Below are 71,597 nucleotides of genomic sequence, written 5' to 3'. Positions count from 1 at the left end.
TAAAACTAAACTGTGATGTCAGTTTTGAATCCCTTATCAAAAACATGGAAGGCAGGACAAGGAAGACCTGCAAAGTCAGGATTAGACAGATTCTGAGAAACATTTTCTACTAGCAGAATGCTTTAGGAACCTACAGAAACATCAGAGGGTTGCGTTTGTTTTAAAGCCTAAACGACACAAATAACAGCTCTGGGACTCACCTCTGATGGCGTACGCCAGGAAGGAGTTGGACACGGCTATCAGCCTGCCGTAATAATACTTGTGCTCCCAGTCATATTTGGCGACAGGCTGAATTTTAACCTAAACATAAATTATTTTGCAGTTAGAAATGTGACGGATGTCTCACTGAGGCTTAAAGTGACCTTTTCCAGCAATACGACACGGTCACTGTTTTTATTCTGGCAGCGTTGCACCTTGTTGCTCCCTCGTGCTTTGCTGTTGATGCTGGAGTCCTGACTCGCCACAATCTCCACGTTGCTCGAGGTGATGGGGATGCAGGTGGTCCCATCGTCACCTGTGAGGCAGCTGACACATGTTTTTTTTAATGCTCATGTTCGTAGATAAAAAAGGACTGAGGTGGGTCAACACTCACATCCTCTGACTCTCCTGAACACTGCTGAGGTCTGTGGAGATGGGTCTGGTGGATTCAGACATCACTGAACGATCGGCGCTCCCTAGCAGACCTGCTCCCAGCAAGCCGTTCAGCTCCCCATTAAAGGACAGTTTTCTCTGACCATCGCTTGACTGTGCATCTGAAGATGGTGACAGAAACAGTAAAGTATGCTTTTATTGTGAAAAAAAACATGCTTGTAAGGTGATGAGAGAGGTAGGTAATAGGTTTTTTTTATGTAAACAACAATAACAAAATATAACATTTATCATGGCAACATGATTGTTGACCACGGCAGAGAACATAGTCCTCTTTCATCTAGCCAGCCACTTAAAATTGCTGCCATTTGGAAATGAGATTGTACACAAATATGAATCGAGATCGCGATTTTTTTTACGATTAATTGTGCAGCCCTATTACTGAACACACTCTTGTATTTTATAACTGTACAGAGGTTGTTTAACGTCAGCACCGAGTCGCAGCAACGAGAATTAACGCCCAAATTTACAAATAACTGAATAAATAGTTCATACATTCAGGTCACAATACATTTTTTGAGCCAAACAGTTAATCACGTTGAATTAAGAGGTGACAATTTAAGTTTGTGATAAGTTTCTCCGCTTTTATTTATTTAATCCTTGTTTCACCAGGAGACTCTTAAAATAAAGAGGACACTAATATTTATTTTGGACCTCCTTTAGCTTTGATTACGACACACACTCGCTGCGGCTTTGTTTCCATAAGCTTCACCAGATTTATCTCCATCCAGTGTTGCATTAATGTCTCACCAAGATGTAGCATTGATGACGGTGAGTCTGATCGCTGCACAAAGCCTTCTGCAGCACATCCCAGAGATGGGGTTAAGGTCTGGACTCTGTGGTATGAACATGATGTCTCATGCTCCCTGAACCACTCTTTCACTATCTGAGCCCGATGAATCCTGGCGTTGTCATCTTGGAATGTGGCCGTGCCGTCAGGGAAGATGGAACAACCTGGTCATTCAGGATATTCAGGTAGTCAGCTGATCTCATCCGTGGAGCACTTCCTGTTGCTGAACCTAGACCTGACCACCTGCAGCAAGCCCAGATCATAGCACTGCCCCCACAGGCTTGTACAGTAGGCACTAGACATGATGGGTGCATCACTTCAGCTGCCTCTCTTCTTACCCTGATGCACCTTCACGCTGAGACAGGGTCCATCTGGACTCATCAGACCAGTTTTAATAAAGCCTTGGACAGTTCTGAACCCAGTTTTAGTCGTTTCTGCATCTCCTTAGATGTTTTCTCTGCTTGATGCCAGTGACCTGACCCTTCTCTCACAGACTAACACCTTTTCCACCACCACCAGGTGTGTCTTTCCACTTGGTTGTTTAGGAACTGAGAAGCAGCTCGTTGCACCAGTTGTGTTAAATAACTTGTTGCAGCTGAAAAATCATCGCCCTGCAGTAAGTATCCATTAGGAGGCTCCTACCTATCTGCTTAGGTAAATCCAGGTGGAGACTTGTTTTTAGCCAGGTAGTGTATATTAACCAATGATTTATTGCATTCCTGTTAGTTGTCAGGGGTGTACAACTCTGGTCCTTAAGAGCTCAACCCAAAAATTGTTTCCCAGCTCCAACACACCTGTTTCTGTGGTTCAAGCACCTGTTCAGCTCAGCAGACGTATGTTAATCACCTGATTACAATCAGGAGTGTTGAAATTTTAGTATATTGTGCAGCTATAATTGTAACCCTCTTTCCACCGGCCACTAAAGCAGCGTTTTCCCCGCAAGCTTCCTTCCAAACGAGAGCACATCTGACGTGAAACAGGGGCAATAGTGTTCCACACAGCTGATGCTGTGAGATCACAAGTTTTCACAAGAGAATTGCAACACCACGCGTGATTTCAGAAGTCCCCACAATTAAAAAGCAAGGAGAAAGACAGCTTCATGTTTTAAAAAAAAAAGTATATGGTTTAATTTTCTGTTCTGGTAAAATCGGCTTACGGGGGTTTCACAAGAAATGACAAACACGCAAATTATTTTCCAGATATTTTACACTAACACTGCTTTTGCATTTGACTTCCTGTCTGGCTCATTCTGAACTGAAGAGCTTGACGTGTTTCTGAAGCGTAGCTTATAAAAAAATAGCCCCATTCCCAATACTCGCACTGCGCCCTACGGTCTTCAGCGAAGTGCACAGTAAGGCTTCGAGTGTGTAGTACACAAGTGTGTCTGTGCTACTTTTTAAAAAGATCTTTATTAACAACTTTCAAACAATTTCTTGACAAAATATACATTCACTGCTGTTCACATTAAATCTTATTCTAAACCATGCAGAGAATAAACACATATCATCATTAATTGTCTTAAAATCAAATTATTTTATTTGAAAATATATGGAGCTAGGATTGGGACAATATTCAGCGTAACTTGTACCAAGTTTTGTAACTTCGAACATGTTTCATCACATGTAACTTTGGATTTGTAACTTGTAACTTTAGTTTTCTAACTTGCAATTCTCAATTCGTACTTGTATTTCTTGTTTTGTAACAGGAACGTTGTATTTTGTACATGTATTTTTTATTTTGTAAAAACAAACTTTTACTTTGTACATTTACTACTCATTTTGTAACATCAAACACTGACGCTAGAATCGAGACAAAAAGATCCGTAACTGTAGATTTGAAGTTTGTACCTGTAGAATGAAATGTGTGTTTTGAGAGTTTTGATTTCAAACTTGTACCTTGATTTTTTCCATTTGGAAGTCTGCTAGTTACAAAACGAAAGTTTCATGTTTCTGAATGAATGTTTGATGTTACAAAATGAGTAGTAAATGTACAAAATAAAAGTTTGATCTTACCAAATAAAAAAAATACATGTACAAAATACAACGTTCCTGTTACAAAACAAGAAATACAAGTACGAATTGAGAATTACAAGTTAGAAAACTAAAGTTACAAGTTACGAATCCAAAGTTACATGTGATGAAACATGTTTGAAGTTACAAAACTTGGTACAAGTTACGCTGAATATTGTCCCAATCCTAGCTCCATAAAAATACATATTTTCAGAAAAGCCACTTGAACCACTGTTTTGCCTTCTCAAAATTCCCACGCAGTAATGGATACGGGTAACACCCCTCGCTGAATTTGCATCAGTGCAAACTTGGGCAAGGATACAAGGGACAAAAGAGTCACGGTCAATTTCCACAATTGAGGATCGGGATATCCCACACCACTGCTATTCAATTTCGGGCCTCAAGGGCCGGTATCCAGCACGTTTTGGTTTTAACCCTACTTCAACACACCTGATTTCCATCAGCAGGTGATTAACAAGCTTCTGCTGAGCCTGCTGCTGCATATGTGATTGCAGTACTAGATTACATCCTATGTGTATATATACATGTACCTTTGTTTTTATTTTAATTATCCTCTGAAGTGTGGGTGCTGCTGTAACAAGTTAATTTCCCCACCTTGAGATCAATAAAGTCAAGTCAATTCTACTCAACCACTGAATAAGTGTGTTGGACTAGAGAAAACACTAAAACGTGCTGGATACCAGCCCTCAAGGCCTGGAATTATATAGCTGCCCTACACACTCGCACCCCTGGACTGGAATGCGTAATTAAGGGGCGCAAGTGGGAGTATTTGGATTGGGCCATAGCCTTGAAACAGAATGATAGCGTCCCTTTACTTCTGGGACGTGTCCACAATGTCACACTTGGCTGAATTTGAAAAGGAACCTGTCCACTATAACTGTGGCTAATTGCCATGTAATACGTTTTGCAGCCGTTTTCACAATCAACGGAAAGAATGGGTTATGCAGGTCCAGGAGGCACTATTGAGCATGTTTTGTTTCTCTGCTTCAACACACCTGATTTTAATCAGCATGTGAAGCTTCTGCAGAGCTTGATAGGCTGCTGATTCAACCATTGAATCTGGCTTTATGGAGCAGGAAAACAACAAAACAACTCAGTGTTGCTGGCTATATACATTTACACATACATATAATGCTTTAATGTTAATTGATACGCATTTTTAAAACCTTTTTAAACAGATTAAAGTACTTGTTTTAACGTTTGCACTGTATAAAACATCGAGGTTTATATAGCAAAGTCAGTGGCGCCATGAGCAAACACAACAGTAGCTGAGAGAAATCGAAAGCAGTGACCTACGCAGTTTCAAGAAATAAGCGTATTACCAGTTCATTAAAAATTGCATAGAGTAAACATAATACAAAACGTTTGCCTCAGAGTCTAGACAGCGAACTAAAAACTGACCCACTTTTTCATTGGCTAGCAATTTGTCCCCACCAGAAAATACTGACAGAGGCTAACACCCATACGTAGTCGGCGAACAGAAAAAAAAACAATTAGCGGCTTCGCAGATGCCTCTGCGAAAACGTTTAAGACCTAAATACGTTTAGGTGGGTGTTGTCTACGGTCGGCACTTCGTGAAATGTACAAGAGGGCGATTCTGCTCCGGAAAAGTTCACATTCCGGAGCTTCGCCTGTGGATGTAACATGTTAGCTCTAAGTTAGCTTCCGCGGCCTGCTGGAGCGCAGCAGTCCCACTTACCGGCGCTGCTCCCGGGACGGTCGAGCTTCAGGATGTCGCGAAGATGCTGGGTCGCTCCCTCAATGTCGATGTCAGAATTCGACGCCATGGGTGAGGGAAAAGGAAAACGGGGTAACACTGAGGAGGGAGTTCACTTTAGGTTTAAGGAGACGCTCACCATTCACCCACAGCAACCGTCTAAACTTCCGTTTAGTCCGCGCCTTGCGGGTTCCGACTCACCATCGTGCCATGCCAACATTGGTTCCTACCTCAGAATGTCCATCTTCCATACACCCACGCGTACACATTTACTGTAGTAAAATATATATATTTACAGCAACTACATTTTCAAAACAACCCGTTATTTAACCACTAAGAGCAAGAACTTTTGCAATCGTTTAGTGGTTCAGGCTTTCTTTTTCAGACTGGTATTTGACCATAGTAGGATATTTTTCAGTATATGCTTAAAATGGTTAAAGAGCAAGTCACCTCCTACCAGAGTCTTACTCCACTCCCACTCCTGGCAGACTGAGAGGACGGAGTTGCTACCAAATGCACACAGGGTGTGTATATGCATACTTGTCCGAACTCATGTACTCATGTTCTTTGTGAAATGTCATCAGCGAAGTCCCAAGGACTGTTCCAATCCTGAGTATGCATAAAGGTGAGTTTGCTCAAAGTTCCCCAATGTGTTCTTGTTCCGCCCATTGGATCGAGGATGCATCAATGCATCCTTCTGCGGACTTGGGATAGCAAAGTTTCCCATAATGCATTGCGTCACAAACTGTTAAACTCTGAACGTCAGAGAAAAAGCTAACGACCAATGTTTTATATTACAGTTACAAATAAAACAATATAAAGTTGTGTGTTATTGTAAATGAATGTGTGTAACCTGTACATTTTGCTATGTGTGTTTGAGTTTTACTCTTCAAGAGCCCTGAAAATGCTAATTAGCAAACCCACTATCAAAATAAAAGCAGCTTAGCTCAGTTCTGATGAAAAATAAACTATTTATTCATTAGACTGCGGAAAATGCTAAAATTTTATCAGTTTTGATCAAAGTGGGTCAAATATCATACAAATAATAAATTTAATACAAGTAATATGTTTTGTTGTTATTTAAGGAACAAACTAGACTTTTATTTTTATTTTTTTATGTTCTTTTTTTTAAAGAGCAAGTCAACCCCTGCCAGATTCTTACGTAACTCCCACTTCCTGTTTGAAAAATGCAACAAATGCTGTTGCCTAGCAGACCGAGAGGGCGGAGCCTCTAACAAATACACACACTCACGACATTGTGACATCATAATGTACCATCTAACATCATAGATTACCTTTTAGCCAATAGTGATGGCAGATTTAAATTCAAATGCAGTGCTGAGTTTTTGCCTGACGACAGTGCATCGCTGACAGTTTTAGGCAAAATATTTAAATTTTATCTAAGATGCACTAAAGTGCCAAATTATGGACTACATTTGTCTACAGCACAATTGGACACTCATTTATTATCAGCAATAAAAATGGTGATTTGGAGTGACTTTCTCTTTAACTGTAGCAAGAAGCAGCGCTTGTTGCCAGGACACAACAGAGTATGGTTCTGTTCCAAATGCCGTCTTCGTCCTCTACTACTTGGTAGAACAGACTTTCTGGTGTCCTTGCCAAGAACATACTTGTCTAGTACACAAGAATGTACTAGTGTCCTTGAGTATTGAGAAACGGCCACAAACAGGCTCCCAATGACATTGTGCCATCATAATGTACCAGCTAGTGTACCTCTTAGCTAATAGCGATAGCAGATTTAAATTCCAGTGCAGTGCAGTTTTCACCTGACGATGGTGCAACACTGGCAGTTTTAGGCAGATTATTTAAAGAGCAAATCACCCCAAAATCAACTTTTTTTTTTTGCTGAAAAACTATACAAATGAGTGTCTAATCGTGCTGTAGACACATGTAGTCAATAATTTGGTACTTTAGTGCACCTTAGTTAAAATTCAAAATTTCTGCTTAAAACTGTCAGTGTTGCACCCTCTTTGGGTAAAAACTCTGCACGGCATTTGAATTTAAATTTGCCATCGTTATTGAATAACATATGATATGTCACATCAACTGGTACCATATGATGTCACAATGCCGTTGTGAGCTTGTGTGTGTGTGTTGTGAGATTAGCGCATGTCCTGAAGGGGCTGCCGTACCGGGGATGTAGCGGGAGGCGGAGTAGCAAAAAGAAAGTGTTGCTGGTGTGGCTGACTAATAAAGAAAGTAACTGGACAACTAACACGACGTGTTGGTGGCGTTTCGTGACATGGCGTCAGAAGTAAGGACTTCACGCTAACCCAGGAGGCTATGGCAAAGTTTGGTCCCCCAGAGCAGTTTGATTTTGCCCAACCGGCAGAGTGGCGGCAGCAGTTTTCCCGCTTCCGAGTGGCGTCGAAGCTGGACAAGGAAAGTGGAGAAGTGCAGGTCAGTTTGCTCCTGTATGCGATGGGGAGAGATGCGGAGCCCGTATACAGCTCATTTGTGTTCCCGGCTGCCACGGAGGCTAACCCACACCCCGAGTTTGACTTTAAGATGGTAGTGGAGAAGTTCGATGAACATTTTATACCCAGGCGGAATGTTATCCATGACCGCGCCTGTTTCCACAAGAGGACCTAAAAGGCGGGAGAGACTGTGGAGGCATTCGTCTGGAGTCTGTATGAGCTCGCACAGCACTGCGAGTTCAGCAACAGTAAGGATGAACAGATTTGGGACCGCCTTGTGAATGGAATATTGGACAAAGAGGTCTCACAGAAATTGCAGCTTGAAGCGGACCTAACGCTGGAGAGGGCGATTCAGCTCGCACGGCGAAGCGAGCAAGTGAAACAACAATGCGCAGAGCGTGTAGAAACTGGAGTGAATGAGGTGAGACAGAAACAATACGGCAACACAGGACACAGACACGACAGGTCACGACAGCCACAGGGACAAAAACGCAACGATCCTAAACCAAACTGCCATGGATGCAATAGGATGCACGAGAAGAAAGAGAGCTGTCCGGCCCATAGTAAAAGGTGCAGGAAGTGTAACAAAAGGGTCACTTTGAAGTAGTGTGTAAAACTAGGATGTTAAAAGAAGTGAGGACTGAGGCTGAAATAGATGAAGAGGATTAATTTTTCATAGGAGGACTCTTCCTCTGAGCTGTAACAGAGCAAACCATAATAGAGGAAACAGATTCAGACACAGATTGGGATATTGAACTGATAGTAAATGGGGATCCTGTTGTCTTTAAGATCGACACAGGTGCTGACACAACAGTTATGACAGAAAAGACATTCAGTAGGTTACAGCAGAGACCCAGACTGATCCTACCCAAAGGGAAAGTATACAGCCCGGGGGGGGGGGGGGGGGGGGGGGGGGGGGTTAAGTGTGTTGGGATATGTCTTGCCACCACCACACATAAGAAACAAAAATACAGATATTGGATCACAGTAATATCTGGGCAATACGCCAGCAACTTACTGGGTAAGTCGGTAACTAAACGTATGGGGCTAGTTGCGAGGATTAATAACATCAGCAGCTGTCCGATGGGAGATGTGTTCGGAGAAATGGGGTTACTGGACTGTGAGCCAGTTAAAATAGAACTAACCCATGACGCAGTGCCACACAGTGTAAGCACACCTTGGAGTTCCCTTCCCACTCCTCCCTAAAGTGGAGAGAGAGTTAAAGCGCATGCTTAGCTTGGGGATCATAGAAGAGGTCACAGAACCTACGGCTCCCAAACGTAACAAGGAAGAAGTCAGAGTGTGTGTGGACTTAAAGGGGCTGAATAAGGGAGTAAAGCGAGAGCATTACATGCTACCAACCCTGGACAACATAATGCCCAAACTAGCTGGAGCTAAGGTGTTTTCAACTCTAGACGCCTCAAGTGGATTCTGGCAGATCCCATTGGGTCCTACCTTCCAGAAACTGACCACATTCATAACTCCTATAGGGCGGTTTATGCTTCAAACGCTTGCCATTTGGAATTACCTCAGCACCAGAGATTTTCCAACGGCTGATGAGTATGCTGCTGAAGGGCCTAGAAGGGACAGTCGTGGTGATGGACGATATCTTGGTTTATGGTTCTAACAAGGAAGAACATGACTATCGCCTGGACAAGGTGTTGCACACAATCAAAGCATCGGGCCTCAGGCTCAACAGGGCAAAGGGCCACTTTGGAAAGTCTGAACTCCAGTTCTTCGGACACGTGATCAGCACCAAGGGAGTGAAGCCAGATCCTAGCAAGGTGGAAGCCATCACTAAACTGCCCAGCCCTACTAATGTGGAACAGCTGCGCCAAGTCTTGGGGCTGATCAACTACGTGGGAAAATTCCTTCCTGGCCTGTCCACCATGCTGCACCCACTCACGTGTCTTCTCAGGAAAGAGGCTGCGTGGGTATGGGGTGAACCTCAAGAAACCGCTTTCAGTGAAACAAAGGCTGCATTAGCGGCAGCTCCAGCTCTATGTTACTACGACGCAGGGCGACAGACTGTAATCAGTGCGGATGCCAGCAGCTACGGCCTAGGTGCGGCCCTGCTACAGGATTATGGAGGGGAGCTTCGAGCCGTTGCCTTCTGTTCTTGCACCCTCACAGAGGTGGAAAAAATATATCCCCAGATCGAGAAGGAGTGCTTGGCGTGTGTGTGGGCATGTGAGCGCTTCGCCCGCTACATCCAGGGAATGACCAAGGTTAGACTGCAGACAGACCACAAGCCTTTGGTGCCACTGATCAATACGTACGAGATCGATAAAACGCCACTGAGATGCCAGAGATTGCTCATGCGCTTGATGCGGTTTGATGTCATCGCCAAGCACGTCCCAGGAAAACAGCTGGTAGTGGCGGATGCGCTCTCAAGACAACCACTGGCTTGCAGAGCACAGACAAGAGACAGAGAGGGAAGTTGACACATACGTTAACACTATGGTGACCAGCAAAGCAATCAAATTTTCAAAACTAGAAGAAATCTGCAGAGCCACGCAAGTGGATACAGAACTACACAAAGTGATCCCTTCAGAAATGGGTGGCCGCAGAGAATAGTTGGAGACGCACCACTGCTAGGATTTCATGCAGCTGGAGCCCACCTTTCAGAATCAGATGGACTGGTGTTGTACCAGGATCGCATAGTAATCCCCACGGCACTCAGATCAGATGTTCTTAGTCAGCTGCATGAAGGACACCAGGGACTAACCAAGTGTCGAGAGCGCGCCAGGCTAACGGTCTGGTGGCCCAATATCGGGGCCCAGATTACCAGCAAAGTGAACTCATGTGACTTCTGCTTGGAGCACAAACCTACACAGAGACGCGAACCGCTGGAGGCAACTCCACTACCCGGGGGCCCCTGGCAAAGGATCGCAGCTGATCTGTGCGAGCTGGATGGAAAGAATTTCCTCATTGTGGTGGATTATTTTTCAAGAGACATTGAAATCACTCCTCACGACCACGACAAGCAGGAATGTGATTGGCAAGCTTAAGCATGTTTGTGAGATGGGGAATCCTACTGGAGCTGATCAGTGACAACGGCACACAGTTCACATCTGCTGAGTTCCCGCATTTTAAAAAGAAATATGGATTCACCCATATAACATCCAGTCCCTACTTAGCCTGGCAAGCTAGACTAAATAAATGTATTATTTAGTCTGGCAACGCTCCATTGACGTCTCTCGGTTGTGGGGCGGGTTCTACCGTTGTCTTTCAAATGATCTCCACATTCCACTGGACAATGAATGTGACATACTCTTGTTTCACTCTGTTGCATCATCCCACCCACCAGGCATATAGAGTGCCCTGATTGGCCCACAAAGAGGATAAAGCTCTGTGATTTGTTCACTAAGCAGATAGAGCACTATGATTGGCCCACCATTATGGACCAGTCACAGCTCTTTATGTGTTTGAAACCCCTCTAGAGAGCTGTGATTGGCTAGCCAGAGTCCTGGTAGGAGCTGCTGAGGTTCCAATGGAGCGTGCCTAGACCAAACTTTGCAAAGCAAGAATTTGGTCTAGTTCACTAGGCTAGTCCCTACTAGTACTACCCACAGGGCAACAGAGCCGCGGAGAGAGCTGTTCAGACAGCCAAATGCATTCTCAAGCAGCCAGACCCATGCTTGGCTTTGATGAGCTATCGTTCAACGCCGATTGCAGCGACCGGAGCGAGCACTGCTCTACTAATGACTGGTCAACACATTCGAACTACGGTTCCAGCCTTAGAGGAATCACTACGGCCTCAGCCGGTCAGTTGGGATTGTGTCTATTAGAAGGACAACACGGCCAAGGAATCATACAAGTATTTCTACAACCGCAAACATTCAGCTCGTCCTCTTCCAGAGCTGTGGCCCAGACAGGCTGTCCGGGTTAAACTGGATGCTAATAATGTGTGGCAATGTGAGTATCCTGTCACAATGTCCCGATTGATCATGCACCCTGGCTACTTGGCCAAGGGGATGTCCCTTTGGCTGACTGGTTAGAGCGTATGACTCTCACCCGGGAGTCTGGGGATCGAATCTCGCCCGGGCCCTCGTTTATCCACCTTGCCACAAATGGATTGAAGACCCCTGCCGGAGTCATCGGCAGGTCGGGAGACACAAGATCCTATGTGGTGAATATGGACACGGGGACCGTAACTCGCCGGAATAGACGTCATCTCAAAGCGGTCCTCGAGACCGACGATCCAGGGAAGCAGTTGCAACTGGATGGTGCGTCAGCTCAATCACCACAGAGCTTCAGTTCCTAAGATGTGATGGTGGAGGTTCCCCAAGAGCCACCACATGATCAAGAATCGGCATTTCCTGCTCCAATGTCCCTCCCTCAGCCCACTCCCAAGAGACTGACCTCAAAGGGGCGTGTAATAACGCTGCCTCTGAGGTTCCGAGACTGATAATGAAGGACTTGGACTTCTCTCTCTAGGGCAGAATAATCCCTGCTGGACTGAGGGTAGTCCACCCCTAGGACGTCCAGGTTGAGAGAAGAGGTATTTGGTTATCTTGTGTGAAAGATTAGGATAGAGGAAGTTAAATGCTGACATTTTGCCAGCTGTGTTTGTTTAGCAGAGTTCTTTTATAACTTTAGTTCCCATTTCTAGTTAGCACTTACAATTCTCACTTCTAGATAAGTAATGCGTTCAGAGATGAGATGTTGCTGTTCAGCAGTCGGCAACCGTACCGTTTGTTTGTAATGCTTTGTTTTATTTTGAAAGGGGAGATGTTGTGAGATCACCGCATGTCCTGAAGGGGCTGGCATACCGAGGATATAGCGGAAGGCGGAGTAGCAAAAAGGAAGTGTTGTTGGTGTGGCTGACTAATAAAGAAAGTAATTGGACAACTCACACGACGTGTTGGTGGAGTTTCATGAGTGTATTTGTTACTGGCTTCGCCCTATCGGTCTGCCAGGCAACAGCATTCGTTGCAGTTTTCAAACAGGAAGTAGGAGTGGACTCGGGAAGGGGTTACTTGCTCTTTAAATTTTAACTAAGATGCACTAATGTGCCAAATTATTGACTACAGATGTCTACAGCATGATTAGACACTCATTTATAGAGTTGATCAGCTCTTAATGGGGAAAATACGTTTCCCAAAGACACAAACCTGTATTTCATGGATTTGACTGAAGAAACCAAAACAGGTTGTTTTTGTGTCAGAATGCTGATAACTTAAGTGTGTAAATGTTCATCTTTATTGTGTGTAATGTAACATCACACACCAGTTTGTTACTGGAGCCTTTTCCTTATGAGCTGAGTGGTTCAAAGGTCGGTTGTAAAAATAAAAAGGTTTATCTGAAAATAGTCAGGTACTGCTGGATTGAATTTCTGGAATGGAAATTAAAGCCAAACGTACTGCTAATATCGGAGATTTATGCAGTCCGATAAAATCCAATAGTTTTTTTGGGACGATATCAACACCGGAGCGGGACATCCCTACTCAGTGTGAACCTGCTTTCATCTGTGAAGAGCACAGAGCTCCAGTGGTGAATTTGCCAATCTTGGTGATCTCTGGCTAATGCCAAATGTCCAGCACGGTGTTGGGCTGTGAGCACAACCCCCACCTATGGACGCCGGGCCCTCACAACACCCTCATGGAGTCTTGTTTCTGACCGTTTGAGAAGACCCTTGCACATTTGTGGCCCACTGGAAGTAATTTCCTTCTTGCACAGAGGAGGAGGTATCGGTCCTCCTGCTGGGTTGTTGCCCTCTTATGGCCTCCCCCAGATCTCATGTACTGGCCTGTCTCCTGGAAGCACCTCCTTGCTTTGAACACTATGCTGACAGCCTTCTTGCCACAGCTCACTTTGATGTGCCATCCTGGATGAGCTGCACTACCCGAGCCACTTGCGTGGGTTGTAGACTCCGGCTCATGCCACCACAAGAGTTAAAGCACCGCCAGCATTCAAACGTGATCAAATCATCAGGCAGAAAGCTGAGAAGTGGCCTGTGGTCAACACCTGCAGAACCACTTTTTTTTATTGGGGATATTTAGCTAATTCCCTGTAATTTCCAACTGTTATTTCATTTCTACAACAGGTGAATCTGGTCATCAATCAGTGTAGCTTCCCAAGTGGACAGTTTGGTTTCACATAAGTGTGACTGACTTGGGAGTTACATTGCATTCTTTAAAAGTTCCCTTTATTTTGTTTTAGCGATGTATGCCACCATCTTAGAAGGCTGCGTTTAATTCATTACTTTATCCAAGGTATCTGCAGGTTTAAGGGAGCCAAATTTAAGACTTTTTAAGACCTTTTTTAAGGCCACTTTGACCAAATTTAAGCTATTTTTTAAATTAAATTTAAGCTATAATTTCCAGCTATTGCCTGGAACCGGTGCTAACCATGTCGTGAACGTGGGATTAGCCATCCAGTTACCATTAATGTTGCACTTCCCCATGGCGCAAACTCCCACTAGCTTAACCAGCTAATGTGCTCATCTAAAAATAGCCCCCTTTCACAAACCAACTGAATGTGTACGGTTCCGCTTACGCCAACATCGTACACAAAAAACGCTGAACTAACTAGAAATTCACAAAAATTTTATAGAAATAAAAGAATCTTGTTTATTGGGTCTTTGGACATTTAAGGCCTTTGGAAACTGTATTTAAGGATTATTTGTCATTTTTAAGGATTTTTAAGGCCTTAAATTTGGAAAAGCAAATTTAAGACTTTTTATGGACCCGCGGATACCGTTTATCACTGGCCATTTTTACACACCGCCGAGTTGTTTTACGTGTATGTGAATTTTTCACAATGAAAATATCTTGAGAAATAAAACGTAAACAAACCACAGCGGCAGCTGCGGTTCGAGATCTACTGGTTTTCTTTTGCAGCTGCAGCTGACGAGCCACACGGTAACTTAGTTAGCGCCCCCGCTGTCACTCCTTTAGGCTTCAGTCATGTAAAAACATCTGATCAGACCTCACTAGGACTAAAACACAGATTCATGGCACCAAACGTGAAAACTGTTTATTTTAGCACACTTGGCCAAAGTGCCTTCAGCCAGAGCAGAAATCCAAACCTCCGTTAGTGAAACCAACCAAAAACAAGCAAAGATACTTTAAACCAGTTCAAAGGAAGTCATACTCTAAATGAATAAAAACTGAGAAGCTACAAAATAACGGGGGGGAAGGCGACACAATTAAGAAAAATGTCCAGGATTTATTTTGTATCGTGGCTGTAGTCCATTTTAACTGCCAGACGTGTGAAAGAAGACGATGGAAAATGCAGGATTAGAGAAGAGCACAGTGAACCGACGTCCTCCTTTGGCTTGTTACGCCAAACTTAGCATCTGAACACAGGAAGATCAAACTGAAGTCAACACACTAAGGCAAGCTAAAGCAAGACATGAGTGGCATCTAAAAACAAACCCTAAATCAGAAAAGAGGCGGACTGAACCTGAACATGGATCTATGAACCAGTCCACTACAGTGCTAACAGAACCGAGTCGGCAGGGGAGAACGGTTGAGATGAAGACGAGCTGAGAGCAGAACAGACTTAATGGCATCAGTCAGCTGTTTGTCCTTCTGGCGGCTTGAGTGTAGCTTTTATAATGAGGGGCTCCCAGCATCATGCAGGTCAGCGGAGAGGCAGACAGGGGCGTCCCGACTGGTCAGCCGGCTCTCAGAGAGAGAAAACAACAACAAAAACAACGCAGTTCTACTTGCTGGGCTGGTCAGAAAAAACCCACCTGGACGAGTTCAGTGACCGACATCTAGAATCTGGCATTTGCTCGGCTGTCAAACAGGCGTAAATAAGACGGCAGGAGGGAGGGGCGAGTGCGTTCTCTTCTGCACAACCTCAGCTTCATCTCATGAAGGCCTCCCGCTATGGCCGCCCCTGCCCGCCGGCGTAAACAGGCAGCTTAACTAAAGTTGTGAATTGCCAGCCGGAACATGTCATTGGTGCACACCCACGCGTCGTTAATGTTCTTCAGGATGAAACTCTGATGGAAGCCCATGATCGGGTCTTCATCTGCCTGCAAACACAAAAGCGTTACAGATCCATCGGTTTTAACACAATCCTACAAACAAATTCTGCAGAAAGCTTAATAGGGTTTATGCCACGAACCCCCGGCTTGATGCTTCCGGACCTTTTAACCAGCTGAATCACTTCTAGGTTGCAGTACCCTCTGTATATGTTATTGCATTTATTGCCAAAGATACTGTCAACAGGATAATCCAGACCACATTCAAATGAAGACCAAGGTTTGTGTCCACCAACACTCATTTTGAATGCGAGTTTACAAATCTCTGCTTTGGGTTGCTAAATGATGATACATGCTAGCTGTTTACTAGCCAACGTTAGCAGTGTCGAAGCAACGCTAACAATGTTATCAGAACAATAGCTTAACATCAGGAGACTTTTTTTTTGTTTCTGAAATGCTAACTCTCTGCTAACATTGTTAGCATTGCTTCCTCACTGTGCTAATCAATCAGATTGTATTTATAAAGAGCTTTTCACGCAAAAGTGCGACTCAAAGTGCTTTACAGAATTAAAATGATTTCCATAGCAGTTTAAAAGCATTAACAGTCTCACTCTCACACACACACACACACACACACACACACACACACACACACACACACACACACACACACACACACACACACACACACACACACACACACACACACACACACACACACACACACACACACACACACACACACACACACACACACACACACACACACACACAAGTAAACATTATATTTTTTATATTTTGCTGAGTTCAGATGAGCTAAGTAAGGTAAGGCAAGGAAACGCCATCAGAGGAGCCGTCTGCCCCGGCAGCATCAGGTCAACCACAGCAACCAAGTCAGGGCGCCCTTGAGGAGGGAGGGCATAGACCCCCACCACCACCCAAGCACTACCCGTAGAGTGCCCAGGCAGCAACAGCCGACCACCGCCCCTGGGGCAGAGGGCCCCCACAGAGGAAAAACTGGATTAAGATTAGTTAAAATATAAAAATAAAAGAGCTAATATAAGTGATAAAAGAAAATAAATAAAATCATATAAGGCAGTAATAATATAATTAAATAATGAAACAATGCTAAAATCTAATCATGTACAACGAATAATAAATAATTAGTTAAAACTAAGCTAATACATGAATCTTGAGCCAGGTCTTAAAAACATGAACGTTCTCTGCGGCGCTGAGGTTCTCCAGCAGCTCTTTCCAGAGACGAGGGCCGTAATGCTGAAGGACACCTCGCCATGAGTATGTGTCCTGACTTCAGGGATAACCATAAAGAGCTAGCATGTATCATTTAGAAACCTAAGGCAGAAGTTTGTTAACTTACCTTCATAATGAACATATTATTTAATCGTGGCATCCTAGATGTGGTCTATATTATCCCGTATATGTTGTTGATAGTTATCCTCCGCAGACCCTGTTCCAGGTTAGAACACTAGCGCTACTGTGATCCAGAAATGATTCAGCTGGCAAAAAAATCAGGAAGAGTTCAACCGGGGGTCGGGGGCATTTAGCATATTAGCTTCAGGACCAAAAGCGTGTTTCCTAACCAAGTTCTCTTAACGCCACTAGCCACTATATGCATGGGGGAAGTGAGGAAGGAACAGAAAGGTTACTTACTTTCAGCTGTCCTACAACCATACTCAAGATGCAGCTGTCTGGAGTTGGCTGGTGGTCCTCTGCTGTTATACTATGGGCTATTTTTGTGAAGGGGAGACTCTAGCACACACACAGGAACAAAAGAAACAACAAAATTAGATGCATTAGACAGGACCTTCGATCCATCTTCAGCATCTTTAGCCGGCTGCATAAAGATGAGGCCAGTTGTTAATTAAAGGGCCGTCTTTACCAGAAAACATCCAAACACGAGATCTTCTACCAACATCTTCAGATGTTCAAGATCTGAGGTTGGATTCTGAATTATTTCACTAGGGACAGGTCAGGGCGATGAATCAAAAATGCATGATCGACATTTCTGACTCGGACCAATATTTTCCCATGTCAACAAATTTTATAAAAAATAAAGGGTGTGTGTAGGTTGGCGACATTCATGTCCCTTTTAAGAAGCTGTACCACCTCAAGTCACATGACAGACAGCCCCCTCTAGTGGATAACTTTTGTTTTTGTGCATACGTGTAGTTATCATCCATTTATTGTCATCTCCTTAATATACCATGATATTGATTTTAGGCCATATTGCTCAGCCCTAGGTCAGGCCCATCCAGAACCCATCCCCTCCTCTTCCTCAGAACCAAAAGTGGTCTTTAGACTTGGAGGCAGCAGATGCTGCATTAAAACTTTAGTTCACTATTGCTGCCACAGAAGAACCCTGATTCACGCCTGCACCATCAGTGACTTCAGTCTGGATGCTCCTTTTCACACAGAGGCCATTTATTCCACTAAAGATCTGGAACACTAATCTGTTTGACCACAATCCACCTTTCTTGGATTATTTCTGTATTATTTTCTTCAAGAAAAGAAAATTTCTTGTACTCTTTTACATTTCGCACCAAGGGTGTGGCATTGCAATTTTGCTGTACAACAACAAAAATGGCTATTCTGTTCTTCTGTGATGGTGCCTCCAAGCAGACATCAGGAGATGACAACCACAAAGAGGGGTTCCCATTCCTCAGATTCCTCAAACTCTTTCATATTGAGAACTGAATGGAAAAGTAAGCAAATCCCTACAAAAATATCTAATTGTAATCTTTATTAATGGTTTTTATTAGGGGTGGGCAATATAAACGATATAAGGTGGAAACAATATAAAATTGGGTAATGATAGAGTTTTTGGCTGTATCGCTAGCGATGGGTACCGAATTTGGTACTTTTTTTGGTACCGACCGAATTCCATAGTACCGACTGAGCACCGATTCACGTCATTTCAAACGGTGCCTCGTTTCGGTACCCGTCCTTCATAACGAGAACTTGCCAAGACAGCTGCGCATGCGCAAGAGCGTTATGTCGTCGGTCGCTGCGAGCCAGTTGTAAACAGAGCAGCACGGTAGAAAGAACGCACGCTAACGCTTGGGTCCACTTCACTAAATGTGATGGGTAACTGGGTGATGATGAAACCAGCGACAACGATCTAAGTGAGACATCCTCATCTTAATCTGCTCCGGTAGGTACATAAAATGTTTAAGGTAACGTTAGCTTGATATGTTAGCTTCCGTTTCGCTAATAGTGCGTTTGCTTTCTCCTCGGAATTCTCCGACTAGAAGAACATGAACACGCTCTAAAGTTTGGCTTCACTTTACTAAATGCGACGGGTGATTGGGTGAAGATGAAACCAGTGACAACGATCTAAGTGTGAGGCATCATCGTTTTAATCTGCTCCAGCAGCTAAATAAACTGTTTAAGATAAAGTTAGCTTGATATGTTAGCTTCCATTGCCACCATTGTTATCAGCTAATGGTGCGTTCGCTTTCTCCTCGGAAATTCTAACTTCCCAGTAGGAAAAATCAAATGAAAAAAGACGGCAAAAGGAATGAAGATACACAGTAAATTTAGTTCACAGTAAAGATGTTTGCTTCAGTTTAATTATCAGCTTATAAAACTACAAGGACGATGTTAAAATACAAACAGTTGTATGTTATTTATCGTGATATTTATCAAATATGGTTATATATTGATAAAAATATATATTTAATTATAAAAGAGAATTAAAATATTAAACACTCAAAAGTATCTAAAATTGGTACCGTTAAGTACCGGTATCGATTCCTAGGTACCGGGAATTAGTACCGAATACAGTGTTTCGGGGGGGAATTATGACACGTCTCTAAATAAAGTAAAATTTTCCAGTGCAGATTGGAGACAGCCCATAGAAGCACTGATTTGATCTCATTTCAGAGAAAAATAGAACAGGTCAGATGCACCTAATAAATAAAATTACTAACAAACTCAGGAATCTGTTTCTTTGCTTCACTGTTCTGGTGCTGAGAATATCACTAATGCGGATCAAAGGAGATACACAGATGAATGCACCTCTTATTTATTATTTGGAGACTACATTTACTGCAGCTGGCAGAGGCAGAGATTGTTTCTATTGATACACGGAGTTTACAGAATCATTTTAAATGTTAATAGGGGAAGACTGCAGGAGGGAGCGGTAAAATACCGGGGGTCCCCAGCAAAAACAAGAAACTACGAGTCTGATGAAACCCGCTGGATTTCCATCAGGCAGTCACGGGGCAGCTCCAACGACCCAGTGGCTGTGCTGGGTCAATGTTATCGAGCTCAGTCCGGCTCGGCAGAGGGTGAACGAGCCGAGGCGGCGTCGTGCTCTGCTTAAGAAGCGTTATTTTCCCGCTTCAGAAGAAGAGTCCAACGTGTTTTTACGCTTTCTCCGAGACATGTAGCGTCGCTAAGTTGTTAGCGCCGCGCGCTAACACGTCAATAGTGCAGCGTAGCCTGCTGGAGGTTTTAAGGGTTCAGATGAAACACCCGACCTCTCAGGCTGCTCACACATCGATCTTAAGTTGTCGCTGTTGCGCTCACGCCGTAATACAGGATTAGATGCGGTTAAAGTCAGACACGAAAAAATAAATAAATTGTACATGAATAAGTGATGCTTAGCCTGGTGGGGGGAGGAAAACCTGGACTAATAAGTACTGGAGGAAACCCTGTCAAGATCGTCAACACTCATTTATCTTAATGCTATTGAAACATGTAAACCACAAAGCATTACATCCACTGCTACCTTTCTAATTTTAAACTCAGTAACTTATGCTGTAACTTCACCCTGCCCTGCCTGCTCCTCCTTGCTGCCTGCCGGCTGTGATCACAAGCCACAACATAGTAGTTCCTGCTGCTTCTTCGGGAAACAGCGCCAAAAAAAAACAAACACTTGGGATCTTGTAGGCGTGGCGGTGGGATTTCAGCCGTGGCGGGCCGCCACGGCTAAGCCTATGTAAGGGAAGCCCTGGAATCAATTCAAATGTCAAAGGTACCCATCCCTACATATCGAAATACCGCGATAACTCATGACGTCAATAAGATTTGCACCCTGCTGACATTGAGACAACAGAATGGCAGTGATTGCAAGCATGGAGTGGGCGGGGGAGGAGGCCTATATGCCTCAAGTGGCATACCGTATTTTCCGGACTATAAGCCACTACTTTTTCTCCACACTTTGAACCATGCAGCTTATAATGAGGTGCGGCTTTACTGAAGATTTTCCTTCACCTGCAGGGGGCGCTTTAGCAGAAAGTGAAACAGGTGGAAGTCAAAAGTGGAAATAGAAGAAAGTGCTCCTTTTAATTTAGCACATGCAAGCAGCTGGCACGACGGAGAATTATTTTCAAATCCATACCCCCTCATCATGGTAACTACACGTATGAGTTCATATGTTGCCACATTTAAATTGAAGGCCATCGATCTGGCAGTAAAGGAGGGAAACAGCGCTGCCGCACGTAAGCTTGGCATGAATGAATCCGTGGTTCGGCGCTGGAGACGGCAGCGGGAAGAACTCATCCAAGCCAGCTTCACCCGGGGATGATGACAGCGACACTGACATCACCACAGAAAAGGTATGTGACGAAGCTCTTCTGAGGCTGTTCAACTCCGACACTGAAGAAGAGGACTTTAATGGCTTTAGTGCGCAAGAGGAAGATGAGAGAATGACTTTTTCTGGTATTCAAGTGTGTTTTATTTACTAACCAGGCATGTTTTGTGTGCAGTTTTTATTTTCTAATCATCCGGGGCTTATTAATGCTGTCAGCTGTTCTTTCCTTCTAAACATGCAAATTACCGGTAATAATGTGTCAGTGCTGTTTTTATTTTATAAACTTGCAGGCACGTTCACCCGTGTTTAAAATTTGTTTTGTTGAATTAAAACAACAACGAAAAACCTCCGTGTAGCGTCTTTCTGTCTAACTATCTTATGTTATGGCCGTACATGCGCTGTGCGCCGGAGACCTGCATGTGGCTGCTGCGCCGCGGCTTGTATTTGAGTGCAGCATGTGTGTGTAGAAAACCTTTTTTGTTGTTGGTGCGGCTTCTATTGAGGTGCGCTCTATAGTCTGGAAATTACGGTATATTTGCCACATGAGGATATTTAAAAGCATGTCATTTTGACATATATAAACAGAGGAAAAAAATATATCGCAATATATAACGATACCGCACATGCTTCAGATTATATCGCAATATAGATTTGAGGCCATATCGCCCAGTTTTTATTGCACTGAAATGACTCAGCTCATTGTCATTCCCTTCAAGATTTCAAACACCTGTTATTTAAACATCATAATGTATTTTTATTATATCCTAACAAGCTCCAAACAAAATCCTTAATGTCCTGATGTTCTTCACCAGAACACAGTTTCTATCACACATTAACCACACTTCACCTCTGCATAGCAACCAGCAATACTCACAGTGAGTTTCTCGACAATTGCTATTTTTCCCTGGTAGGGCTGTCCTTCCCACGTAAGGCATGACGTATCAATCTGTGAAGTGACAGATGTAAAAAACAAATAAATAAATAATTAAATTAAAAAAAAAAAGAATTAAATGGCAGAAAATAATCTACACATGAAGCCACTTCACATTTCTCATGATGGAGAAAAACTAACACTACAATCAGTATTTAATTAGATTTACAAATTTCATCGAAATATTGTCAGTAAATATCATATTACTTATTAGACCCGAATAGAAAAAGATTTGTTTTCCTGAACATTTCCAAAAATGCTAAGATCACTAAAAATAAAAAAAGCTACAACAAACAGGAACAAAATTAGGCTTCTAGAAAAAGGTCATCAGAGGAAGCCGAGAAGAAGTCACGTTCCACCTACATATATGGATCCAAGCTGTGATCTGTCAGAATCAAACATCTGATAGTAATGCCGCACGAAGCTGGATCCTATCTGCTCCCACAGAGGCTGCTCCGCCATCCTGAATCACCCTCGAACACACGCTGCAGAGATAAAACAGAGAGGGTCAACACACAGAACGCACCAGGACACGGCAACAGAACTGTATGCCTGAAACTTAAACCCACAGAATGTATGTATGTTAATATTCTTCAGTGTAAAAGGATCATAAGGGATTTTTAGTATAAGATCAGCTTATGTGTCTGCCCACATATGATGAACTCTGCTTGTTTTTACAGTAATTATAATGTATATGATTAACACCTGTTATGTTTTGAAATTCGTGTTAACATTTCGTATTATTACTATTACTAGTTGTTTTTATCACTATAGTGGTAAACTAAAAACACACTTTTAAAACGTGATAACATTAATAAATAATAAAAAATACGTTGACCCTTTCAACTCCACGTAAGTGAAATAGTTCCTGAATCATATTATAATACTGAGATTTTATAAATAAATACTACTCCCGGTTTCCGCCGACATAACAGGTCACGTGACTCCCATAACGACATGGTTGACACTGGAGCAGTGAGCGGGCGCGCTAAACGTTAGCATTACTAACTATTGCGGTTACCGACGGGACATGAGTATACCAGTGCAGAGGAAACTAAGGTTAACACAAGAGTAGGAACGTGGAAATGAGGCAAATAAGACAGTAAACCTCTTTCAGCCGGTGTCGGTACAAGATCTGCTCGCCGCTGCTAGCTTGTGAGCTGACTTGTTGGTGGCCCAAACCTTGTAGCTTCCAGCCAATGCTAGACTTCGGGAACATGTATTTTCCAGGTGTTGAGTGACCGGCTGGTGTTCGCAGCAGGATCATGCTAAAAATACCCAACCCCTGTGAATACCGACGCCTCATGCGGGCCCGCGCAAACAGCCCTGGAGCCCCCGGAGCAGCTAACCCCTCACATAGGCGTGCCCGACACTAGCCTTCCTAAACTGAGAGGAGCTGCCAGTAAAACTGTCGATCCTGTCGTTAGTTGTTTATGTGTCTGACGAAACGACTGACTTTTGTTTTCACTTAAGCTTTGTTTCACTAATTTGTAGCAAGACTCGTTTCAAACAAGTACCACAAACTTACCTCTCACTAACGCCGAGGCCGGCTGCACGACAGAACAGTGCAATGTCTCCTTCGCTGCGACAGCACGTAACCAGAGACGTGTGCGCAAAGCATTATGGAGAATGTAGTCTTTATCACAGACATGCATAGTTGATGTTTATGAAAAAAACCGCCACATTTTTGTTATTTTTTCTATTAGTGTTTTTATGTTTTTCTAATGTTTTTTATTAATTTCCATTCTGATATTTGGTGGAACAGAAGATTGAGTTACACAGTTGCTTCACTTTGACGTCATCAACCCCAAAATCACCTTCCTACCACTGCGTTCTGCACGAGCACGTCTGCGCCCCTCCCATTTTGCCCATCACTAGTTTCTGATGACAACCAAGGTGGTATACATCTGTTTGATCAAGAGGACACAACTTTCACCTGTTTTTCTTTAGATGGAAGTGTCAACATGTTTCTGACATCACATGGGACTTTTGTTTCTGATGATGCTGGGGTGCTAGCTTCAGAGAAGGGTGATGATTTGTTAGATTTGTTTGGAGAGGAATACAATGTTCTGGAGTTGCTGCTTTGTGCTGAGAGTGAGCCCCAGGATTTATTGCGCTTAAAAGAAAGTTGGAACTAACAAACAAATTCGTTATTTTCACTGGATGGATTCGGTGAGGATAGAGCGGAAACATCACCCGCTTCAGGCAATACTGACGATGATATTTCCTTACTTCTGATGATGACATTTGAGTTCTGTTGGCTTCACAGGAATGTTTGGGATGAATTGAAGCTCAGACATCATTAGCTTCAGACGACAGTGATATTGACTCCACTTTGATCTAGAGGACGATTGTGTCTTTAGATGGAAGTGTCACTGAAACATCTGCTGTCACAGGAAAATTTAGCTGAGGATGAAGCTGCAGATTGTATGGAAGCCCATACCCGCCACTCAGAAAAAAAATTATTATCTCGTAATCATGACTTAGCTATCTCATAATAATGAGATACTATCTTGCAATACTATCTCATTATTATGAGATACTATCTCATTATGATGACTTAGTATCTCATAATTACGAGTTAACTGTCATTACTGGTTGTCCAGTAATCGGAAGGTTGCCGGTTTGATCCCGGCTCCGGACAGAGAATTCTGCTGTTGTGTCCTTGGGCAAGACACATAACCCACGTTGCCTGCTGGTGGTGGTCGGAGGGTCCGGTGGCGCCTGTGCTCGGCAGCCTCGCCTCTGTCAGTGCGCCCCAGGGCAGCTGTGGCTACATCGTAGCTCATCACCACCAGTGTATGAATGTGCGTCTGAATGGATGAATGATACACTGTAGTGTAAAGCGCTTTGAAGTCCTTACTCTGAGAAGCGCTATACAAGTGCGGGTCATTTATCATTATTATGACTTAGTATCTCATAATTATGAGATAGCTAAGTCATATTTATCATATGGGGGTGACTTCCTCTTTAAGTCTCAAACAGAAAAAGATCTGAGCAACGATATTGTGACATCATAATGTACCATCTAACGTCATTGTGTACTTCTTAGCCAATAGCGGTGGCAGATTTAAATTCAAATACGGTGCAGAGTTTTTACCTGACAACGGCACAACACTGACAGTTTTAGGCAGAAAATTTAAATTTTAACTAAAAGGCACTAAAGTGTAAAACTATTGACTACACGTGTCTGCGGCATGATTAGACATGCATTTATATAGTTTATCAGCAAAAAAATACTTGGTTTGGGGGTGACTTGCTCTTTAAAACAGTTAAAGGTCAAAATGAGCTGAATCTACAGTAACCTTCTACTTGATGTAATAATGGTGGGTTCAACATAAACACTAATCTGTTTCAAGTCAATGATTATTCAATACTTCCCTGAAAAATGGCATGTTGAGTTCTTTGTTTTGTCTTTTAGTTTTGTATTTGTATCCTACTGAGTATTTTCTTATCTGACTCTAAATGAAATCACATTTTAACACAACTTTTTGATTATTCTTACTGTTAAAGTTGGGCAACAACAAAGTATTTGATGTGCTGATCAGGTCTTAGGAAGAACCTGCTGTAGGGAGACCTAAACAAGTCTATAACTTATAATAACAAAAATTGTTTATTCTTGTTTTATGAACATCAGCTAACAGTTAGTTTTTAAAAAATCTGACCTGTTTATTAAAGCACAATTCAATTCAATTCAAAAATACTTTATTAATCCCAGAGGGAAATTGATTGCTGTAGTAGCTCAGAATAATAATAATCAAGTCATCAAAGAGTTGTTGTACATTACAATGGCTGTTGGCAGGAAGGATCTCCAGTAGCGGTCAGTGTTGCAGCCAAACTGAAGAAGCCTCTGACTGAAGACACTCTTCCGTTGTCGGACAGTCTTGTGAAGAGAATGCTCAGGGTTGTCCATCATTTTCATGATTCTCTGGAGAATCCTTCTTTGCATCATCTCCTCCAGCGGTTCTGAAACTGCCGAAACTCTGGCTGAGTCCTTGAAAGGGCTTGGAGTTCCTCCATCTTGTTAGCCAGTGATCTCACATTGCCCATTATGATTGATGGAAGAGATGGTTTGAATTTCCTTTCTCTGTCTCCGTTTTGCTCCCGCTCTGCACCCACGCTTCTTGCGTTTTAGCTCATTTGGGATTTGTGGCTTCAGTTGAGGTATTATTTCAGCCTTTCCAATGTTAATCAGCTGCTCCCGATTGTAAACCAGCTTGTTGCCATGGTTACGCATCATAACAACTGCTCAAAAAGTGAAAAAAAAAGCAAATAGCAGTAAAAATCCTCCAAGCTTCACAGCACCAGAAACAGAAAAGTAAAGTGTCCAAAAAAATACAGTTTTTCTTGAGAAACTAAAGAAAAAATGCCCAAGAAAAGGCTAAACTTACATATAGTCAACAGAGCTACTCCAACATGCAGCCGCCCAGAGCAGCGCAGTTCCGGATAAATCTGGGGTTTTAAAGGGTTAAAAAGACTCCAACAGCTTTTTGTAATTAAATAATACATGAAATGGATGAGACAGTTTTACCTTTAGGTTTATTCCTTTTTAATAGCAGGAAGTAGGGTGTGCTAAAGTCTGTATGCATTGATGAAACAACCTAAGACTCAAGTAGACCTGGGGACGAGGCAAGAAAACATGTTTGTGCTTCATCCCTGATGGACCGAATGTGTGATAGTTCCTCTGCAGAACAACATCTTCAGTTTTAGTTACTGACACTGGCTCATGTGGGCTGATGGTCTGCAGCTCCTTGTTCACGAACTAGCTCAGTGGCCTAGTGGTATGCTCAGTCCCTGGGACGGGGATATTGGGGTTCAAATCCCGGTTGAGGCATTGAAAAAAAGGGACCCAATTCCTCCTCGCTTGACGCTCAGAATTAAGGGGTTGAACTGGGGGATTAAACCACCAAATGGTTCCTGAGCACAGCTGTGTCTGCAGCTCACCACTCCTCCAGGGGATGGGTCAAATGCGGAGAATACATTTCACACACATCTGTGTGTATGACAACTACTGGAGCTTTACTGTACTTCTCCAGCTGGGCGAGGAACTGAGGCTTCCTTGGAGGGCGTGCATGCATTTAACTGCTTCCAGTCCACTGCAGCTATAGTTTCTTAAACACAAACTCTTATGGGCCATTCCCATCTGTACCGGGTCGGCCCGGGCCGGGTAGCCCCAGTCGGCCCCAGCCTGGCCCGGTTGATTCCACACATCCTTGCCTTAAGCCCATGTGGGCTGATTCTACCCACCAATCAGAGGCTTGCTCTAATGGAAGGTGTGAATTTGCTGTCAGCAGTGGGTGTGTTGGCCCTGGTCGGCCTGAAGCAGACCCCCTCGAGAAGAGGGCTGAGAATGAGCCTTGGTTGGCCCGGAAAAATACCAGGCCACCCAGATATGTAAACAACCTACGCTACCCGGCCCGGCCCGACCCGGTACAGATGGCCCATTAAACTGCTGTGATCTAAGCTCAGCCGTCACAGCAAAGGGGAGACAGGATCTTTTGCAGGTGTTTCCCTGCTGAGGAAGTGTCACGGAAACACAAATCAGATGAATCACTAATGTTTCCTCCAAATCATTTCTTTAGGCGTTTCAAATAAACTAAAGAGATGAACCAGTGTTGTGTCAGCACAATTAGCTTTTTTTTTGTATTAATCTAATTCCTGCATGCTAATGCACTTGTTGTCTTTTGCTTACCTTCCTACCTAACAGGTTTGAAGAGAAACAGAATGTTGCAGCTGTTGCTGTTTGTCTCAGAAATCGGACGCTGCGGAGGACAATCAGTGCTTTGCCTCCTCCTCCTACCTGCACAGCTGCACTCACTTGGGCTGATCACCTCCTGAGCAACATAAAAAGCAGAGCTGCCAGGAGGAAGGGAGAGACAAAAGGGAAGACATCTATATAAAGTTAGGGACAGAGTGGTTAAAATGGAAAGCATTCCAATGTGTAATAGGAAACAAATGATAAATTCAAGACTTTGGGGCGTACGGATTTAAACAGTACACTCTTTATGATAGGAAAACATAATACAGGAATGTGTGGTTGTGGAAAAGAAAGGGAAACGGCAGAACATGTATTGTGTAAATGTGACAAGTGTATAAATAATAGGAAAATATTATCTAGCCAATTAAAGATGAAAGATAATGAAAAGTTGAATTTGAGGAATATATTAATTGGAGGATTAGATGTTTATAAATAACTAATTTAATTTTTAAAGCTAGTAATTTAATAAATAGAATTTAATTTGAACGGTTTCTCCCTATTGCGACTCGCACTCCCACACAGAAGGTGGTGGAAATGCACCTAGAAGTTTGTTGCCACCCGCCAATAAACGAAGAAGGAAGGGAGAGGCTGGATCTGTGCCAGTTCTCTCATGCGCTCCATTTGTTTTTGTTTGTGTTTTAATGGCTTTTAAATGGGTTTTAGTTCTTTAAGCTTAGTGAAGCTTGAGAGCTTTTAGAGGTTTTTAACAGATGAGGGACCAGAGTCCTCTTGGCTCCCAGACTTATGTGTTAGTCAACACTTTGTGTGTGAATGTTTGGGAGCATCCGGATGTCTGTTTTAAACATAAACCCATGGACATTTAACAATGTTTTTAAGTACTTTTAGATTTGGAGCTTTTTGTTATTTTGAAATCCTTTTAATAAAATCAATGTTTACAATTTCCACACCTGAAACTCATGCCTCTGTGCTACTCCCTGTCCTTTTCCTTATCCACCAATAGAGGACGTAACACATCCTTGTCATTGGCCGTTTGAGGGCCTAAAAGAATCATCTGAATACAATAAAGGAATACAGGGTTCATATATGGATTAATATCGTTATCACCACGTGATTCATATGAGTACTTGCCTTTTTTCATTTATTTTTTGTTTTGATTTTTTGGGCCCTTTTATAAATGAAAATATTACATCTCTGCTCAGACATATTTTGCCTAAAAGCCAGATTATAACAGAACAACGTTTAAATCCTTTTCTAATTTGACATTCTTTCTTTACCTTTGCTTCACTCTGTTCATTCAAAGCTGACCACTGTTGCTCGGTTTCCATGGTGACGGATACACAACTGCGCATGAAGAAATCAATATGGTAGTCCGCAGCGCGCCTGGCTAAAATACAGAATTGTGAAGTAAAATTACTTTCTAAACAAAACATAATAATAATAATAATAATAATTATTATTATTATTATATGTTTCCATCTTTTGTGTAATTAAAAGAAGACGTTTCCGTAAAATATTTATTCCATCTTTAAAAATGTAAACGTAACCTTTTGAATAAAACCTTAAAAATCGTAGAGAGAAACATTTTAATGTAACAATTGTTTCTTGATGAACAGGCCCAGATGTTCATGTCCTTTTCCGTTTGAAATAAATTTATTTTAAATATGATTTAGCTTAAACACGTGTTCAAGCTTCTGGAAACTCAGATGAAGATAACAAGCTTACATATTTTCTTACAAAAACTGTCTTTTTCAGTCCCTTTAGTGAGAGCCCTGAACCACTGGAGCTGTGCAGCCTTTTCTAGATGTAGACACAATTGAACTACAGTGCCCACAATGCACCGCGGCAGCCTACAGTACACTCTGCTGCTTATTCGGGGATGTCACACCGCTGCTATTTTCTCCCCACAGTCCCTCGCTCTCTCAGCCCACAGCTTCAGCCGACTGACACGGGACTTTGAGCAGAACCCAACCATAAGGGCCGGAAAATGGCAGAGCTCGGTTCGGGAAGCCTGCCGTTAGGAGATCCTGCTTTTAACTACCAGGAGCAAGAACTGAACGAACGGCTGAAATGGCTCTACCCGGCTGTAAACGAGGAAGAGACCCCTTTACCCCGATCCTGGAGCCCCAAGGATAAATACAGCTACATTGGGCTGTCACAGAACAACCTCCGGGTCCATTACAAAGGTTAGAGGGACGGGTCTGACAGTCACAACAGCAGAGAGGTCTCGGCTCTAATCGGTCACTGTGTGTGTTGTTGCGGAGGGGGCTCACACACTCATACTTACAAAAACACAGTGTGCGATTATGTTGACGTGTGTGTGTGTGTGTGTGTGCGTGCGTGTGCGTGTGTGTGTGTGTGTCTTTCTGGTAAATCTAGCCTGAGCTGCCTCTCCTGTCCTTGCTTTGTTTCACAAATGAGCAGAGGAATGTCCAAATGGGTGACAGCGAACTCGCTAACCCCTGACAGAGTTGGTCTTATTACCGACCAACCGACTGTCGCCCTAATAACGCGTTAATAACGGTGTTTTAACCGTTTCTGTGGTTGTTTGTTTGATGTAAACGGACTGACGTTTATCACAGCGGAAGGGACCGCGGCACGCAAACACAACAAACGGCAGCTTGCTAACATAAAGCAGCAAACACAGCAGTACTTTACTAGCCTAGTGTGGCTAGCACAAGCTAGCTGCTCCTTCTGGCTGTTATTGAAAACAGAAGGCTACAAGATGGACTCGAGCCAAACTTGTTGTCAGCCTTGAACAATTCAGGCCCTGGTGTTGGTGTTGATGCTGCTGGTTTCCGAACAGGTGAAAACAAAATCAGATTGTTTTGCTGTGCTTTCTCTCGCGTGGATTTGGGGCCAGTGTTCTGGAAGTGGTTTCCAGAAATCATTTTATTTCTCTGGCCCAGAATCAGGCGGCCCAGCTCCATCCAGCAGCAGCTACAGGTCCGTGTTCCGGCGGTGAGACAGGAGGCCTCTGCGCGTTCACATCCAGCCAAAAGCACCGATCGGTGCGATAGGCAGAAATAAATCAGCCGGGCGTTTTAACAACAGCTCCTACGAGCCGCAGTCCGAGGCTGCTAGCTGTCAGCAAGACTGTGTCTACTCTGGACCAAAACAAGCTGATGTTTGTGTTCCTCAGGTCTCCCAGTCATCCTGAGTCTGAGCCCACGCCTAAGGCCCACTTTGGCCCAGGTTTCTTTTATTTACTAAATGAAACTGTTCTTCTAGAAGACTTTAGTGAAAACTCATCTATTCATTAATCAAAGAGCACTGGGAAACATTGGGTTATGTTGTTTTATGATTCAGATATTCAGATAAATATTTCAAACCTCTTAACTTTTCCTATAGAGGTAGACCGATATACTGGGCCGATATTTTCCATTTCTTATATATCGGCATTGATCGAAATACTTCCTAAAGCCGATTTAAAGTCAGGCACATCCCGAGACAGCCCAGTGCTGCTGCAGATTTTATTTAAAGAGCAAGTCACCCCCTGCCAGATTCTTACTCCCACTTCCTGTTTGAAAAATGCAACAACTGCTGTTGCCTAGCAGACCGAGAGGGCAGAGCCTGTAACAAATACACACACACACACGACATTGTGACATCATAATGTACCATCTAGCATCATAGTGTACTCCTTAGCCAATAGCGATGGCAGATTTAAATTCAAATGCAGTGCTGAGTTTTTGCCTGACGACGGTGCATCGCTGACAGTCTTAGGCAGAATATTTTAATTTTAACTAAGATGCACTAAAGTGCTGAATTATTGACTACATTTGTCTACAGCACAATTGGACACTCATTTATATAGTTTATCAGCAAAAAAATGGTGATTTGGAGTGACTTGCTCTTTAACGACCAAGTCACCCCCTACCAGATTCTTACTCAACTCCCACTTCCTGTTTGAAAAATGCAACAAATGCTGTTGCCTAGCAGACAGAGAGGGCGGAGCCGCAAACAAATACACACACACAGGCTCACAACGACAATGTGACATCATATGGTACCAGCTAACGTTCTAGGGTACCTCTTAGCCATTAGCGATGTCAAATGCAGTGCAGAGTTTTTACCTGACAATGGCACAACACTGACAGTTTTAAGCATAAAATTTAAATTTGAACTAAAATGCACTAAAGTGCAAAACTATTGACTACAGGTGTCTGCAGCACGATTAGACACACATTTATATAGTTTATCAGAAAAACTAAGTTGATTTGGGGGTGACTTGCTCCTTAAATGTATTTTTATGTTCCTGAATAACATCTGATTAATAAATGCTCAAAAATAAATGTAAACAATTTTTTTTAACCAGTTCTGAATATTTAATATTAGGGCTGCACGATATTAGGAAAAGCTGCGATATTCGATAACAGTCATTAATATTGCAATGACGATATTACTTGCGATAAATAAAATTTAACTCAGGAACAAAAATAACCAAAAACAAAGAAATAAAAATTATAAAAAGGAGAAAAGCTAAAGATGTGAGGAAAGGGAAAAAGAAAATGATCAAGAAAAGGCGATCAGTGGATCCCGGAAAAGCAGAATCAGCAGAAAGAGCAGAACAAAGCTAACTCAGGTGTTTGTTAACCATCAAAATTAAGTGTCTGGGGCGGGCACCGAACCTATGAGAACCCACCCAGTTGGCTAAAAGGGTGAAGCGCTCTGATTTGTTAAAAAATGTCATGCTTCCGTTTGATTGACAGAAACATTTGAGCTGACTGTTCGTTGCGATATTTATCTGTTCTTTGCGATATTCATATTGTGCATGCTGATATCGCGATAACGATATATTTCCGATATATTGTGCAACCCTATTTAATATTTTTTCAGTTTACTAATTTGTTTGATTAACTTTAGTTAGACGTCTGATTTAATAGTTGGTTAAACTCTTCTAAAAGCAGAAGTTATGTGAATCAGCTGATGCTATTAGTGATATTTTATCATGAAAATTAGGTGGAAAACGTCTAGATATCAACCATGAAAACTGGTCAGTACAAATCAGCCATTGGCTGACCGAGACCTCTTCCAATCAGCATCGGTGTCTGCAATAGAAAAACCAGGTCGACCTGTATTTTCTGAAAAAGTTTCTATTTCAGATGCTGCAGAGTAAATGTGTTGTATTCTTCCTGCCGGGTCGTGGCGTCGCTGCAGAGGTTGGGAGAATACAGACAGGATGTCAAACCTATTCTGAAACGCTTATCTGATAAATTTCCGCTCAACAGGCAAAACCGACTGTTTAAAACAAGAATTTCTCAAGCAGATGGCCTGAAAGAACCCACTGATCATTTCATGAATAATTGATCACCCCACTGCTGACTGAATATTAGCCAACTTTCATTTATTAGGGGGTGAATAGTATTTAATAATTATTTTATTTATGTTCATAACGTAAGATAAATCTTGTCACCATGTTGATGTTATGTAGGACACAGAGTCTTTTTGTCCATGAAGAGAGTTGGGATTAGGTGACACTGCACATTTGTTAGGAGACGACACATAAATAGATCTATTCTGGATCAAGCAGGATATATTTTCTGCGCCTGGTTCCTCCAGCTCCTGCTCTGTTACCTCACCCTCGTGGTTTGGATGCTATTTTGACCGGTGTGCCAATTTTCTGTGTTCAAGGCCACACAGACTCCACCTAGACCTGTCTCAGCAGCAGCAGCAACATGCAGTTAGAAAAGTAAAATTAATGCAAATAAAATCTTCATTTCTCTACTCATGAATAAAAAAAACCATCAGATCAAACAGGTCTAAAAAAGAGCCGTTTGTGTAAAAGTAATCACCAAACACCACAGCCAGGTGCTGGTAATCAAATCCATTGATTAGCTGAAGTGTGAGTTTTGCTGCTCTGGAGCCTACAGGTGTGTGTTAACCAAGCCCCCACGATGCGGGTGAAAAATAGTCGCCAACGCAGAAATGACAAAAATTGCAGTTCCACACTCATCCACTAGGGGCTGATGTCAGAAGCGAGCAAATCCTCATTGACTCCCATGTTAAAAATACCAATTTCACAGCAGAAATAAACATGTTTACAGCCTGGTACCAAAACATGTTTTTTGTTTAAATGATCTAGTTTACACTCATGACAACTCTGAGGGGGGTGAATTTTTTTCTCACTATTCTCTTTTAGTGTATTAAAAGCCTAAAATTCTGTATAATTAATGAGCATCAGACCCACGTGACCACAGAGCTAGCTCAGTGGAAAGGCCTCAGCCTGAGCCTCGGTCTGGTTTGGAAACTGTTCCGGGATTTTGAGTCTCTGTGTTTGTGTATTCTGTTTTGGATATTATTTGTGCAATTGTTGGACAAAATGACTTGCTGTGGCATTAATTGCACTAATAGGGCGTCCAAGGAGTCTCCACTTCATTTTTTTCAGTAAGTAAAATTATATTTATGTATTTTAGGTCACTGCCGAGCTGAGCTTAGATGTTAACATGTACTGTTTAACCATGAAATTTAAATGTAATAGGGTGAAACCCAATGCATTTAACATAATGCTGCACTTTAGAAAATGGGTTGAAATATAACATGTTGGTGGAGCTGGGTTCCCACTATCGGCTTGTGGAGCTCTCGGGAGACCGATGTTTTCCACCCGGTTCTCCCCTTCCTGCAGCTCGGCACATCTCTGTCTGATCGCGGCTCCTGTGTGCTGCGCGGCTGCCGGCTGATGGAGACCTCTGTGTTCCACCCGGTTCTACCCAGCGGTCAGCCCGGCGTATCTCTGACTCAGAAGCTCTGGTGTTGTGCACAGTTAACTCCGGTTGTAGCTAGGTTGCTACCTCCGTTAGCTTAGCTCCCACCTCCGCGTTAGCTTTGGGTTAGCTTCAGGTTAGCTTGCAGCTAGTTCGACCGGGTGTCATCAGTTGATCCCAGCCTTACAGCCCCACCCTCAGCTCCACCTCTCTTCCCTTTTGTGGAATTGTCTGGGCTTGACGGAACCTGTGACACGGTCAAAATGGCGGTGGTGACCACCTCCCATTTATCTTCAAAAACGTGTTATTGGAGCCTATGGAAATGAATTGTCCAGTATACATGTCGATGGTGTTAACACAGTACTGAGAAAGGATTACATCATTATTGATCTTAAAAGAAGCAACTGCTGGTGTCCACCAATTTAGGAAGGGTTAAAGGTCATTTCCCAAAAAAAAGTCATTGTTCTACACAGATCATTCACAAGTGGAAAACTTTTAAGGTAGCTGTAACTTCATACCAAAGGTTTTTTTCACTGTTTTATTTAATCATTCCCCACTTACTAATGGTGACGATGCGGTTCCCTGTCCCACTACGGATGGTGCTGAGGGCAACGAGTCGCTGTGCTCTTTGTTGTATTTTCTCTTATTGATCTGATAGATTTTGCACTTTCGCCCTGCTAGTGGCTAAAGCTGGGGTCCGGATCTCCGACACTCAGCATTAACGTTGGTTAGGAGGAGCAGGAGATTGACCTTTAGATCTTTGACTCCTGCTGGTTAAGTGAGCTGTCGCGCTCGCTGACACTTCCTGTGCCTTTTACCCTAAATAGTCCCAAAACTAAGCTGCTGGGAGCTGGATGAAATCGGGAGCTGCTCACGTGAACTCCCGTTTACACCTGCAGCTCTGAGATCTAACTTTGACATTTCATTTATTCTAAGCTGCAATAAAGAGACTTTCTAAAAATAGACCGCATGAATATTGCTACAAATGTAGGGATCAGACCATCAGCAGGCTCATGTCTGGGCATGCCCGGTACACGCTCAGACATGTGGGGACACAGCTTTGCATGTTTGTGATCATCGAACATCAAGGAGGTGTAATAAATCTCAGCAAACAGCTGATTCTGATCAGCAGCCTCTCCCGGCCGTTTGTTTAGCAGCATAGAAGTGAGCTCAGTTTGAGGCCATGTTAATTCCCGTGTGACTGGTGCCGGGGCGCTGCCGTGTTCATGGTAGACGTCCTGAAGGTGTCTGCTGACAGCCAGCTGCTTCGGTTAAGGTTACCGCCTATCTGCATTTCCTACGAGTCCACGGCCACTTGTTATGTATCATGACAGGTGAGCGTGAGTGCACGTAGCAGAAAGAGGTGCACATGCTTACTGTAGAGGCGAGCTGGCGGTTATACAACAGAACCCACCCGAGGGATTGCATAAGCACCCGTCTGAATATGGAGTGACAGACACAACACACGAGCCTGCTGTATGTTTACTTTTATAATCTCACCGTAGGGGCTTGGGTCTGTGCTGAAGGCCTCGTCGCGTACGGTCAGAGACGTGTCTGTCATGGCTGACCTCTCATGGAAGTTTTTCTTTTTTCTGCAGGTCATGGAAAGAACCACAAGGACGCGGCGTCAGTGCGAGCCATGCATCCCATCCCTGCTGCTTGTGGGATCTACTACTTTGAAGTGAAGATTGTCAGTAAAGGTCGAGACGGGTAAGCAGTCCTGCTTCCCCCTCATGCTGTTTAAAACAGTTCTAAACCTAAAGCCACTGCTCCACAGTGTCGAGTCTATAGATGGTTTAGTTCTGCTGGGTTCAGAACGTTTTAGTTTCAGGTTGTTTTGGTCTGCGGGACCGCAACCACACATGCAAAAGCACTCTGTTTATTTGCATTTATGTGCAAAAAAAAAATCGGAATCTTATCTGCAATGTTTCACGGTAAGGAGGTGAACCCAGATGCAGGAAGCAGGTAGAAACGAAAACAGAAGCAAGGACACTGCAGAGCTGCAGGAGCTGGACACTAGGGCTGGGCGATATGGCAAAAATAGAATATCACGATTTTTCCAATATTTTATCACGATTTCGATTTTATCACGAATTTTTATCCATGAATAGCATAACTTCAATTGCATATTAAAGAAGAGAAACATTGAATAAATAGACATTTATTCATATTAGGGATAATCAACTCAGTGCTAACACACTTATATTTTAAACTCACACCAGAGATGATAAAAGCCCTGAGAGAAACAATCACAAAAATCAGTTTTTCTCGTGTTTCAAGTAACTTAACATAAATTAAAATCGTAAACATATTTAAAGTGCAAACATGTCAATTGCAAACGTATTGTGCAAACATTAACTTGTTCAAAATACTATGTAGCTCCCAGTTGCTCATGTAGTGGATAGTTAAGCTCAAATACGGCTCTGATGTGCGGCTGGGCCAGAGATCGCTTGTGGTAGCAAATAACTGCGCATTCTGAATATTTTCTGCAACTCTCACTTTGCATTCAGTGTACATGCGTGGAATGGCGGTGTTCGAAAAATACTAGCGGCTGGAAAACTTGTAGCGCGGTTTCAATGTTTTTATCATTTTCTTAAATCCCGCTCCTACTGTTCGCACGGGACACAAATCTTTAACCAAGTGGTACGTCACTGCATCTGTCACGCTGTTCCATCGTCTGCTGTCTCTGTCGTAAGGAGTGAGTTTTGTGAGTGTTTCTGTTAGCGTTTGCTGCCTGGAAGAAGCACTAGCCGCTGTCGCTGCAGCCGCAGGCTTTTTAGCTTTAGCTGCCAGCTGGCTCTCGTTGTATTGTTTGGGATGCCTTCTTTTCAAGTGATTAAACAAGTTTGTGGTGTTGCCATCACTTGCCTTGATGCTCTCCTTGCGAACTTTGCAAATGACTTTTCGCTGCTCTTTGTCGTCTGGTGAAAAACCAAACCAGTTCCATTTAACGGACGAGGCGTTCCTCTTCGGAACGAAAACCTCGTTGTCGCTCTCAGCCGCGGCCGAAGCCATGTTTGTTCACACACAGGTGAAAACAAGCGGGGCACTAATATATTACCATGACTCACTCTGATCGGTTAAGGGTCAAACAAAGGCGTGTCATTCGCCTGGGGGTAAGTTCCCTTTTCATTCAGAGGCAGAAATTCAACAGCAGAGCTGTGAATCGTGATAAAAAGGTCTCTCAGAAATGACAGACCGTCAGATGTGTAGATCGTAAAACGGTCTAAAATCGTCATATCGCCCAGCCCTACTGGACACCAAACTGGGTTTGCAGGAAAGACGGAGAAATAATGAGGAATCGGATACGCAAAGAAGCAGCTGAGCGTTAAGCCCAACAAGTCTTTTATATGAGACGGGTTTGACGTCTAAGGGGTATCCTCAGGTGAGCCGGCCTAACTAACCCTAATGCTCACTGGCACCCCAGCACCGGTTTTCCTGGGGTTAGAATTGGAGGACCATCCACAGTCCTGGATCGGGAAGAAAAGCCTAAATCTTTTCCAAATCACCTCTTCTTCCGGCACTCACAGAGTACAAACGCTTCTGCTTTCGCTCCCTTTTTTTCCCAAGGCTCTCTGTCCTGTCTGCCCACAGAGCGCTTCTCTGCATTTCTTCTGAAAATCCCTATTTTTTAGAATGGATTTAATTAATTGGTCATTCAACGCGATTGACAAGATTTTTTTTTACGATGAGAACGGAGGAGGGGGCTCCCACTTGCCCGCAAGGGACACACACAGCGGGATATATGCTCGATTCCTGGAGGGAGTGGAAGATCGTATGCCTCTCTCAGTTGTCCATTGAGGACGTCGAAGATGTGTGGATATTTGGCCTGATGTTCACTGGATTTCTTCTGATTGGAGTGGGAGGATATCTGGTTTTCTGGAAATTTGGGAAGACAGGAGCGATTGGAGGGCAACCCGCACCCACGGAAAGCGCCGTCCGTGTGGAGACCTCACAGACTGGGACGTTACTTGAGGTGAATCGTAAGCTGGACAATGTTCTAGCTGCGATACCGGTATTAGTGCGCAAAATGGATGTCATCTTGGAGAGGGTCACTGGACGGTGTGGAGATGTTTAAAATCTGAATTGGCTTCACTGGAGGACCTGAATGATCAGTTACAGACTTGAAGGCAGAGAGGAAAATTATCTCCGCCTGACCCAAACAAAGTCTTGTTATCCGAATCTGACGCCATGGCAGCCTTGTGAATGCCAACAACAAACCCCCACGAAGGAATGCAGACAGATGCTGTGAAAACCCGACCTACCCCCCCGCCTTCGGATTGGTGGAATTCAGCCTGACGAGGTCATCAACCTGCAGGCATCAATGTGCTCTGTGCTCCTCCCAAGATCTCCCTCCCACCTGTGGCTACATTGGCTGAGCGCCATAGGGCTGCTCTCGCTGGGGAACAGCATCCCAGCCCCCCCACCTTCCTCTCGGTGTCTCGTGTTGTGAATTGTTGATGTTCGTGCTTATATGTTTGAGGCGGGGTTTTTTTTGCATAGTAAAGCTACGCCCTGCCGGGAGTAACTCTGGTATGCCTTTTTTTCCCTCCCCCAATTTATCCTCATGTGATCCCCTTTTCATCTAATTAACGGTAGCGCGACTCTTGTCGCGAATGACCACAGTACCAATTCTTCTGTACTGAAACAATTGTCCCTCGGGGATGATTAAAGTTTTTTTGAATTTGAATTTGAATTAAATCTGAAATGTAAAATAAAGATTCAGTTTGAGTATTTCAGATATAACCCGTGTTAAATAAAACAAGATACTATTCCTTTTATTCAGTCAGAATTATCATAAATGATAAATGACCCGCACTTGTATAGCGCTTCTCAGAGTAAGGACTCCAAAGCGCTTTACACTACAGTGTATCATTCATCCATTCACACACACACATTCACACACTGATGGTGATGAGCTACGATGTAGCCACAGCTGCCCTGGGGCGCACTGACAGAGGCGAGGCTGCCGAGCACAGGCGCCACCGGTCCCTCCGACCACCACCAGGTGGGTTAAGTGTCACGCCCAAGGACACAACAGCAGAATTCTCTGTCCGGAGCCGGGATCGAACCTGCAACCTTCCGATTACTGGACAACTCGCTCAACCTTTTGAGCTACTGCTGCCCAATAATAAAAATCTGAGGTCATTTTTAATCAATAAGTTTCTAAATGATTAAAAAGGTTGGAGCCTGAGACAGCTGTTAACCGTCTCTCCTACAAAAATATAACCTACATAAATCCTAAATCTAACTGTGAACCTGTCTATGAGACGTTTATGTTCCAATGAGACGCTTTTCTTTTTCCTTTTAAGAGCTGGGTCGGGGGTCGGGATGGAGGGGATGATATTTGTTGTGGGCGGCTCCCCACTCATTCCCTAGAAGCACGGGCCTTTCCTTCTAAGTTTAGCTGACTTTAGTCTTTTTCTGATATGATCCCGAGCTCTAGAGGCCCAGCGGCAGCAGCTGTGTTGGTCTGCTTTATGAGTAACGATTAAAAAAAAATCAACACCAACCGGTAATCTTTGACCATCGACAGGAAGAAAACTGCACATCATCATTTCCATATCTTCGCTTTTAAAGCGCTCTGATTGGTTAAAAAGGTGCTGCTCTCACATGAGTCGATGTCCTTTCTGGAAACATAACCTGCTCTGAAACAGGTTAGGTTTCCCGGCCGAGTTACCATGGCAACATACCCAAATCACCACATGCAGAATGGGTTCATCCTTAAAGAACTTGATATTAAAAATGTATGAATAGTTTTTCTGCCTGGAACGTGGTGGGCTCACTGACAGCAGATCTGGGATCAGATATAGTTATTGAAGACACAATTATAGAGTTTGTTGTTGTTGATCTGCTCGGTTCTGTGTATGAAAACCATCCTGGTCCAGTCAGGTTTTCTGTCCCCCACACGGGTTTCTGGTGGTGGTGGTGGTGGGGGGGTGTTACGGCCAGCAGCTGCCGTAACCCTTTCTGTGAATAGGTCAGCGTAACCAGCAGACACCAGCTGTCTCCCTCTGTTTGGACTGAGATAAGAAACAGTGAGGTTCGGCATGGCACGGAGAATATGGCCTTATCCCACTCGGTCACATTAAAAGAAAAAAAACAATTGAATTTACTACTAAAAAGCCGAATCACTCAGTAAGCTAAATGACATTCCTCAGCTAAATCCTATTGATAGAAAAATTTAGAATGTTTTATGAAATCCAAGTTATGAAAGCAGGTAATTTCATACCGTCTGTCCTTAAAAAAAGAAATGTTTGGTCATCGACTAAATTTACTCTAGTCAAATTTAAATAAATCTATTTGATGTGTTCAGCAATAAATGTGTTCATTAAGTTGTTTAAAATCTACCACATTTTAAATGTTTCAGTCTGAAACTGCAGAAGTTATTTCTCCCAATTTTAAAGTGAGCAAGGTCGGCCGAGCAGGCTGTTGTCAGCAGTATCCGCCTCTTATCTCTACTGGCTCTCTGAAAGCATGAGCCGATGTCGATGTTTACATTACAAAGAGGACAGAGAACGTCAACTCAACTGTCCAACTGCTTCACACTAAGTTTCAAGTGTGCAAACTCTGTTTTTAATTTAAAGCATTCACTTTTTTGTTTTTGTTTTATATTTTCATTCAGCAGTTATTTCCCAAAACCTTTCTGATTTCTGCTTCGGCCTCTTGGCTGATAGAATATTGTCTTACTTGAGACCAAGGTCTGTTATAATATGTATGATTCCTGATCCAGACACAGAGGAACGTGAAATTCTGTGTCAAAGCATTTAAAAGTTCCCAAGCTGGGAATACATGAAGAATTAAACCAATTTAAACTTTTTAAATGTAAATTCCCTACAGCAGCTTTAATCTGCCATCTCATTTAATTTTACTTCCAGACTGTTTCTCCCCATGTTTTGATCACAAAGCCCGCTAATCGGAGATCTGAACAATTTCCTACATCGGACAGACGCCAGAAAGATTCAATTGATGACAAACAATGTTTTTAAAGTGTTCAAAATGCAGTTTTTGGATTCAACAGGTACTGCACACCAGTTTATGTTCACCCGGGTGCGCTTGTCATCCGCTGAACTCCCTTGACTTGGTTTTAAGCGTCAGAAACAAAGATTTAAAAAAAATTGAAAATAAACAACAAAATAAGGAGATAAGATGCAACTTGACAATAGTCATTAGTTTTAGTTGGTCTGGGATTACTGTTTTGACCAAAATATGCACTCTTAGCATTCATTCATTTTACTACCAAGTACTGATAGACAGTAAATGTCTCAAATTGAGGGGTTCCACTTAAACCCCTTTCCCTTTCAGCCACTTAAAGTGCCACAGTTTATAGTTCAATTGCTTTAATCACCAGAATACCAGAAATGAAATATTTGGTTAGTGCTTAACCTTTTGATGCCTGAATCATAAAATCTTCAACCATGATTATTTAACAATGTCTTTCATGTGAATGAAACAAATTTCAACAAATACTGTTTGTAACATTTAATAATTTGCATATAATTTTACTGTATGTCCACCTCTGTGGACAGTGTGCATTCTGAACATGGAATATATTGACTGGACTTACTGAAGTCCACGCGGAGGGTCTCAAATGCAATAAAGTACTCAACAGCTGTGCTAAGTAGCAAAAACAAATAAGTAAATCACAATTTTGGGAACTTGTTCAAATTATATTTTTCATCTTTATTTCCTAGTTATAACCATCAGGCAGCAATTAACCTCGGTGGCTTTGACTCAGAGAACACCTGCAGTTGTTTTGATTTCTTAGGCAGGCCTTGCCTCCTCTCTGTTTCACATTTTCAACACTTTTTTCTCTCCACCGCCCTGTGCTTCCTTGTAAGCATAATACATTTGTGACTCAAAAGGTATTTTGTGAGTTCCCCCCCATATAGATACCACACCGTCTCTTCTTCGGCATGAGGTCAGATTCAGGCTTAAGCTGGGTGTACACTGTGCGACTTTTTCACTCGTAACACTCAGCTTCAGCTCAAACTGTACGACTTCCTCGCAGGGCAGATCTCACGAGTCATGCGCTCACACTGTACGTCTGATAGCTACAGGGTGGCCCTAAAAATATGCTAAAAATAGCAGTTTTTACACAACACATCAGATTTTTTTTGTCTTGTTTGGCCTGTTGTCCTTCGGGAGTGCTGCAGGAGGACACACAGGGATTCATGGGGGTTGGATGAGGAAAACGAAATAAAGAAAGTAAATCTGTGTTTTGTGATCACTTTAATTTGACACGAACACGACAAACACGCTTTCTTGAATATCTTTGTGAGTAAAAAAACGTGTAGAAACAAAAACGAACAACGTGTTTTATTAGGAAATAGCGGGCGAGCGGTGTTGATGCAGGATTGCGCATGCGCCGTGAGCGGTTCTGATACATTTTGGGTCGCAGCCGCTCGCAGCGCCGCTTCAACAGTGCAATACCCTCACGAGGGACGAGCAAAATATTAAACACGCCAGAAGTCCGTGCGAGCTCACGATTGCTGATCGGTAGCTGGTCACGTGGTGTTAATCGCCTCTCGTAACCCCCTGTACACTACACGACGCTCGGCGCAAAACTCGCCCCGATCTCGTGGAATCTCGCACGAGTGGAAAATCGGCTCAAAAAAGTGAAAAAGTCGCACAGTGTACGCCCGGCTTTACGGATCCACCCTCCAACAGTGTATATACCCACAGCGGGGTTCGCTTAACAGCCAACCAGTTTAAAAGTCTGACCACCAACTTGAAACGTGTGTAAATGATTTACCATATCCTTCTTTCTACACAAATAAGCAAGTCCAGATACTCTCTCATCCATTCGAACACAATTAAAGCAGACAACATCTAAGACAACAATCAACAACAACAAGATAACTAGAGCAACGTCTCTATTTCTCTGGCAAAACGCTCAAAAAACCCAAGCCAAATCAGATCTGCGTTTATACTTCCGGCAAAAACGCTCAAAAACCAGTTTTAACCCTTGGTCACCTAGGATTTCTCTCGGTACCACAAAACAAAGTGACAAACAACAAACTTGCCTCACCGAATCTCTCCACTCGGACTTGAGTAGTTCGTGGATCCGCGCAACCCCCACCCCCACCCCCCCCAGCGACGTCAAGATCCTCACACTGGCCCCCAGTAAAAGCACAGCGCCGGAGGAGATGTAGGTTGTCGACACTTTTCCTGCGTCAGCTCCTGGCGCCCGCAAAGCGATGGGACCCCCGGCTTTCAAAGGACCAAATATTGTCATGGATTTTTCAATATGTTTATCAATCCAATCCAATCCAATTTTATTTATACAGCGCATTTAAAAACAGCATGTCAGCTGACCAAAGCACTGCACAGAGTTAAACCTAAAAAGCCATCCAAATTCACATACATATACATAAAATACAAATTAAAAACGGTCATAAAAGAGAAACACCAAAAATCAAACAAAAGTTAAAACAGCCAATAAAAACAGAAGTCAATGAAAACAGAAGTCAGTAAAAACAGAAGAGAGGCACAGCATAAAAGAACGATCATTGGCCAAAAGCTAAATTAAAGAAATGTGTCTTTAGGCTGGATTTAAACTGTGCCAGTGAGGAAGCCTGGTGAACCACCAGAGGGAGTGCGTTCCAGAGTCTGGGAGCAGCAAAGGCGAACGCACGCTCCCCACGAGCGGACCTTAGTGACCCATTTCCCTATAGTGAAGAGAGAATGAGACAACGATCAGCAAGTCGAACAGTTATAACTGTGGCAAGATGCTCGAGGCAAAATGCACCGAACATCCGGTCACAGACTTTATTTATAGAGAGATGGGAGTGGAGGAATAGAGAGAGAGAGAGAGAGAGAGAGAGAGAGCGAGAGAGAGAGAGAGAGAGAGAGAGAGAGAGCGAGAGAGAGAGAGAGAGAGAGAGAGAGAGAGAGAGAGAGAGAGAGAGAGAGAGAGAGAGAGAGAGAGAGAGAGAGAGAGAGAGAGAGACTCTGTGTGTGGGAAATCAAGAATGTGTGTGGGTGTGTGTGGGTGTGTGAATGAGTGAGCATGCAGAGAGGCATAGAGCAATACATTTACATTCAGCTGATTGATCAAGAATTAATAAACATAAATTTTTCCATAACATATATTTTCATCTTCCAGGGCAGTAGGAGCTCTGAATGTTGTTTAAATCTGTTTATGAAACAACCATGAGGCCATAATGAGATGAGAGTTGATTTCTTTTGATGAGGAGGAGCAGCGGTTCTGGATGAAGGAGCTCCATGTCGTTAGATCTCCTGATCATGGATGAAACCTTCATACTGAAAAAAACCTGCTAACTTTGTGACTTTTACGTCCACATCTTCACACACCGACTCAGATCCAGACTCGATGTTTCCTGAATTGTTCTGAGTAAAAATGCTTAGTGTTGTTTTATCTGTGAGAGCGGCGTCGGCTCATCCCTCTGTGACCTCCGAGTTTCTGTAACTGCTAATGTTTGATGCTGACGCTCTCCCTTGGAGGCAGCTTGCTCAGCAGCAATTGAGTTCAAAGACGTCACGTTCAAAGTTATTTCTGCCTCACGTTCATCAAAATTCTTTATCTGAGTGTTTTCCTTTGGTGAAACGCAGCCGGGAGGAGCTGATCTGAATGTTTAAGTGTGGTTTGATCAGAAGTCTTCTCCTCTTGCTGTTTGCAGGTACATGGGCATCGGACTGTCTGCTCAGGGAGTCAACATGAACAGACTTCCTGGTGAGTAACCCGGGAATTCTGTTGCTGTCAAACAAGCATTTTGAGATGTTTTTTGTCTGGATCTGAAGTTAATTTTAGTGGCTAAAGGAAAAGAAGAGCAGTAAAGTAAAGGTATTTCCTGGTGATGTCATTGCCCCACACTGTCTTTCTGGGTCGGAGCCAGAGCTGGCGAGGAAAACATCCTCCCCTTTTGTTCTGTTCTGGCAGCACACGGGTTAGCGGTTCAGTTAAAGGGGCATTATGGAAGTTTGACAGCTAAAACATGTATAGAAATAATAAATGTCTTCTTCATACATTCTCCTGCAATGCCCTGGTCCTGTAGAATGAGCCCTGGCATTTTTACTGTGATTGCCTGTTTTTCTGTAAAATCACAGAAAAAGAGAGATGCTCGGGTCGAGCAGGATGCTTCATGCGCGTTCACGCTCAGGCATCGCCCGTAGCATTTGCTATCCGTAGCTTTAGCAGCAGAGAGAGAGGCAGTGCCACTTTGTCGCTGTTCCTAACGCCTAGTGACAAAGCTAGCTACATTTCTGAGGACGCTTAGCTACTTTCTGTAGAACTTTCTTCTAGATATTTCCTGCTAATTAGCAACAAAATAGCCATTTTCACTCCGAACCGTTCTTTGGTTTGACGTTGTTTCAGCTGTCATCAAGGATATAAATGTTACAGATACTATGAATGTTACAAGGTGAGCTACACTCTAGTACGATGTCTGACTCTTGTGCAGAAGTCCAGGGTTTGATTCTGGATGTGAACATAGTTCATTTAGAGTTTCTTTTTTACATTAATGGTATATTTTTTTACAGTAAGATGCCCAAATTTGTTTTTGAGACTCGCCGAACGGCATTGAATTCACAGATAAAAAAGATGTGGGTTCAACTTTCATTTTGGAACAATTTTTCAAGCAAGGGAAGGGAATGATCTGAGCATGCAGGAGGACTGACCCATCATAAACCTTTGTCGGCTGTGCTGAAGAGAAAGGTACAGAACCAAATTATTTAATTAATTAGCTGCGCGTTCTCCTGTCCCCTGTCCTCCGGGCCACACACACACACCCACACACACCCACACCCACACACACACACACACACACACACACACACACACACACACACACACACACACACACACACACACACACACACACACACACGGGACTGTCTCAGCTGTTATTTTCATTAAGGAGTGTGCACGTACAGCATGCGCGCCTCGTGCACGAGCCTACTATTGAAGCTGCCGTTACGCTTTTGGCCTGAGGGGGCAATCGCGAGCATAAAAATTCAAAAGTCCGTAAAGTCCCTATAAGAAGAGGGAAGCGAAACACCAATCCTGAAATCTTCTAATTACCAACCAAATCACCCCACTGACCCACCTGGGAGGCTTCTCACCATGCAGCGTTTCAGGGTTTTCTCCTCAACAAAGGCTTGAATATCAGCTGTTTTCATCCCAGGTGTTTTCAGAGCCGCTGTGCCAGAGGAGCTGTTGTTAAAGACAGGGGAGGAGTGACTGATTAGTGGATGAATAAACAAACTTGCCAACAGTGATTTCTTTAGTAATTAGACACATTGGTGGATTAGCAGCAGCATGTTTATGTGATATAATATGTAATATGTATTTAATATACGTTTTTTTTTCTAGGTGAGTGGTTTTTGAGTTCAGATCTTAAATATAAATTATTGTCGTGGAAGGAGATAGAAGTGGAAACTTTTTAATTTCCATTAAAGCCTGAAATAATCATTAAATCTGTTGTTAAAACCAAACTAATTATTGTCTTAACGTTAAAATAATTTTATAAACGTATGTTTTATTTAATATGTAATTATATAACCATATAACAACACTGTAATTAAAATAAGGTCCTTGCCACCCATAGATCCTCCACCAGGGGGCAGTATATCAAATCTTCCCTTTCTTTCAAAAATCCTAGAAAAAATAATCTCTGTTCAACTCCATGCTCATCTCACCCTCAATAGCCTCTATGCGCCCTTCCAGTCTGGTTTTCGACCTGGCCACAGTACAGAAACTGCACTCATAAAAATCACTAACGACCTCCTCACTGCTGCCGATACTGGACTGTTCTCCATCCTCATCCTCCTCGACTTGAGTTCGGCCTTTGATACCATCTCTCACACCATCCTCCTCCATAGATTGTCTTCCCTTGGCTTTTCTCATACCCCGCTTGATTGGTTCCGTTCGTATCCCTCTGGCCGTACTCGGTTTATTCAACTCAAATCCTTCACTTCCCGTCCCTTCCCTGTCACTACTGGCGCCCCCCAAGGCTCTGTTCTCGGTCCACTCCTTTTCATCACTTACCTTCTTCCCCTGGGAAATATTTTCTGTAAATTTGACATCTATTTTCATTTTTACGTGGATGACATCCAGCTCTATGTATCCTCCAAACCCCCCTCTTCACTCCCCCCTTCCTCCCTCACCAATTGTTTATCTGAAATCAAAGACTGGTTCACATCAAACTGTCTCAAACTTAACAGTGATAAAACAGAAATGTTACTTGTCGGCACTAAATCTTTACTATCCAAAATCCACAGCTTTACACTTCCTGTCGACAACTCCTTAGTTTCCTCCTCCCCTCAGGTCAACAGTCTGGGTGTCATCCTCGACTCCTCACTATCCTTCCAGTCCCACATAAACAATATTACCCGGTCTGCCTACTTCATCTACGTAGCATTAACCGCCTACGCCCCTCCCTCACTACTCAATTGGTCGCCATCCTTGTCCACAGCCTCATCACTTCCCGTATTGACTACTGCAACTCTCTTCTCTTCGGTCTTCCTCACAAATCCCTCCATAAACTCCAACTTCTCCAGAACTCGGCAGCCCGCATCATTACCAGAACTCCCTCCTTCCACCACATCACCCCTGTTCTTCAGCAGCTCCACTGGCTCCCAGTCACTTCCAAAATCCAATTCAAAATTCTGCTATATACATTCAAAGCCATCCATAACCTAGCCCCCCCGTACCTCTCAGACCTCCTTCAACCTCCACCCGTTCCCTCAGGTCCTCCTCCTCCATCCACCTCTCTGTCCCACCTTTCCGTCTGGTCACTATGGGGAGCAGGGCCTTCAGTCGCTCTGCTCCCCAACTCTGGGACTCACTCCCTCCTGACCTCCGTAACATTGACTCCCTCACTCTCTTTAAAACCAGACTCAAAACCCACCTGTTCCGTCTAGCATTCCAATAATTACGCTCTTTGCTCCATTCTGTCTGTTTGTTTTTATGCTGTTCTATCTTTTATTGTTGTGTATTTTATCTCTGTCTGTAAAGTGTCCTTGAGTGTTTAGAAAGGCGCTGTTGAAATAAAATGCATTATTATTATTATTATTATACATGTATGTGACAGTTTTCTGATAAAGGTACTAATCCTGATGCCCTACCTGAGTGCTTTAAAGGTGTAGTTGACTGAAAAACAATTTTTAATGATTATTTCTGATTATGATTGGTCACTCTGAGTTTTTCATGTGTAATGATCTGATTTTGTATATTTATATGCTGTAATTAGATCTAAGTATTATAATCAGAAGTGGGTTTTTTGTATCATCAGGGAGTTTACTTAAACACTCTGTATTGACTGAGAGACAAGAAAAGAGAGAGAGTTGGGATCGTTTAAGAATCTTTAATTTCAATAATTATAAATTCTTACAATCTACCAGGACTAACTCAATGATGAATGCATATGGATTTGGATGTTTCGTGTTGGTGTGTGTGTGTGTGTGTTTTGTTCAGAATCTCTAGGCTGACGTAGCGAATCTGGTTGTTATGACTAGGCTACCACGAGGCTTCAGAAGCTGATGACATGAGCCGCCATTTTGCACGTGACTACGTACCCATGGAGTCTCCCGCGGTCAGATCAGGAGTGTCAGGTCCTAGAACCCCCCTTGGTGCTGGGCTGATGAAACAGTGGTGCAGCACGACAAACCAGTCTACGGATAGCTCCGGTAGTAGTAGCAGATCTCGGCGGGTTCAGCTCTTATTTTGAAGGAACCGTCGTCTTGTTGTTCAAACGACAGAAATTTCCAGCTCGACAGTTCTCAGCTTAAAATAGAAAGTACAGCTGGCCAGCCTGTACTTCTCTTTTGGCGGTGATGGATTGAGAGCTGGTTGAAAACAATGTTGAGAGTATGATGTAACTCCTTTGGAGCTCGGATCGAACAGAGCTGATGTTAATGTGGAACTGAATATAAAATGGCGTTGCCTTCTTTTATATCTACTAACTGTTTACAAATCTCAGTAAACCGGATTGGACGACTTTCATAAAACAATCCAGATTCTGCCCTACCACAGACAAAAGTTCTGATTGGTTGAAAACAATGTGTCATGCGTTTCCATGGTAATGTATATCAGTCTGTCTGGTGCAGCCCTGTTTATTCATTTAACACATAACTCATGACATCTTTATTTCACAGATCATTCACCTGATTATTAATGATCAACATATGCTTTGATTAGCTTATCACAAATAAAGTACTTTGATTAATCAATGAAAAGCGCTCCTCTTCTCTTCTTCTGTCTCTTCTCCTGGAATGTAAACATACTGAACCAAGCGTCCGACCTTGGTGATGTTACTGTGTGAAGGGGCAGCTGTTAAGGCCAGACCATTATAAGATTCATAACGCTACACATGCAAGCTGAACATGAAAATGGTCTCCTACACCTATCTCCTGCATTAGCTTCTGATAGAAACTGCAGGATTAGAAAATCCTCACATCTCACAATGTGAATTTGCATTCACAACCTCGCCCATCTTGGCTCGCGCCTGCCCACAGGACGGCTTTTTAAAACAGTTTTTGCAGCAAGGAGAGAGGTCAAAGAGTGTCTTTGTGATTAATGACTTTGCAACATGGCTGAAAACGTTCTGTTAGCCAATCAGAAGCAAGGTGTGTGCATATCATTAATAAAAATGAGCAATCCTGCTGTTTTCATTACACCTCTGCATCAGCAAACTTCTGCAGCTCTGAACAGAAGCATCATAACTTTTTTATGGATCTTACACATCAGCGTCGGCACAGTCGGGGTTTGATACGCGCGGGAAAGTCCGCGGTGTCCTCCATTATGAGGTAAACAAAGGCGGACATGAGCTGTGCTGCTTTTGGAAACTGAACCACATTATTTTATTAATTTGCTGTGTGTGTCCTCATGATCTTGTGCCACACGCACGCACGCACACACACGCACGCACGCACGCACGCACGCACGCACTCACACACACACACACACACACACACACACACACACACACACACACACACACACACAGGCCATGAAAATGATTCACAGTTGCAGATTTTCACTCTGGTTTTAGCGCCTTGCTTCACCTCCAAAGACATCATTCTCAGACTTTTACTTCCAGCCATGACGCCGACAACAAAGCAAACTTCTTTATTTTTCAACTTCTTGTGTTTTTATTGACGGTCAGCAAACTGCTAGCGTTTCGTTAGCTACCAGCACAGAAAATAGCTAACAGCTGTTAAAAAGGCAAAGAGCACCCCCTAGGACGCTGCTGCTGCTGTAGGAAAGGTCCGGGGGTGGGTGGGTGAGAGGGGGCTCTGGTCCAGTCTGGGGTGTGTGTGTGTGTGTGAGGGCCAGAAAGAGGAGGCCCGTGGACCCCCTATTGAGTACCACTGTTATAGATCAACACAAACTTCAATCCTCTCTTCTTGATTCCCAAAAGTCCCACAGCGTTGAGAAGCGGCACGCAGACGTTTCCCAGACCTGGTCAGACATTAGTTATGAAAATAGTTTTAGCTGCCTGCTCTCCACCACAGATGGCCCGCATCCCTGGTAGGCAGATTATCGTTCATTACCCCAACTCTGAATAACTCGGTGTGGTGGTGTGCCAGCGTGTGTTTGTCCCAAACTCTGTGGATTTATGTATGTGTCCTGGACCGACTGATTGCATTTCCGAGTGTGTCCCTGTCATCTGTGCATCGGTGTGTGTGTGTGTACTTTCACTGCAGCATGCTTGTGAAGGCTCTAATCTTCTGTGTCTCTACCATGAATTTAGAAGCCCCAGTTCATGGTGTGTTATGCAAAGATGGACGTTTCAAATTTTCTCAGAGAAAACTTAAGAAATACTAAACTTTCTGAATAAATAATATCAAGATTGTTAAATAGTAGTAATGAACTGGACCCGCTTTACCTTCAGAGCCACCTTAATTCTTGGTGTCGTGGCTCCATCAAGTTGTTCCTCAGAGGTTCTAGTCCATCCTCACGTGACAGCGCCAGCTCCATCTGCAAGAAGCTCCTACTCCACTGCATCCCAGAGGTTCTGGACTGGACAGAGATCCGGTGAATGTGGAGGCCGCTGGATTCCATTGAACTCATGGTCATGTTCTAGAAACCAGTTAGAGATGATCTGAGCTTTGGGACATGGTGCGTGATCCTGCTGGACGTAGCATCAGAAGATGGGTCCATGTGGTCACAGAGGGATGTAGATGGTCAGCGGCAATACTCGGGTGTGCTGTGGTGTTTAAACCAGGCTCAGGTGGTACTGAGGGGTCCACAGTGGAACCAGATCATCTCGCCCACATCACCACCAGCAGCAGGAAGGATCCATGTTTTGATGTTGGTGACACCAAATTCTGACCAGACAGCTGAAATCCAGACTCATCAGACCAGGAAAGGTTTTAGTCTCTTCTGGTCTAGTTCTGGGGATCCTGTAGGAATTGTAGCCTCGGTTTCCTGATCTTCGCTGACAGGAGGGACCGGTGTGGTCTTCTGCTACCAGAGTCCATTTGGAGCTGCTGGTGTGCTTTTGCAGACCTTGGTAGGAACCAGAGCCAGTCTGACCTCTGAGCCTAGAGTTCTTCATTCTGATGCTCAGTTTGAACTTCAGCACTACATCTAAATGCATCAAGCTGCTTCCATCTGACTGGTGTCAGGTGAGGGAAAAGGTGCGGGACGAGTGAACGTGAGTCCGGTGACCCCGTTTTCCACCGCTGACCTCTCTGTCCGATCCTGCTGTGGAGGCTCGCCTATTTCATTAGGATGTTGGAGCAGTGAGCCTGGCTTTAGAGGCAATATCCCTGTCAGCAGATTAATCTAATACCACACGCACGCACGCACGCACGCACACACACACAGGAAGCCATGGAGGACATGTGATCAGGTTGACAGAAATGCACCGATGCTCCCAGGACAGAAACACAAAAACGCTCTTTTCGGGTTAGATTAATAGTCCGCTACGAGCTCACACAGCGACACATTTGCGCATAAAAAAGTGCACGTCTAAACTCCCTGACCTAGTTTCTAACCCCGCTTTGGTTTTAGCCTACACCACGCACGCTGCAGCAGAGGGTGAGCTCTGGCACGCCAGGTCTCCTCCAACCCAGACGACCCGGCCGGAAGGAGGAATTCCTGCAGAACGGGATGTAGGAGAGAAGCTTAGAGTAATGCTGAGATTAATCGTATCAAATTATGTTATTGATTGGAAGCCAAATTAGGTAATGATATTGAATTCGTAAGAACGGGTAGATTTGTAAATTCTTTATTTAATTCAAAGTTATGATTTTTTTCCATTTGCATATTTTGATTTTTATGTGTTTTGTTCTTTTTCTTTGTTTTTACGTGTTCCAAATAAAATGTTCAGTTCCATTCAAATGTAAGTTCAAGCTTCAGTAAAATGAGGATTAGAAGGTCTGATGTTTGGATGATTGGATTTATTTTGTGATTGAGTCTGAAGGATTTCTTTGAGCTGCTTTGGATTTAAGTCTCATTTTTGTAGATGTGACGCAGAAAGGTGTCTGGATCAGCTGCTGGGTTGTTGGACCTGCACAGAACTAAGGGATGGGATTACAACCTCTTCAAGAGCCGTGTTAAAATGTAAAGGTTGTTTTAGGTCAGGTTGTGCTTTTAGGTCACACGCATCACTATCAGCAGGGTGAACACGTTAGTTAATGTAATCATCTCCATGACCTCCTGCTCCTCCTGGTGATCTTTACTCCTCCTGAGCTGCTCTTCCTGTTAGCGGTGACTCACCAGTTTCCTTACCGAGACAAAGTCCTCCTTCTGTTTGCCCTGGACGCTGCACCGAAAGCCAAACACATGGAAAGTGTGTGTGTGTGCATGTGAGAGTGCATTTTCATAACTCATCCAGCAGCAGGGCTGATGGGAAACGCTGAGTCGATGAGGAACCATCTCCTCTGACCACCACTGTACTCCCGGCTGCTTCCGGTCTGCTACAAATGTTTGTTTGACTTCACCTTTTAAAGCTGAAAACCAAAATCTGATCCTCATCCTCCTTCAGGATGGGACAAACATTCATACGGTTACCATGGAGACGACGGCCACTCCTTCTGCTCCTCCGGGACCGGCCAGCCGTACGGCCCGACGTTCACCACGGGCGACGTGATTGGCTGCTGCGTGAATCTCATCAACAACACCTGCTTTTACACCAAAAACGGCATCAGTTTAGGTTCGTTTTCATCAGCCAAAGATGTGTTCATTGTTATAATTTCATGGCTTTAACTCGAAATGTTCTTTATTCCTTTAGGTGTTGCCTTCACAGACCTCCCTGTGAGTATCCATAAGACCATGCACCAAAACATGCCTTAATATAAAACTAACGTAGTTTAGGTTTCTGCAGTGACGGTGTCGGTGCAGGAACGGCTCGGGGTCCTTCGACTGCCGATGACGTCAAAGTAGTTGATTGGCTGAACATGAAGCTTACGGAAGTGACGTCATGACGTTATGATTTTGATTGGTCAGAACAAATTTGCGGTCGTAGTCTTAGCAGTTGTAGTCCTGTTGTCCAAAAATCAACAGTTTTTGGAGAAAATATGTTTGAATTTCTGTTGTCCAAAAATCAACAGTTTTTGGAGAAAATATGTTTGAATTTCTAAAGCAGGGTTTCTCAACCTTTTTCAGCTAAATGCCCCCCCCCAAGTCATGCTGAAATCCCTTACTGGCCACCAATGTCCCATGCAGAGAAACAGAAAGTTTTTGATACAGAAATCATAATTAAAAAATATATATATATATATACAATTCAGCCTTGAGTTTGAAACAGTTTCATACAAATATGTCATTAAAAAAAGTATCATAAAAAGTGGTTTTAGCTATTAGCAACGAGATATTGTAGGAAGCGATAATCCTCGGTCCAGTAAAATCATGCTTCGAGCAAACATACCGCTAATGCTACCTCTCAGAGTGTCTCTCTTTAATTACCTGAAAATAGTTCAGTTCCTTTGAAGCTTTGTCTGGATGCATTTTGGACAAGTGCTCCTTAAGCCGGGAGGGTTTCATTGCTTCGTTTCAAAAACTTGTTCACAAAGCAGGCGCATGGGGAGTTGTGGATTCGTGGGTGAAGGAATAAATCCATACCGAAGGTAGTCCACATTGTACTGTCAGCACTTCTTTTTATTCTTAGCCATTGTCTGTTATGAATGTCCTGTATCGCTAGCGCCCACCATTAGCATCTCAGCGCCCCCTTCGGTGGCAAAAAACTTTCAACGCCCCCTTATATTGTCTGAACGCCCACTGGGGGGCGCTACAGCCCCATTGAGAAACCCTGTAAGCAAACGATAAACAGTGACCATCAAAAGCTCTTGATGTCGATGAAATGGGGCAAAATAAAATATAAGAACTTTACTGAAAGACACCAAGTAATATTTTGAGTCAAAGAATGTATTTAGATACCAACTAAGGAAATATACAGACGAACTCCACATTAATAAAAAAAGATGTGGCTTCACATATAAGAACTGTTCTATTTTGTGTCTGTCTGATGTTGGTTTTATGCAGTTTCACATTCTTTACAAAACAAAGATAATATGGTGTTTTATTAACAAATTACAATTATAAAGAAAACATTTAGGTGTTAACAAACAATAATTTATTAACAAAACTGCTGATGTCTTTCCAAAACGTATGTGTGAAAAGCCGAGTAGAGTTGCAGTATTTTGACTCCATGCTGTAGTTCTTTTTTAAAACACAGAGCAGTTTTGTTTATCTGTTTTCCTGCTATGTTTCATTTGTGGCTGCAAACGAAACATAGCGGGAAAACAGGTAAACAAAACTACTCTGTTTTAAAAAAGTACTACAGCATGGAATTAGAGATACGACACAGCAAGAACACACCTAAGAAGTAATGTGACGTCATCTGCAGTCGAAGGACCCCGAGCCGATCCTGCACCGACACCGGTTGTCTTTTAGGATCATTTAGAGTAAACTCTGAGAAAAGGTTTTTTATCATCTCATTAAAAATAGGATCGTTTTCTGTATTTTTTTATTTAAAAAACACTAAAATAAAAGGTTATGATTAGTTTTGTGCTCATGATGGTATGGCAGCATCAGGTCAGGCACCCTTTTGAATGGAAACCCACTCCTGCCGCTCTGATAAAAAAGGTCTCATTACTATGAGTTAGCTAAGTCAAAATTATGAGATTTTTAAAAATCAGAGTGCGCCTTCAGGTCGGGGAACGGATCCTGACTGTTGTTTATGCTTATGGGCCAAACGTCAGTTCAGAGTACCCACCCTTTTTGGAGTCCCTGGGACAAGTGCTAGATAGTGCTCCATCAGGGGACTCCATTGTCCTGCTGGGGGACTTCAGTGCTCACGTGGGCAATGACAGCTTGACCTGGAGGGGTGTGATTGGGAGGAACGGCCCGCCTGATCTGAACTCGAGTGGTGTTTCGTTATTGGACTTCTGTGCAAGCCGCAGCTTGGCCATAATGAACACCATGTTCGAACACAAGGATGCCCATCGGTACACTTGGTACCAGGGCAGCCTAGGTCGCAGGTCGATGATAGATTTTGTAGTCGTATCATGTGACCTGCGGCCGTATGTTTTGGACACCCGAGTGAAGAGAGGAGCGGAGCTGTCGACTGATCACCACCTGGTGGTGAGTTGGATCAGATGGCAGGGGAAGATGCCGCGTAGACCTGGCAGACCCAAATGCATAGTGAGTGTCTGCTGGGAATACCTGGCAGAAGAACCTGTTAAGACGGTCTTCAACTCCCACCTCCGGCAGAGCTTTGACCGCGTCCCGAGAGCAGTGAGGGACATTGACTCCGAGTGGGCCTTGTTCCACTCTGCGATTGTCGAGGCGGCTGTTGTTAGCTGTGGTCGCAAGGTGGCCGGTGTCAGTGGTGGTGGCAACCCCCATACCCGCTGGTGGACACCAGAGGTTCGGGGAGCCGTCAGGCTGAAGAAGGAGGCCTACAGGGCGTGGCTGGTCTGTGGGTCTCCGGAGGCAGCAGACAGGTACCGGATAGCCAAGCGAGGTGCAGCAGTGGCAGTTGCCGAGGCATAATCTCGGGCGTGGGAGGAGTTGGTGAGGCCATGGAGAAAGACTATCAATCAGCTCCAAAGAGGTTCTGGCAAACTGTCCGGTGCCTCAGGTGAGGAAGGCAGCAACTCTCTCACACTGTTTACAGTGGGGATGGGGAGCTGCTGACGTCAACTGAGGCTATAGTCGGACGGTGGAAGGAATACTTTGAGGAGCTCCTCAATCCCACCTATGCACATTCCGAGGAGAAACCAGAGCCGGGGGACCTGGGGATGGACTGTCCAATCTCGGGGGCAGAAGTTGCTGAGGTAGTTAAACAACTATACAGCGGCGGAGCCCCGGGGGCGGATGAGGTTCGTCCTGGGTATCTCAAGGCTATGGATGTTGTAGGGCTGTCATGGTTGACACGTCTCTGCAACATTGCGTGGTCATCGGGGGCAGTTCCTGTGGAGTGGCAGACCGGGGTGGTGGTCCCCATCTTTAAGAAGGGTAACCTGAGGGTGTGTTCCAACTATAGGGGGATCACACTCCTCAGCCTCCCTGGAAAGGTCTACGCCAAGGTACTGGAGAGGAGGGTCCAATCGATAGTTGAATCTCAGATTGAGGAGGAGCAATGTGGTTTTCGTCCTGGCCGTGGAACTGTGGACCAGCTCTAGACCCTTGCAAGGGTGATGGAGGGGGCACGGGAGTTTGCCCAACCAATCCACATGTGTTTTGTGGATTTGGAGAAGGCTTATGACCGTGTCCACAGGGGCACCCTGTGGGGGACGCTCCAGGAGTATGGGGTTGGTGGCTTTCTGTTAAGGGCCATTCAGTCCCTTTACCAGAGGAGCGTGAGTTTGGTCCGCACAGCTGGTAGTAAGTCGGACCTGTTCCCGGTGAGGGTTGGACTCCGCCAGGGCTGCCCTTTGTCACCGGTTCTGTTCATTACCTTTATGGACAGAATTTCTAGGCGCAGCCGTGGTGTGGAGTGTGTCGAGTTTGGTGGCAGGAGAATCTCGTCTCTGCTTTTTGCGGATGATGTGGTCCTCCTAGCTTCATCCAGCTCCGACCTTCAGCTCTTGCTGGGTAGGTTCGTGGCCGAGTGTGAAGCAGCTGGGATGAGGATCAGCACCTCCAAATCTGAGACCATGGTTCTTGACCAGAAAAGGGTGGCTTGCCAACTCCGGGTCGGGGGAGAGGTCCTACCTCAAGTGGAGGAGTTTAAGTATCTCGGGGTCTTGTTCACAAGTGAGGGTAGGAGGGATCGGGAGATTGACAGGCAGATCGGTTCGGCGTCTGCAGTGATGCGGACGCTGAGCCGATCTGCCGTGGTGAAGAGGGAACTGAGCCAGAAAGCCAGGCTCTCGATTTACCGGTCGAGCTACGTCCCAATCCTCACCTATGGTCATGAGCTTTGGGTAATGACCGAAAGAACGAGATTGCGGATACAAGCAGCCGAAATGAGTTTCCTCTGTAGGGTGGCCGGGCTCAGCCTTAGAGATAGGGTGAGGAGCTCGGACATTCGGGAGGGACTCGGAGTAGAACCGCTGCTCCTCCCGATTGAAAGGAGCCAGTTGACGTGGTTTGGGCATCTGGTCAGGATGCCTCCTGGACGCCTCCCCGGGAAGGTGTTTCGGGCATGTCCTGCCGGCAGGAGGCCCCCGGGTCGACCCAGGACACGCTGGAGAGGTTACATCTCCAATCTGGTCCGGGAACGCCTTGGGGTTCTGCCGGAGGAGCTGGTGGAGGTGGCCGGGGAGAGGATGGTCTGGAGCTCCCTAGTTGGGATGCTGCCCCCGCGACCCGGACGGTAAGCGGAGGAAGACGACGATGACGACGACGACAGAGTGGCAGGAGTGAACTTCCGTACTTTTGGCTTCTTTAATCTAATAAAACATAAATTATAGCCTCTGTGTAGAGGGCACTGTTTTTGTGGGGGTGCTGCATTTTTAAAGTACATCTGATTTCAAAGCTGTTGAGTGTCACCAGCTGGTCTTCACATTTACTTTGTGTGAAACACCAACATGTTGCTGAAAGCCCTTTAAAAGCTGATTTTTGCTGTTTAAATGAACGTGATGCACTTTAATCTGACTAATTATGATAAAAAAAAACTTCTCCAGCCCAACCTGTATCCCACCGTGGGGCTCCAGACGCCCGGTGAGATCGTAGACGCCAACTTCGGCCAGCAGCCGTTTGTCTTCGACATCGAGGACTACATGAGTGAATGGAGAGCAAAGATCCATGGAATGATCACAAACTTCCCAATTGGCGAGCGGCTGGGAGAGTGGCAGGCTGTCCTGCAGAAGTAAGCCCCAGAAGTTTTACTACACAAGTAAAAATAAAATCTGTTGTTTTTTGTGTGTTTTTTTACAATCAAAAACCTACAAACTGGGAAACTTTAAAGCATTTTATGTTGGATTAAGTCCAAATTTATCTTAATGTTTTGTCCCACAGGACTTTAAAAACACAATTTATCAACACTTCTCTATATTTTATTTTTCATTGGGAATCTTAAACTCAAGTGGTTTACATGTGATGTTGGTTTTGCTCAGTTGTTATGTATTGATTCAACTCTGGCTCATCCCCTTAGTTATGCACTCATTTAAATGACGTTTAGAGGAGGAAATCAGCCAAAGCCTGTTGATAAAACCTCAAAGATCTGATAAAAAAGACCAAATCTAAAATCTGGCCCTGTACCATCTGTTTTCAAACAAGCAGTTGTTGAACCGATCCTTACAAAAACAAGTTTGGACTCATTTCAGCCTCAAAATTACAGACCCATTTCTAAATAACCCTTTATCTCTAAAATATTGGAAAAGGTTGTGGCAGACCAACTGATTATTTTTCCGGAAATACGCAACAGTTTTGACAATTTCGAATCTGGTTTTCGTAAAAACCATTCAACAGAAACAGCTTTCCAGTGACATCATGATGGCTGCAGACAACGGAGAATTCACAGTGTTAGTATTGTTAGATCTTTCTGCAGCTTTTGACACTGTTGATCACAGCACCTCTCTGGACACCAGCAGTTTGAGTGGCCTTCAAGAGACATCGATTGGTCAAAAGCACCCAAATTCCTTAAGTTCGTCTTGATGGGAGAAGATAAATGACCAAGTTGTTGACTAATCAGGGGAACCGTGCTCTCAGGGGCAATGATCAGACTTTCAGTCTTTCCAGAGTTTAACTGAAGGAAGTTATCTTCTAGCCAGCTGGTGATCGCTGATAGACACTAGCAATTCAGAATCCTTAAAGGAGCAGTACAGCTGAATGTCATCTGCATATGGGTGAGAAGAGACATTATGAAAAGAATCAAGCATCTGTCCAAGAGGGAGTATGTACAGTAGAAACAACAGTGGACCCAAAACAGAGCCTTGGGGTACCCCACAGAACAGATCGGTAGAATCTAACAGTGGACCCAAAACAGAGCCTTGGGGTACCCCACACAACAGATTGGTAGAATCTAACAGTGGACCCAAAACAGAGCCTTGGGGTACGCCACAGAACAGGTCGGTAGAATCTAACAGTGGACCCAAAACAGAGCCTTGGGGTACCCCACAGAACAGATCAGTACAATCTAACATGATTTGGTTTATACAGACACTGTAACTTCTGTTAGAAAGATACGATCTAAACCAGTCCAGAACAGTTCCAGAGATCCCCACTGGTGTTTTTGTCCAATCAATGTCTCTTGAAGGCCCCTCAAAAACATTGGTCTGAAATAGTTTTATCATTTAAGAAATATCTCCAAACTGCGAAGGTTGGTGTAAAAACATGAACTTGAAATGGTTTCCCATGCCTTTATCTCCTCCTGTCTAGATTACTGTAACACACTCTTCACATGTTTTAACAAAAAAAGCCCTTGACCGCCTTCATTTGGTCCAGAACTCTGCAGCGAGGCTCCTAACTGGAGCAAACAGAAGAGCACACATTACTCCTATTCTGATGTCTCTGCACTGGTTACCCGTTAACTTTAGAGTTCATTTTAGAATCCTGACTATAACCTTCAGGACTCTACATGGTCAAGCTCCTCCCTATATTACTGTACTGTTAAAGCCTTATGCTCCAACCCGAGTCCTCAGGTCCACCCACCAGAATCTTCTAGAAGTTCCAAAGACCAGATATAAAAGTCGAAGTGATCGCTCCTTCCAGACTTTGGAATGATCTTCCTTTATCCTTACGTAGCATCGACAGTCTGGACACTTAAAAAACAGCTGAAGACCCTTTTATTTAAAGCTTCTTTTACCTAAATCTTTTGTTTTATTTTATTTTTTACTCAAATTCGTATCATCTTTCATTTGTTTTATGATATTTTACAAGTTAATGCAGATTAAATTTTTTTGTTCAGTTTAAGATGATTATGATTTTATGATTTGTTTGTTTTTAATCTATGTGAAAGATCTGGATCAGGACTTGTGCTGATTAAAGGACCAACATTTTTGCTGCCACATTTTAATGAATCAGGAACTAAAGGAAAAGACCATTTCTAATCCTTTTATATATTTTTTCCACAGTATGGTGTCCAGCTACCTGGTGCATCATGGGTACTGCGCCACTGCAACAGCCTTTGCCAGAGCCACAGAGACCATAATTCAGGAGGACCAGATGTCTATAAAAAACAGACAAAGTGAGTAAACCAAGTCAAATCCAGGTTAGGTAACAACTGTGGTTAGTTTTCAGTAACCAGCTGGTTTGGTTTAACAGGAATACAGAAGCTGGTTCTGGCGGGTCGGGTGGGCGAGGCCATAGACGCCACTCAGCTGCTCTATCCCAGCCTGTTAGAACGCAACCCAAACCTTCTGTTCATGTTGAAGTAAGTCGGCCCAGTTTGTTCTCTCCGCAGCGTCGGAAGTACATCCCGGTAACACCAGTACCTGCTGGCCTCTAGGTGTCGTCAGTTCGTGGAGATGGTGAACGGGACGGACAGCGAGGTGCGCTGCTTGACTGTTCGCTCCCCAAAGTCCCAGGACAGCTACCCCGGCTCCCCCAGCCTCAGCCCCCGCCACGCAGCCAGCAACACACACATTCACAGTGGAGGTACACGCACACACACACACACACACACACACACCTGACAGACAGGTGAGCCATCACTTCCTGTCCCTTCCAGGAGCAGACAGCCCCACCTGCAGCAACGGCGTGACTCTCCCCAGCAAGTCGAAGAGCCACAGCGTCAAATACCCCAGCGCCTCCTCCTCCACCTCCTCCTCCGCCTCCTCCTCTCCTTCCTCCATAAACTACTCCAACTCCTCCGACTCCACCAAGAGTCAGCCGCACAGTGCCAACAGCACCCATGAGACCAGGTAGGAGACCTGACCCGGTCTTGGGACGTCCAGCGGACACCCAGGGGTATGCTTGTCACTTTTTTACTCACAGTAAGGATCAAATCTGCAGGTGATGTCACTCAAAGAGGCGGAGTCATCAGAGGTGGGATGAAGTCCTTTAAAATGACTGAAATATCCCTTTAAATTAAAAACAAACACATGTTTCTACCCAGGAACCACTAACCCGGATTTTAAAGTCCTCATTTACTTACGGGCAGCTCCGGGAATTTCGTTGTAAACTGGAGATCAGAAGAACGACTCTCAGCTCCAAACACAGCGAAGGTTCAATCTGTTCTAGATGTGTGTGATGGTGACTTTCTAGGAATTTCCATTCTTTACTAATGAATGAAACAAGCAAAAACCTTCAGCTTTACTAACCCCCAAAAAGCTCATTTAAGTGAAACATCAGGTGACTTCAGAGCGTTTATGGGATGCGGTAGACTGACGCGGCTGCAGATTAGGAGGCTGGAGTAGCAGAAACTCAGCTGCCAGTGCTTTAGGATGCATCGTGTCAGCGACTCCTCCTTTTAACGGATGCTTTAAGAGTTTGGCCCTAAAGAAACACACCTAGTGTGCGGAGAGCAACATGCAGTAAGTATTTAAACACGACCCTCTGAAAATATCCAACAATTAAGATTTAATTACAAACAAAAGCTTTGGTTGTTCTTCAGCTCGATAAAAAATACCATCAGTCATTCCAGAGAGAAATTCAATAATAAAGAAGTCATAAATTATAATTAACAGTGACAAATAATATATACTCATACAAATGTTAAACATAATAAAATATGCATAATAATGAATAAATAAAATGTTAAAGATTTATTATGATCAGATCTTGTTTATATATTTATTTATCGGTCATGTCTGACATTTACTTACGACGTTAAACAAACCACACCGGCTCTGAGAACAAGTCGGTGCTTTGTGTAAAATCGGAATCAAAAGTGAAGTTTTGCTCTGATCATCTGGTCGTTGTAGCGACAGTGAGATGGAGATCGAGGCGGAGCACTACACCAACGGTGTCCTGGAAGGCTCCACGGCGCGGATCATGAACGGAACGTATAAACACGAAGAGATCCTCCAGCCGGACGACAACAGCATCTGTAACGGGGTCACAGGTAGTCCTAAAGCACACCTGTACCCTCACCTGGGGTGTGTGCTGAGATCGTGCTGCTCATGCTCACGCTGCGTGTTTGTGTGTCTGCTGCCGATGAAGGTCTGAGTAACGGCAAACAGCTGTTTGGCGGGAACCAGGCGGCCACAGAGAGGATGATCCAGTTTGGACGGGAGCTGCAGGCGCTCAGCGAGCAGCTGTGTCACGAGTACGGCACCAATACCACGCACAAGAAGATGCTACAGGTACACACACACCCCCCCACACACACAACCACGAATGCATACGCACACAGACACACACGGCTTTAAATTCTGCTCATACACCTCCAGCTGAGCAGTTAGATGATCAACATGAACGTCCAAGACTGTCTAAAGATCCGCTCTCATGCCGTAACGATTCGGTCGAGACTGAATTTCATCAGAAACTAAAATCCGCTTTTGTCTCTGAACACCTCCGGCTTGTCACCACCAGGGGGCAGAAGCACACTTCTCCTTCTCCTGTCTGGAGGTCCTGGAGCTGAATGTTGGTTAAAAGTTTGATTTCAGCCACTTAAACCTAGTTTTCATCCTTTCAGCTAAACACCAGAAATTGGCATTTTTCAAATTAAAAGCATCAAAACATAAAGCAAACATTTGATGAATTTGGAGTTTACAAAAATAAAGTTATTAAATGAGACTAATAATTTATGAGCACAGATCATTTTTCACAATGAAAAGTAACAAATCTGTGGCCTTTTTTCCCTCGACTGCAGCTTTGATTTAAGTTTTTATAGAATCAGTTTTTTCTTTGTAGTAATTAAGAACGACGGACCCTGTAGTCGAGAAAACACTATGTCATATTTCTGTGTGTGTGTGCGTGTGTGTGTGTGTGTGTGCGTGTCCATTTGTGTGTGTGTGTGTGCGTGTGTGTGTGTGCGTATGCATTTGTGTGTGCGTGTGTGTGTGTGTGCGTGTGCATTTGTGTGTGTGTGTGTGCGTGTGTGTGTGTGCGTATGCATTTGTGTGTGTGGGGGGGGTGTGTGCGTGTGTGTATGTGCGTGCGTGCGTGTGTGTGCGTGTATGTACGTGCGTGCGTGTGTGTGTGTGTGTGCATGTGTCTGTGTGCGTATGCATTTGTGTGTATGTGTGAACGTGCGTGTGCGTGCGTGTGCGTGTGTGTGTGTGTGTGCGTGTGTGTGTGTGTGCATTTGTGTGTGTGTGTGTGTGTGTGTATGCATTTGTGTGTGCGTGTGTGTGTGCGTGCATGTGTGTGTGTGTGTGCGCACGCGCCTGTGTGTATATGTGTCTGTGTGCGTATGCATTCGTGTGTGTGTGTGTGTGCCTGTGTGTGTGTGTGTGTGTACGTCTGTGTGCATATGCATTTGTGTGTCTGTCTGCACGCCTGTGTGTGTGTGTGTGTGTGTGTGTGTGTGTGTGTGTGTGCGTGTGTGTGTGTGTAGGATGCATTCAGCCTGCTGGCGTACTCAGACCCGTGGAACTGCCCGGTGGGTCAGCAGTTAGACCCCACACAGAGAGAATCACTCTGCTCGGCTCTCAACAGCGCCATCCTGGGTAAGAGACGACAAAACAATCCCCCGGCTGAAGAATACGGATCATTTGTGTAAACTAGCAGAGTTTTTGTCCCTTTTTTGTTGTTTTCTATACCTAAATGTTCTGCTGAATCTTTTATTCAAGATTTCTTTATGTTATCTCTAGTCGTTTCCATGGAAACCGCTAATAACAACATTTTATCAATCAATCAATCAAGGCTTTATTTCTAAAGCGCCTTCCACAACCTTCTACGGGAGTCCAGGGCACTGGACACATAAACTAGAACGCAGTACAATGAATACAAATAACACAAAACGCGACAAAAGAATTAAAACAGGGATTAAGAAAAACATGTAAACATGTATTTGACGTTTTACTACGAGTTCAGAGCTGCTGCTCAAATAAAAAAGATAAGAGCAGCAAAAGACCTGGAACCAGGCAGGTTCTGGTCGTGATAATGTTGCGACAGGAGTCTCAGAGCAGGTGAGGTTCACCTTTTATCTGACTCAAGATGTTTGTAAACTGAAGCTGTGAGCAGAGACAGACGGGAACCAGAGGCCGGTTCTGTGCAAACGCCCTGTTTTTATGTTTGTGTCAGTTCACCACCCAGCTCCACTCTGAAGCCTGAACATGACGCCAGGTTGTGCAACATGTCAGAATTAATAATTATAATTAGAAAAACAGAAGAACGTCCAGTGAAGAGCCGGCAGAAGCTGAGCGGTGCATCATCCGGTCTCTAGACCAGAATAATCGCTTCAGGACTTGCATCTCTGATCTGGGTAGAGTTTTACTCCATTTTTGTTCCTCTCCAGAGTCCCAGAACCTTCCCAGACAGCCTCCGCTGATGCTGGCGCTGGGCCAGGCCACCGAGTGCGTCCAGCTGATGGCTCGGGTCCGCTCCGGATCCTGCTCCTTCGCCAGAGTCGACGACTTTCTGCCCTAAAACCGCGTTCAGGTGAGAGTCCTCCACAGGCATCCGGCGTGACGCTCAAACGTCGGGTTAAAACCGCGCCTCTCTCTGCAGGTCGTCGTTAAGCAGCACTGAGGGAAGGCGTGTCCAGCTGGCGGTTGTCGTGGCGATGGCAGGGAGAGCATGCTTCTGATTGGCCGTTGCACAGACAGAGGAGCAGAGAGGAGAAGGGAAGAAGGCTTCCTATTTAATTTAGTATTATCAAATAAAGAAACGTGTGACACTATTTAAAGATTATTATTATTATTATGTTTATTTAGCTTATTTTTCTTATGTTTGTCCGGTTGTTGTGCTCATCCTCTTTCCTATTTTTATCGTTTCCTCCGCTTTATCGGGCGGGTTTCCATTACCATCAGTATTGTTGCTTTTGTTCTCCATATCACACGACACAATCGGATGGTTTCCATGGCAATCCTCACACCTGTAGGCCATTTCAGTCCAAACCCGAGGCGAGTTAAGGACAGGAATATGCAGGAGGGGGTTGAGCTCGGCACCAACAACACCTGTTATTGTGTGGAGCGCCTCATTAGCTGCAGGCCTGGCCTCAGAGCTTTTGTTTCCGAGGAAAAGTTGGGTTGTTCACCAAAGAACAGCAGACTTCCTGGAAAGCACATGTAGAAAAACATAATTGAAGGTCCTCGCGGTGGCAAACGCTAACCAGGAAAGAGGTGTTGGAGCCTTCATTTCCCTGTAGCAGCGGCAGCGTGGACCAATCAGCGATGTGGTTGCAGGTGGCAGAGCTCAGCCCCGGCTGCACCTACGACACCTGCCTTCAGGGCCCGGTCTAACACTATTATCATCTCGGTGCCAGCATAAAGAAAATCAGTATCAAAGGCAGACTAACAAGCACAGTGTGTGTATGTCTAAAAGTCAGGTCTCTTCTGGAGATTTCATTACCGCAGCCCCCCCCCCCCTGCCTCTACAGCCCGACCCGCTGGGCGCACACGCAGCTTCAACTAGAATTTCAAATAAAGAGGTGAAATCATGTGACAAACAGGGAGGGCTGTAATTTCAGGTTGCACTTGGTGATGATTAAACCGCAGCCTTTCCTCGGTTCTGATTCCAAACCGAGCTCCGAGGCCGTGAAAATCCTTCCAGCCTTCGGCACAACACGTGCAAAGAGACGACTGAACACAAAAGTTGTTTTTCACTCTGCAGGTGAAGCCGAGGACCGCCGCAGACCTCGCACGCGTTAGGAAGTTCCATGGACGTAATTTTGGGGGGGGACAGGGGGACATGTCCCCCCCACTTTTTCCAAAGTCAAGTTTTGACTCCTGTACTTTTTACCATCCAAAAACAATATTACACTATATTAAATTGACACTGGTTGAGCTGTAGGACCAAGCGGAAAGCAACCGTTTGTGTTGAAGCCTGTAAAGACCCCCCCACCCCCCACCCCACCCCCCCGTGTCCCCCCCACTTCTAAAGTGAAAATTACGTCCATGGGAAGTTCAGTCAGAACCACCACAATCCACTTCCTGTCAGATCCAAACACTCTTACGGATGAGAGAGGCGCTTCAGCAGGATTCATAGGTTTTCTCGTCACTTTAATATTTATTCAAATCCAGAGTCAAGACGGACTTTTTTGTTGTTTCAGTTACTTTCTGCTCACTAAAGAACAGTTTCCATGAAAATGATGAAAATGTTTATTTTTCCTCCAAATCCCATCGTTATTCCTAAAATTCTGAAAACAACCGTGTTGTCCGTTCCTTTTTTGTTGTTTTCTATCAAATAAAAAAACAAACATTTTTTTAAAATTTATTTTTCATTCAGTGGGTTTATAGAGATCGTTTCTGAGGGATGGAAGCAGTCAGGACTTTTCCGTTCCTTTCTTCCTGCTTGGAGTTGTTGTTGCTAGAATCGGGAAAAAAGAAACAAACAAACCTGAGAAAGTTTCTCCAGTCAGAATAAAACCTTACCGGCCATGACGACCATGGACGTAATTTATTTTTTTTTGGGGGGGGGGGGCAAGGGGGACATGCCCCCCCCCCCACACACACACACACACACTTTTTCCAAAGTCAAGTTTTCACCCCTGCACTTTTTACCGTCCAGAAACAATGAAATGCTATATTAAATTGACACTGGTTGAGCTCTAGGACCAAGCAGAAAACAACTGTTTGTGTTGAAGCCTGTTTCCCATTAGAGCATACTGTAAAGATACCCCCCCCCCCCCCGTCTCCCCCCACTTCTAAAGTGAAAATTACGTCCATGATAACTGCTAATATTAATAACGTGTCCGCGTCCCCCTGCTGGCCTCCGCGGGTATAGCAGGCTGCAGTTTTCTGGCCTGCAGGCTGCGTCCGTCTGATTTCACCCTCTTCAGTCACGTTTAGTTTTATTTGAAGATGTGTGTCGACTCCTCTGGTGTTTAATGTTATAGCAGCTCGTTCTGCAGCAGACCGCCTTTTTCTGAACAAATCCAGCCGACTCCTCTTGCTTTTCCTTTTGCGTTGTTGGCAGAAGTTTAACGACTTGTTTTGCTCTGTTAACACTGAACTTTTTTTATTTTTTATTTTTTTTTTACCAAATAGCTGGTTGTTGTCAAATGTGTTGAAAGATAATCAAAGACCCACACAAGTGTACATTTCTGCTCTTGACCTTCGGTCCAAGAAGGAGATTTTAAAACCAGATCCTCCTGAAGATCAGCAAACCGTCGGATCCTCGGTGTCTTCAGCTGTAAATGACCTCTGTTACGCTCGCCTGAAACCTGTTACTCACATGTAAAATGTCCCAGCTGTCCTCAGTGTCTCAGAGTGTCACCGGCGTCCCCTTCAAGGCCATCAGGAAGCAAACAATCCTTCAGACTTTGTGAATTTCTCCCCGAGAGAAACTGATTTAGACCAGCTGTGCACAAAATGATTTTTATCATGATTTTAATTTCATATTTTGACTTTTGAGTTTTAATAGAATATAAAAATGTAAAATAATGTTGTGAAATGCGTTACCCTCTACTTAGCATGACTTTTAAAACCTTTAAAATGATTTTAAAAAAAGGAAAAATGATAACTGAAAAAGTAAAGAAAACATGTTTAAAAAGAAATATTGTATTCTGTTTAATTTTGACAGAATTATTTTTATTAAAATACATCCATAAGCGAATGAATCTTGTCCTGTTTTTCTTTTTTTCATCTATTTTTCAGAGAAAAGCAAATTAGCTGGTTGAAATCACCAAAATTCATCATTAATAAATTGATTATTAATTATATTTAATTGTTTCAGGAGCAAGTCACCCCTAAGTCTTAATCCACTCCCACTTCCTGTTTGAGAAATGCAACAAATGCTGTTTCTTGGCTAACACACACACACACACATTGTGACATCATAATGTACCAGCCAACATCATAGTGTAGTTTAGGCAGAATCTGTGAATTTTAACTAAGATGCACTAAAGTGCCAAATTGTTGACCACACGTGTCTGCAGCATGATTAGACTCTCATTTTTATAGTTTATCAGCAAAAAAAAGGTCGATTTGGGGGTGACTTGCTCTTTAATTAACACTACCAGAATGTTCTAACTGAAATTCTTAGGAGGAACCAGAGCTAGGAGACCTGGGGATGGACTGTCCTGTCTCTGGGGCAGATGCCGCTGAGCAGCGGCAGAGCCCTGTGGTGGATGAGATCCGACCTGGGTATCTCAAGGTTTTGGATGTTGTAGGACTGTCTTATGACACGTCTCTGCAACATTGCGTGGTCATCGGGGGAAGTTCCTGTGGCTGGGCTCAGCCTTAGGGAGAGGGTGAGCTTGGACATTCGGGAGAGACTCAAAGTAGAGCCGCTGCTCCTCCACATCGAGAGGAGTCATTTAACGTGGTTTGGGCATCTTGTTAGGACGCCTCCCCAGGGAGGTGTCTCAGGCATGTCCTGTCGGCAGGAAGCCCACTGGTCGACCCAGGACACGTTGGAGAAAGTACATCTCCGAACTGACCCCGGAACGCCTCGGGGTCCTGCTGCAGGAGCTGGTGGAGGTGGCCGAAGAGAGGATGGTCTAGATTGCCTAGTTGGGATGCTGCCCCCGCGACCCGGATAGGCGGAAGACGACGAGACGAATATAATAAATGTTTCAAAAGTAGCTAAACAAAACTGGTTAATGTCTAATAACAACAACAACAACAACAACAATAATAATAATAATAATAACAATAATAATAATGAAAATAGTAATTATAAAAATATAAGTCATAGATAAACTTTATATTTTGTTTTAATAGTTTAATGCTAATGTTGGTTTTTGGTTCCCAAACTTCTCGGCCACAAATTCACAAAATAGAAATTGTCAAAACATGCTGACCCCCCCGAATTTATCTGATTTGACTCAAACTTGTCTACAAAGCAAAATAACTGAGGTCAGCTCACATCTACCCATACATTTATGAAGATGTAAAGCTTTTGCTACAGTTACGCTGGAAATATAACTTCAGCAACTGTTTTTTAACTTTATTTTTATTTCTGCAAATGATAAAATAACCCAGATTTATTTATTTATTTATTTAACCAGGAAGGTCCAACTGAGAATAAAAACCTCATTTTCAAGGGAGTCCTGGCCAAAAGGCAGCAAAAGTTACAGTTACAAAAGTTACAGTTACAGACATGTTATGTACAAAATTACAGAACAACACAATTCATAAACACAATTATTATTATTGTTATAATATAATCATTCTCCCATGATGCTACAGTCTCACCTACCTGTGCAGGTACATGAAATCTGCACACCTGTTGCATCTTGTTCTTCAGTCGGACAGCAGAGGGCAGAAAGAAGCTGCAGCCAGAGATAAATCATCAGCTCATCCTCATTTTTATTTCTTTATTTCATTTAATAATTTAGCTTAATTCCATCCTGAGTCGGGATGTCGTGACCTTCATTGTAACAAAGTTGCGGCTTGAGCTCTTTTTTATGTTTAAGAAGCATCAAAACCTAATTTTGTTCCAGGAAGATCCCTGATTTGTCTCAGCTCAAACACCACGAGTGTGGTTTCTGGTCGTTTAACTCGATGCACGTTGACCTTTTAAACAAGACGCACCAACTAAGCTGATGCATGATGTTTAACAAACCCTGCCTCATTTTTCTTGAAGCTTTATCTCCCTCACAAAGAGCAGAGCCCTCGCTCAGCCACTCCGTTTGTTAGATTTTCTTTTCTGCTGAAGCTCTGAGGGTTTAATCGTCACTGAAACAGCGTTGAGTCAAGGCCGGCGAAGGAGAGATGGGGCTGTGTCCCGGTGGTGGAACAGAGTAAAGGAGGTGAACAAAGTGGGTTTTTCACTCTTTTGGATGGAATGATGGAGGAAATGATGTTTGGTTACCAGACAGAAAAGAGAACGGGAGGGAGGAGGAGGAGAAAGGGATGGATGCAGGGAGGGGGGGGGGAGGGGTAAAGGAGAAAAAGGGAGGAAGTAGAGATGAAATGCATGAAAATGGAAAAGAAAAGGAGAAGAGAGAGGAGAGTGGAAGAAGGAGAAGTGAAAGGGAGACAAAGGAGAAAGAGGATAAACAAAGCGAGGCTTTAGATGCAGAATATCATGAAAAGAGGCTCTCGGCTCGTAGAAAAACATCTCACTTACTCATAATGAAAAACAGTCAAATGGAATTTTTACAGCCTTGAAACCACCGGAGGGGAGAAATCAACGGTTTGGTGGAAGCTGGAGGCTTCACAACCATCCGTAAACAACCAGCGCCTCATTACCTCACTCCCACATGCGCGGGAGCTCTTCCAGTCCCCGCTGAGTGACACAGAGAAACAAACTGGTCATCAGGAGGTCAGAGGTCACCGTAGCCCCCCCTTCCTCCTCTGTGGAGACAGAACTGGTGATTCTGCTCCAGGCGAGTGTCTGACCTCTTCCACGGCGCCCCAGAGGCCCGCAGACGTCCTCTCGCAAAGCCACCAGACCTCTGGCCCCCGGAAACAGGGTGACGCCTGCAGCGGAGTTGCTACGGTTGGTCACCATGGCAACCAACTGAGGGGTTCTCAGAGAGGGCGGGTGGGGTTGTAAATATCACAACTCCCTCTCTCATCGCCCAGATGCTGCCATCTCTCATAGTTCATAGTCACGTGTCAGTCATGAGATGTGTTTTATTAGTCCGTCCATCCATCCATCCATTCATCCACCCACCCATCCATCCATCCATCCATCCATCCATCCATCCATCCATCCATCCATCCATCCACCCATCCATCCACCCACCCATCCATCCATCCATCCATCCATCCATCCATCCATCCATCCATCCACCCATCCACCCACCCATCCATCTGTCCATCCATCC

At 44.0% G+C, this 71,597-nt stretch overlaps 3 protein-coding genes across 5 annotated transcripts in view; 1 reads left to right on the top strand and 2 right to left on the bottom strand.

Moving 5' to 3' along the window:
* The window catches only part of edc4 (enhancer of mRNA decapping 4), a 33,970-nt gene extending 28,592 nt beyond the window's left edge, over nucleotides 1-5,378 (bottom strand). Inside the window, exons 1-4 of the mRNA XM_015965209.3 lie at nucleotides 5,168-5,378; nucleotides 593-752; nucleotides 414-525; nucleotides 201-300 (exon numbers count right to left, since the gene is read on the bottom strand). Coding sequence (XP_015820695.3) covers nucleotides 201-300; nucleotides 414-525; nucleotides 593-752; nucleotides 5,168-5,255 — 460 coding nt within the window. The 5' untranslated portion in view covers nucleotides 5,256-5,378. The remainder of the gene's footprint in view (nucleotides 1-200; nucleotides 301-413; nucleotides 526-592; nucleotides 753-5,167) is intronic.
* Nucleotides 5,379-14,578: 9,200 nt separating this feature from the next.
* nutf2 (nuclear transport factor 2) lies at nucleotides 14,579-23,669 on the bottom strand. Of its 2 annotated transcripts, none has more exons than XM_015965208.3 (5): nucleotides 23,579-23,669; nucleotides 22,414-22,535; nucleotides 21,994-22,065; nucleotides 17,234-17,332; nucleotides 14,579-15,613 (listed from the first exon to the last, which is right to left on the bottom strand). In XM_015965208.3, the coding sequence occupies exons 2-5, from the start codon at nucleotides 22,510-22,512 to the stop codon at nucleotides 15,500-15,502; spliced, it is 384 nt and encodes a 127-aa protein (XP_015820694.1). In that variant the 5' UTR covers nucleotides 22,513-22,535; nucleotides 23,579-23,669; the 3' UTR covers nucleotides 14,579-15,499. The 2 variants fall into 2 exon arrangements, with proteins under 2 accessions (XP_015820694.1, XP_054589358.1); XM_054733383.2 differs by lacking the exon at nucleotides 23,579-23,669 and adding an exon at nucleotides 23,159-23,284.
* A 5,950-nt stretch (nucleotides 23,670-29,619) lies between these two features.
* On the top strand, nucleotides 29,620-65,558 carry ranbp10 (RAN binding protein 10). 2 transcript variants are annotated; one of them, XM_015965206.3, is made up of 15 exons: nucleotides 29,620-29,952; nucleotides 36,069-36,180; nucleotides 45,114-45,166; nucleotides 53,427-53,594; nucleotides 53,673-53,695; nucleotides 58,513-58,697; nucleotides 60,904-61,016; nucleotides 61,094-61,202; nucleotides 61,278-61,426; nucleotides 61,500-61,692; nucleotides 62,695-62,834; nucleotides 62,933-63,075; nucleotides 64,272-64,383; nucleotides 65,175-65,317; nucleotides 65,387-65,558. In XM_015965206.3, exons 1-14 carry the CDS (start codon nucleotides 29,754-29,756, stop codon nucleotides 65,303-65,305), a joined length of 1,830 nt encoding a protein of 609 aa, XP_015820692.1. In that variant the 5' UTR covers nucleotides 29,620-29,753; the 3' UTR covers nucleotides 65,306-65,317; nucleotides 65,387-65,558. The 2 variants fall into 2 exon arrangements, with proteins under 2 accessions (XP_015820692.1, XP_015820693.1); XM_015965207.3 differs by lacking the exon at nucleotides 29,620-29,952 and adding an exon at nucleotides 30,453-30,572.
* The last annotated feature ends 6,039 nt before the right edge of the window (nucleotides 65,559-71,597 follow it).

Source organism: Nothobranchius furzeri, chromosome 4 (genome assembly GCF_043380555.1).
Source record: "Nothobranchius furzeri strain GRZ-AD chromosome 4, NfurGRZ-RIMD1, whole genome shotgun sequence".
NCBI classification, from domain to species: Eukaryota; Metazoa; Chordata; class Actinopteri; order Cyprinodontiformes; family Nothobranchiidae; genus Nothobranchius; species Nothobranchius furzeri.
The sequence above is the reverse complement of the archived record's forward strand: the minus strand, read 5'-3'. Positions and strand labels throughout refer to the sequence as shown.

Coding starts and splice junctions, on each gene's coding strand:
- nutf2 (XM_015965208.3), bottom strand. CDS start 22,512: ATGGCGGAGCAGCCTCTGTGGGAGCAGATAGGATCCAGCTTCGTGCGG. Junction 22,066..22,413: donor CACAGCTTGGATCCATATAT/GTAGGTGGAACG, acceptor GTCACTTCACAG/ATTGATACGTCATGCCTTAC. Junction 15,614..17,233: donor TGGTTGTAGGACAGCTGAAA/GTAAGTAACCTT, acceptor TTGTGTTTGCAG/GCAGATGAAGACCCGATCAT.
- ranbp10 (XM_015965206.3), top strand. CDS start 29,754: ATGGCAGAGCTCGGTTCGGGAAGCCTGCCGTTAGGAGATCCTGCTTTT. Junction 61,693..62,694: donor AACAGCACCCATGAGACCAG/GTAGGAGACCTG, acceptor TGGTCGTTGTAG/CGACAGTGAGATGGAGATCG. Junction 62,835..62,932: donor CATCTGTAACGGGGTCACAG/GTAGTCCTAAAG, acceptor CTGCCGATGAAG/GTCTGAGTAACGGCAAACAG.